Source organism: Xiphophorus maculatus, chromosome 20 (genome assembly GCF_002775205.1).
Source record: "Xiphophorus maculatus strain JP 163 A chromosome 20, X_maculatus-5.0-male, whole genome shotgun sequence".
NCBI classification, from domain to species: domain Eukaryota; kingdom Metazoa; phylum Chordata; class Actinopteri; order Cyprinodontiformes; family Poeciliidae; genus Xiphophorus; species Xiphophorus maculatus.
The window spans coordinates 728,863-789,810 of record NC_036462.1 but is presented as its reverse complement, the minus strand read 5'-3'; the positions used below and the strand labels follow the sequence as shown (position 1 = coordinate 789,810).

Genomic DNA, 60,948 nt, shown 5'->3' with positions numbered 1-60,948 from the left:
TTTGATAATACAGATTTGAAAATATCCAGAAACAAATTTACTCACTGTGCAAAAATGAGTGAGGAAAAGACATTGTAGTTTGAAATATGCCTTACTATTATAAATAAGACTTACTATTTTATACTCCGTGCGTATATTTTTAGTATTCAGTGTGTTGACAGCGTTCACGAGAAAGATGCTTGCTTCCTGTTTTTACCTCAGACTCATTTGAACTGCCGTTTAACACTTCATATTACGGTAAAATATGGACTCGAGGTTAAACGGCAGTGAGAGCTTTTTGGTATAGCCCAGCTTGTTTGGGGTGAGTTATTTATGTTCCTGTATATCTTTAAGTATCGTAACAGTGTCCTGAAACAGTTCGCCTGCAGCGCGTGGGACAGAGCAAAAATCTTCTTTCAGCTGTTACACTGAAAGTCACGAGGAAATACATCACGTGTTAGCTTCCTGTACGCTACAGCGGCTAGCTGTAGCGTCTGTTTAACTCCCTTTAAAAACCATTGGAATTACCATAAGTTTTATGTCCGCGGCAAAATGTTTTGTTTCTTGGACAAACATGTAATAATTTATGATGCTGGTGGCCTATGTTTAATTTCGGGCTACTTACAAACGAATTAAACTATTTATTTATAGATACTCAACGCTAAAAAGTAATTTTAAGCCTTCAGCTTCAGGTTTGCCAAGTGAACTATCTGAATCAGGGAAATTTTGTGTTTTTAATGATAAAGCTAATGCCCGGGAAATGTGTTGGGATATTATACACTGGAATACTTGTCCAAAAACAAATTATTCGGCTCAAACCTTTGTCAGTACATAAAACCTCCTTTCATATGAGTTTTGGAAGTTACCATTATGCTTTCGGTATTGGGAAGAACGTCTAATAAGTAAACAATTCTCTTTAGAAATCATACCATTTTTATCTATTGTGCTGTTGTGCTACACATAAGGTTTTGTTTACAATCTTCCCTGTTAGAAACACGTGTCTTCTGCAATATAACCAAATTGTCAACATCTAAGTCATCCACCAGGTGGCGAGCTGGGTGCTATATTAAAAGCTTGGTGCCTTTAGTTGGAATGCAGTAAGTGAACTGATGATTCTTGCTGTCTTCCCGCTGCAGGTCGGTATTACATCATGATCACTCCTGCGTTTGACCTGAGTCAGGATCCAGATTATCTAACCATCTGCATCAGAGTGCCTTACACCAGAACATCAGAGTTTGACCTGTTCATCGATGGGACAGATTTCAAGTTCTATGCAAAGCCCTACTTCCTTAGGTGAGTTGACTAATGTACTCTTACTAAAGTCCCATTTGCACTGCACAGTTGACCCGGGCTGGCCTGAGCTGGCCTGGCGACCATTTCTGCATTAGCACTTCCAGCCCCGTCCCACTTGCACCTGGAACCAGAGAGCTGTGGTTTCAATCAGGCTGGCCAGACGAGGCTGGTTTGGAGTCAGCTGTTGATGGGTGCATTGGCTGCAGGGGCAGGACAGAGACGAGTCCTCTTCCGGATCTCTGGGTCAGAGGAGCGTTTATTTTGCGTTTAGACTTTCTCAAAGTCTACTATTTTAACATGAGGCGTCAAAAAATTCCTGTCATAATCTATTCTTACCTGTAAGTTTGTAAATTATAATAATGACTGCAGAAAACTTGCTAAGCCCAGTAGTCGGGGCACCAAGGCAGTCCACCGTGGTTTTGTATTAAAAGATGTTAGGTAGACAGAAAAGTAAAAATATTACTGGGTAATTATGTTACGGGAAAGCATCGCCAGTGAAATGCTGTCTAATCCCACAACCCCACAAGTCTTAAAAGCAATAAATCAAAAAATACAATTAAAATGTAGACAGAGCCACACGCTGGGCAATGTATTGAGATGTAAACGACGCATAATTGTTTGTTCATAAAGATAAATCATTCTCACCAATCGCTCAATGCGCACATCTGATAGTGCAACTACAGGTTATTCCTGTGGTTCACAGAGAGCTGCGCAACCAGAGCTAACGGAGTGGGTTTTAAACTCGTACCTCAATGTGGAGTTCGCCAAAGAAAAATAATTCCTCACAGGGGGTTGATGTAAATATCCATATAGGTCAGCCTGTGTCCAGTCTGAGTGAAAGGAGGCACGCTTAAGAGATGAAGCAGTGGTAGCACGGGCTTCAACGCGCAGAGGCACCAGCGATGTGATTGGTCTGCTCTCCCGGCTTTAAATGCATAAACTTTAAACCTATCTTTTAGGAATAAATTTGCTCCGCCAGTGAAATGCTCTGAGCAACAGAGACGCTTGCAATCCAGATTAAATTAATGACAAAAAATAATAATAATTAAAAAAAAAATGTTTTTTTTTTTTTTTGGATTATTCATTTTTCTAACAAAAAGAAGTAACTCCTCCTCCAGGAGGGGAATCCCACAAGCAACAGCAGGACCAGACAGAACACTCAGAGGATTTTTTTTTCTTTTTTATTAGTAGGATAAGATAAATGCTTCCTTCAGATTCTTCACTGACAAGCGTTTACCGAATCAGCTGGATGGGACAACCAAGATCAAAACTGCTCAACGGTCTCTGGGTAGATTGCCTCTGCAGCTTTATCAGGAATTTGATTAACATGAAGGTCCTGTCCGCCTTTGACATCGTACTCTGCTCAATGCAAAACAACCAGGGCCAGAGTACAATGGGACCGGGCCAGGCCGGGCCCTGTAGTGCAAAAAGGCTTCAAATATAACTTGCATGTAATGTCAGCTGTGATTGATTTTAAGTTTTTTTTTGTGTGTGTTTTGCCGATTTTGGTTCTAATATACAAACTTTTATTACTATTAGATTAAGTCTTCCTGGAAGAGTTGTTGAAGATGGAACAGAAAAAGCTACGTTTGACATTGATAAAGGTGAGTCGGATCATTATTGAAATAATACGTTTCAATCATGAAAGACTTGCAAATTTCTGGTTTGTTCAAAACCTCTCTGCTCAGATTATTTCAAAAACCAAACATGAATTTCTACATTTGTTACATTTTTAGTTCGCTTTCTCACTGCACTGTCAAATAAACCAAATGAAAAACCTGCTCCCCCCCTCACCTGTGGTGGTGCTGCACCAAGAACAACTGAGGGAAACAACACAAAAACCTCTGAAGAAGACACTGAGCTTGATTTCCTTCTTTGTAAAATGGAGTGGTGTCAAATTTTAGCGGTTGTAGGACTTCTCCTTTGTCTTTGGCAAAAGACCACAAATAATTTCTCCTGCTACCAGTAACACACGTTTGTTTTGGTTGTATTTACCCAGAATGCTCTGTCAACTTCCTGCTTTTGGAGCGGTCTCCAGTCCGCTGGGCGTTCACATATGCATTCGAACCGTGCCAGAGCATTCATACCTCCCCAAAAGAACTGGAGTTTCTAGGGAAACAAACTAGAGTTTGAGACTAAACAAGGCTGATGTGAATGCACGTTTAGTGCATTGGGGGCAGAGTAAAGAAAAGCTTTAATGCACAGCCCAAGTTCAAAGCTTTTGTTTAACCACTGTTGTTGTTATTTGTTACATTCCAACAAGATTCTGGGACAGGGCTTTGGCTGCTTTTAATGATTGGTCCTTGGGGCATCACTATTTCGTCCCAAGGCTGAATCACTGATTTGGTAAATCAGCCATTCTTAATTGACTTAACTGATCATGTTATTCCACTCATTTAAATACCCACTGGAACTGTCTGTGATGCTACAGTGGTTACTAGCTGGGGGCAATCTGTGACTCAGATCATATGTGACTTTTCTTTTTCTTTTTTATCAGATATGTATTTATTTATTTTTCTTTTTTTATATAATATGTATTTGAATTTTAGTGTGATATAATTATTTCTGACATTTGTATAGCAGGAGTGTCTGCCTTCTTCATCAGTGACATGTCTTTTACCCAAGTGTCAGCATATCTGCAGCTAACAAAATGTCAGTATGAGCCTGCAATGTTTGCTAATAAAGCTTCTGCTAATGAGTGTCCTTGTTTAGTCTTCTAATGAGCAATCATTAACGTCCCGCTTCGAAGGCTCTCCATTCTTAAGCAATTAGTCACCTTCTCTTGCAAATTGGTTCAAGCTCCAACACTTGAGTGCGTTGAAATTTTATGAGATCTTTAAAGTGACCATCTCTGTGGTGTGGCTACATTGTTGAACTCATCAGTCATGTTTGACCTTTTTAGTTATATAAGCAGTCTACTTCAAATGAACTAGTGTGTTTTAAAGTCAGTAAAAGTAGCTACTCCATAGGATTCTTAAATTTTACATACAAAAAGAAAAAACAGATCCTCAAAAGTATTGTAATTGTGCAATTTTTATAATTCCTAAAAAATGTACGGTATGTAAAAATTGTAGCTTCTATTTGCAAAGTTACATATATTTTATGCATATTCAACTTTCAGAAATGATGGACTTTACCTGAACATTGCAAAACTGGTGCTGGAAAATCAACTTAATGTCACAGAAAACTGTTTACTCATCGGTAGTCATTCTCACCCCTGTGGGGGGAGGAGCTGTAGCATAGCAGAGAACTAGGGTGTGAGCACTGTGTATACGAGCATGATTGACAGCGCTTAGACAGTCTTCCTGGCTCTGATTTGTTGGCTCTGACTGGGTGTATTTCTGCAAATGGTAGTTGGGTCACAGGGAGGAGGCAGAGGAACTGGATTTTCTTCTCATTTTATCTGTCTCATATTGCGTACTGTCATGACATAGTGGCAGTTTTAACAAATATGTCAAAAATACAATTAAAAAAGTTACCTACTTCAGCTTTAATTTCTATTCTATATTTGTAATTAGTGCCGATACTATTTCGGTAGTAAAACATCAATAGCCATTTGTCTTTATCCTTAATCAAACAAAATTCCACAAAATCTTGCCAACCTGCATCCATCCAGTATAATGAATGCATGCAATGATGATGGCTAAAACCTAACTTTATCTGCTGAACGTCTGTCTCTTTCTCAGTTTGTTGCAGCCTGAATCAACGGCAGACATGTCAACATATAATAGTAAATATAGTTCAAATGTAAGCAGATCCCTACATATCTGGGCTTCCTCTGCTGTCATTTTTAAACACTTTATAGAAACTAAAATATATTGTCTTCCTTCAGCAATTGCATCCACACCTAAGAGTGTTGGTGGGAGGGCAACTTGGCCGCACTTTATATTGTCAAGCTGGAAATCCTCTCTTTTATAAAACCACCCCGTATCTCTACCAAGAGATGATCATTTTGTGCTATATTTAATTAACAAGCAATCTTTCTGGAAGTGTGCTTACATAAATGTATCCTGGATGTTTGGATCTTATTTCTCTGGAGTTCTGAAAGGGTTATAATTCACCTTCCATGTTTTGTTTGCTGCAGGTGTTTTCACACTTAAGGCCCCTAAGGAAACAAGAGGGGAGCACTTTGGAGGGCTTCAAATGCTCACTAGTCTCCTCGCACCAAAAGGCTCCCGATCAGCAAAACCTCTGGTGGAAGATTTGAGTGCTGGTGAGTCCCAGAATTATTCTATAGGTTTGCTGTGTTAAAGAAGTCACTTTTGAACTTAGGTAAATGTTGTAACATTTGATTGTTGAGGGTTTGAACTTGACTCCTTGATCTCTGGAAACAGGCAGTGAAACCACAGGAGATGATGAGGAGGAGGATGAAGAAGAGTTTGACTGGCAGCTGGAACAGGAACTTTACACAGATCGATCTGAAGAGGAGCTGGGAGCCATGCAGAAATACGGCTTCGCTAATCAAAGGTCCGGAGTGTTTGCGCGGTTGCAGGTTGGTTTTGCGGAGAAACATTCCTAAATTTTAAATTTGGAGGTTTTATACAAATATATTTCTGTGATGCTGAATACCTTGAAGGAGGAACTCGGTGACGTGATTGAAGTCAAGAACCCAGAGGAAACAATGGCATCCGAGAGACGTCGGGCTCGGCTGGAGGCAGAGACATTGGCTTTCTCTTCTGACCATTATTTGTGAGTAAAGATTATTAATCCCCAACCTTATTTTCTCTGTTGTTTGGGGCTGATAACATCTCTGTCTTTCCAGAGCTGACTTGTTTGAAGACGATGAGATAAATCGCTTGCTGAAGTTTACACCATGGTGGTCTAAGCTGAATCCTACTATGGAGCAGAAAGGGGAATCTGGTGAGTTTATTTATTCTATCTTATGTGGAGTAAGTGCTAACGGTAGACCTACTTTATTAAAAGTAAATAAAGAGAGCTACTTATTCTCCTGAAAAGTGCTTAAAATATGGTTGTTGTATGAGCATTTCTTCCCGTATTTGCTTAGTTGACTTTATGGTGTTTGCGTGAAATCTACCTATACAACAAATATAATCACATACTGCTAAATATACAAATTTTGATACACCCGAAAACCACCTCATCTTAGCACAAAAACATTTTACAGAAAAGCAGGAGTTTTTTTTTTGATTGCCATGTAGGAGACTTTTGCACCTCCTTGTTGTGGAGAAGGAAACATCATCATTATTTACAACCCCTAGTCAGCACCATATGGGATACGCACCAATGTGCCATTTTGTAATAATTTTAACATGGATTTGGGGCTCTGTATGCAATTCTCTTGAAAATATACAAAGAAGAAATCTACACAATTTACAGTTATTTTCTATCAAAATTGTTGTCCATGTTCCTGTTATTTAGGTGTCAGGAGAGATGAGCTTGAATAATTCATTGCTTAATCGCAAGAACAATACAAACTTCAATTAGTGGAAATTCTGTGTTTTTTAGTGGTGGAGCAAATATAGATCTTCCGTCTTTTAAAATGTTTGCTGGATAGCTGAAAATTATTTGGAATATTTCAAAAATAGTGGCAGACTTAAAAAAGTAACACTGGAGCTTGCTACATTTTTGCTGGGTATTGTAAAAAAAAAATGGCTCTCACAATAGGCTACTTAGAATCTTGAGAAACCTTTGTTGGATAATGTAACTTATGCTGAAATAGAATAGACCTTTATTTTTCCTTAGTGGGGAAATTCAGGTGTACCAGCAGCAAAGTGACTGGCAAGTAGAAGCATGTACAAAACAAACACAAATACAAAACAAAAGTAAGAATAACACACTGTACAGTAAGAAAATTTTTTTTCAGCATAAGAAAAAGTTTTAATATTAAAAGATGTTGACAAGAAATATAAAAATATTACTGGGTAATTATGTTACGAATAATTGTCAGTGAAATGCTATTTAAACACACAACTATAGTCTTAAAACCAACAAATAAAAAAATGCAATTAAAACAAATATCAATGATTTGCACTTCTGTTAAATCCAAATTAATTCAGCAGCTGCTTAAGGCACCTCAGGCCTTCAGACCTAACACAGGTCTGTGTTAAAATGCTAACATTTTAACACAGACCACATACAGTATATAGAAAGTTAACATTTAGTGAGACTATGCTGCTAAATTTGATTTAATGGTTTCAGCATAAATTTAAAAAAAATATTTCAAATTGTGTAATATTTAAATTGAAGATTTTCTGGCAACTTTGCTTTGTAAAAATGCAAAGAACAATTTTCATATATTTTTTTGTTACCATAGCAACAGTCTGATGATTTGAGTTTAATTTCTGAGTTTGAGTTCTGTTTGCTCACACATATATCTCAGTAAACTACAATTATCACTGATTGCTTTTAGACTCGGCCAATTTAACAAGACTCCCTCTCCCAGATTCTATTAAATCTATGGTGAAACGCAGTAAGTGGTGCGGATGTTCTTAGCAACAGGGGTCCGTAAATCAAATTCTGCTCATGGTCCTTATACGACATTGGACTGGCCCTGCATGACTAGCTAGACCTGCTGCACTGCACATCTCTCTGCTGGATACAGAGGGACAAACAAGGAGATTTCATTTATGTTGCACTAGTAGAGACCAAACTGTTCCATTTTGTCTCTATAGAGTTTTGTGTTAAATATGGCGGCTAAAATGTTAGCAAACAGAGAACATTTGTTTTGGTAGTCATGGCATTATGGACCAAATTTCTCTGTACTCTGAGCGGCTGTGCGTAGCAACTATGTCTGACTGGAGCGACATTTGATATGGCGCAGTTTGAAGCAATGTATGGCACTGCAAAAAATAAAACATGAACACAAAAAAACCCCCAACATTCTGCGTGACTGTGAGGAGAGCACGACAGCTCTTCCATGGGCTGAACCATCGCCCATTAATGCACTGTCTGACTGGGAACACATGAGTAGACATTTATCAAGCTGCACCGCAGACACAGAGCCACGCACTGGGCAGCGTATGTGAGGTGTCAAAGTACATGCTACACATAATTCTTTGTTCACAAATATAGATCTTCACTGCACGGCACGCACGATGCGCACCCTGAAAGCGCAAGCATAGGTATAGGTAATATTTGCGATTTGCACAAGCAGATCAAATGAGGTGGCTTTTAAACTTCACTCATACCTTATTGAAGAAACATGTTTTCTCACAGGGGGTAAATATAAATGCAGGTGAAGCTTCTCTAAAAGAACACCTTCCAAATTGTCCAGTTTGAGTGAGAAATGGGGCGTTAACCATACTGAGGTAAATTTCAGAGAGCCAGCCGCAACAGCAGCAAATGTGCAGAGGCTCCAATGGTGTGATTTCTACACACGGCCAGCTTTATGCCATGTTCAGTGCATCAACTATAAACCCTTTGCGGAATGATTATGCTCTGCAGTCCGGGGTTACTGGTGTATTAAAGAAAAAATATTTTATACAATTAAAAAAAAAAAAATCAATAAAGTTTTAGCCTGGTGGGGCTTCACTGGGCTTTTAGTATACCAGGGAAAACCCTGGTTATTGCATCTAATACCTGCTGAAAGGAAGGATCTTTGATAATACTCCTTTATGCACGTAGGATGCACAGCCCAAGTTTGCTTTGTGCAGGATTTTGCAAGCAATTCAAGCATCACCTAAAAGTACATTTTACTTTTATATCCCCAAATGCCCCTTGCAGACATTAGTAGGAAAACTATTTAAACAGTTGAGTTTGTTTTTTGCTTTTTTTTTTTTTTTTGCAAGATCTAGAAGGATTTTTTTCTTAGTTGTACAACTAAAAGAAGTACGGTAAATGGACTGATCATATAAGGCGCTTTTACAATTATTTTTGACCACTCAAAGCGCTTTACACTGGAGACACATTCACCCATTCGCACTCCCAAACGCACACACATTTATCCACCAATACGCAGATCGGTAGGCAAGTTGCCTACCGACCGGTTAAGTGCCTTGCCCAGGGGCACATCGACATGTGACAGGAGGAAGACGACTACCCACAGAGCCACAGTTGCCCGTCTGTGTTTCCACCATTTTTCTGTTGCCAGGACTACCACTTAAAATTTTCCCTAGACACATTTGAAACAGTTCATATGCAGAGCTGTAAACAGAAACCATACAGCCAGCTATTGTATGCGCCTGACACCGTCATGGTTGTCTAACAACACATTAATACTCAAAAGGACACTTGGGCTTTTTTCCCCCTGCTGTCCTCCTCTGGGAGAGTGAGACATCAGCTCATTTGTTAGTGAGCTGCACTCTTTGTTAAAGTGCCTTAGGGCTCTTTAGCAGAAAAGACACTTACCATTATCAGGGATTGAACTTGGACCTTCTCTAATCGCTTCATCTCTGCTCTGCCTCTTGGCCAGTTTAAACACCAGCATTCGTGGTGCAGCGAGTGGCGAGTTGGAATGCAGCTCGTCTTCGCCCACCATCTTCATTCTGCTTTTAGTTCAGCTTCTCTTTTTGCAGTCACTTCCCATTCTTATCCAATCTCTGCTCAATTTTTGTGGTGCAAATAGCCAGAGGCCTTTGTAGCATTTTCTCCACACAAAGGTGATAACTTGTGAACTCTTGCTTTTGCCAGTGTGTTTAATTGTGCCATCCGGGTCTCATAATGGCCTGCTACTTCCTGAACATCCTCTGTTTAAGCTGTAAGGCTGTGGCACGGTGTTCACTGTTACAGCGGAAGTGCAGAACTCCAATGTCATCAGATTAAGAGCAGATTTAGATTAAACAGATTGTGCAATTTGCAGGAGGAATTGGCAGTTGATCATGTTCTTTTGTGTGTGTTTTTTTAAAGGATTTTATTGGTTCTTGTGGCATCCATTTGATAGCGAGTCGGCAGAAAAGTAGGCTGTGACAAAGGTCAACGGCCAGGACTCGAACCCTCGACAGCCTCGTCAAGGATCGAGTCCCCCGTGTGTGTCCATGCTCCACCTCTGTGCCACAGCAGCGGACTGGTCGTTTTTTTTAAAAAGTCTTTTTTGGCCTTTAATTGACAGTGGTCAGACAAGAAAGCAGGTTGTGAGAGCAGGGGGAGCAAAGATAATCTGGCCGGGACTCGAACCAGTGACGGTTGAGTACTAAAACTAATGTCTCAGTATATGGGTCTCACTCTTTACCCTGGTTCCACTGCCACACTCTTTTTTTTTTCTTTTTGACTGGTTGACTTTCAGGCCTTTTATTCTCCTCGTCCTCTTCTTCCCCTTCCTTGCTCTGCTTTCTGAGAAAGAACATCTCAATCTGGAGCGCAGTTGTAGATAAATGGGCCAAATTAAACTTAATGGCTTGATTGACAGCTCGAACAGCATTAGTCTTGGCTGAGAATGAAGAATGGCATCAGTCAGAAGGTTTAAGTGACTCTCCATCAAATAGTAAATGGCGTGCTTATGATTTTAACAGTTAGCCATATATTTCAATTGATGAGTTAGAATTCTTGTGTGTGAGTTTTAGTTTTTTTTCTCCACAACCTCCTTTCTTACTGTCTACTAAATCTGATATATATGTCACCTGACGGATGGCTGTGGACATGGGTGGTAATCAGTGACATGTGGTCAGGAGTGACAGGTGAGGCAGAGCTGAAAGGTTTGCTTCAAACTACGAGACAGAAGGGTAGCCGCTCTTTTCAAACAAAGTGGTATACAAGGAAAGATAGGCTTTGTGGAAGTCCTGCTAGAAATGCCTTTTCTGCTTTCTTTGCCATCTTTTCTCAACTTGTGTCGAGGATAGACTTGGTTTTGGATGAACTGATATTTTTGTGGAGAATGAGCAGCGCATGGACTTCATTTATAAGTTAAGGTAAGATGGCAATACTTTTTTTTGTTGTTTTTTGATGAAATGTGCGATTTGCAGAGACGACGTGTAAAAAGACACAGAAAAGAAACATAACCTGCAAACCAGGTCAGCTTGTAGCAACGGTAGCTATAATCTATCACAGGAATCACTTATTAATAATCGCAAAATAAACTTTAAGTCTATAAACAAGCTACTGCAACAGACTGAATGTTCTGTTCGAAATGTTATGTTGGAAATATTTGAGTGTTTTTGGTGTTGAATCCTGAAACATAAAGTTGCGTTGGTGTCAGTTGCTATGGCCACGAGTCTTCTTGTAGCTTGGCCGCTAGAGAGAGCTAGAAAGAAGTGGTTTTGAGTTGTACTTCAACGGGTTTTCCCTTTACTGTGTAGCATAACACTAAATTAATAATACCTACATGTCTAAGTTCCATTGAGTTAACGGAATTATTCTAGACAGCAGCGCAGCTATGGATGACATGTAAAAGAATGTAAGTCTTTTTGCCCTCCAGCGGTGTCCACTTGCACAAAATCTCCATATGTAAACAATAACATGCAGGGAGTCTATATTTGTAAATCTGATTATGATTATGTCAGTGCCTCACCAGCTATGAACCTCACCGCACAACACTGGTGCTAATGAAGTAGAAAGAAACTTCTTTGTGCTGTCCTGTCCAGCCCAATGACGGGCCACAGCTGTCTTCCAGGTAGCTTGGGAGTCTGTATTTACCCACCAATCTGGTATAAGTGGTCCTGACAGCTCAAACTCTTTGTATCTCTTGCACTTTCATTTTGGATGTGTAAACAAATCCCTGGTTAGGGATCAGATTAGGGAATGGGCCATCTGTTGACATGAAGCTCCAGTGTTTAGAGTCCCTTCGTCACACGCCCCCTTTGATTTGATACTGGACTCAGTCATAGGGCCCAGATCAAGTGGCAATTTGACCTCTGGCTTTTAGAGTTTAGCCCAGGAGAGCTTTCCAACTCTCAGCAGCATTTTTTGAAGCATATTTTGATTCATGCCGTCGTGCCATCTGGAACTGGAGAGAGCAGCAACGAGCCAGGCTGCCGTTTCCAACTGGAGGAATTAGGTCAGAAATTAATTTCCAATCATTCTGCTCTCCAAAACGCATTCATGGTTAATGCCCAATAGAATTGACAGGCTTCATGGTAATGATGAATTACCATAGCGGTGAGTAATACTGGCTCTGCAGAATTGATAGAAAATCCTTTGGCTTCATATCGCTGCTGTGTGGATTTAAATATTAGGTTTTTATGAGTTGTGGTGGAGCATCATCACAAGATCAAACGCCGGCATGTACATCTTCAATCCCAGCATGCTCAGCAGGATATAGCTCAGACCAACTTCTATACAAGCATGAGAAATCCATGCTTGTATTTTTTTAAATTGATGCAAGATATGTCTATATTGCCTTGCAAATGTATTCACACACCCAGTGAACTTTTACATTTTGAGCTCCAAACTTCATTGGGTTTTACAGATCCACTCAATAAATTAGATTTGGACTTAATTTATTGTCATTGCACAAAGACACAACGGTGAATTTGGCAACAAAATATCACTTATTGGCTACTGGAGTCCGCAGAAAAACTAAAGTGTCACTATGTCCCTACTGTATAATATGAGACAGATAAACCATGAAAAAATCAAGCTTCTCTACCTAAAAAAAATGATTAGTTCTAGAATTGCACCACAGCTGGAGAGGCTGAACCAGTACAAGGCTGCAGGTTCAGGTGGTGTCAGCCCCAGAGTCCTGAAGTTCAGAAGCTGCAGAGCAACATCTCTTCAAACTTAGCTTGACCCAAGAGAAGGTTCCGTTATGGAAGATATCCTGCTTGGTTCCAGTACAGAAGAAAACTCACCCATCAGTCATCAATAACTATAAATCTGTTGCCCTGACAACCCACATCATGAAGGTCTTGGAGAGACTTGTGCTGGCCCACCTCAGTAAGCAATCAGGACCACTTGCAGTTTGCTTCTCACCATGGAGACAGAGACACCATCATACACGTCAACAAACCCACTATTATCTGCAGAAACCCAGGAGACACAGGTGGACACTTTAACAATCATCTGGATGTATGACTATCTGACAAAAGGTGCTTTTCCACTGGCAAGTTGTGCACTAACCGATTAATGTGCTGTTCAGTTTTACCTCAGGTTGTGAGCTTTTCCATTATCCGATTCCTTCCTCACTATGGTGGGCAGGATGTGAGCTGCAGCAGTTGTGGCCAACTCTCCACTGATGTTTGCAGCAACACTCGTAATGGAGAACCTTGAGGTTCTAGTTCTGATAGACCAAAGTAAATCCAGATATTTCATTTTGTTTTATAGAAATCCATTGCTGGCCCAACCATAATGATTAAAGCTCATATCAGCTGATTATTTTTGCTGTATATATAATTACATTCTGGCACTTTATCTTTTAATATGTGCAACCTTTTGGACTTAGGTTTAACAATCATCACCAATAGCCAATCATAAGCTTTATTATTATTATTATTATTATTTTTCAATCGAAATGAAAAATAAAATTCAAATCACACGTTAATATCATGTGGTTCTGGTGTTTCACAAATAGCAGCTTTGTCAGAAAACTGACCACAGGTGCACCATTTCTCTCTTCTTTATTATCCATGTTTCAGAGAAACAAGCTGCTAGCACTGCTGCTAATTCACGGTCATTATGCTGCAAAAGTTACCGCATGTGTTCTTGTTGCTGCTCCTGATTAAACTCATAATTAAACTGCCCCGTATAGTCCACAGCTGAACGTTAACTGCTAAAAGCTAAATGCTGTTTGCAGTTTTCAGTGGCGTAAATCACAATCCAATCAATGAATGCGGTCAGCTGTCAATCAGATTGTTTCGTTGCTGTACCCTGATAAGTGCTACTAGTACTACCCTGAAGTAGATGCAAAAATCTGAGAACACCAGGGCAGAACCCAGATCTGCTAGTGGGAAATTAATCTGGCCGAGGCAGAGCGAGACCAGACTAGTTAGAGGCGGGCTAGTGGAAAAGTGGCTAAACAGACCACAGCTTGTAAGAGTGAAGAACTGTGTGTCGAACAAGGAGTACCACAGGGCACTGTACTCTCACCATTCCTTTTCTCTCTTTACACTTCAGACTTCCAGCACAAGTCTGACTTTTGTCATCTCCAGAAATGCTCAGATGACTCTGCAGTTGTCGGGTTTATCAGTGATGGACAAGAGGCTGAGTACAGAGCGCTGGTGGACTGCTTTGTGTCATGGTGTGGGAACAATCATCTTATCTTAAATGTGAACAAAAGAAAGTAGATGATTGTTGATTTCAAGAGAAACAGGATTAGATCAAATGCTATTTCCATCATGGTATGAAAACTTTTGCAAGGCATTGTATCATTTCAATCATAAACTTCCTACATATGTTGAAATTTGTGCTGCTGAAGTGCATTCAACCTGTGTCAAGTAACTCCTCCAGTCACTTCTTGTTTTTTTTTCATTTTGCATCTTGAGCCCATCTTCAGTGCATGTGTGCAGCAAATGTTCTCCTCCATGTGGGCTTTTATGTCCACTTGGCTGTGCTCTCCCCTTTGATGCTGCACATCCAACGAGAGACTCAGGTAACGTCCGCAGAGAACTGACGTAATGCAGCAGGAATCTCCTTTGCAGCAGAGCCAAATTCCCAGTGCAGCCAGAGAGATACTGAGTGTGTGTGTTTGTCTGTTTGCTTTAGCCAACACAGTATACACATCAGAGATCGAGAGCAGGGACTCTTCATCCTCACGCAGAGCAAGGAATTGCTTTCAGCTGTTTCCTACGGAGCTGGGAGGGGAATAAAGAGCAGGGCAAGCTGGGAGCTCTCTGCCGACGCAGACATCCAACATGCCTTTCAGTGCTAAATGACGCAGATTGCTAAAATGGGATTGAAGTCTGTTTCCATCGCCCCATTAGGCTTGCTGCAGATCCCCATTAAGCAGATGTTTCTTTCAAAAGGAACTGGTTAATGAATTTTCAGAAGTCTTCAAAAACACTGTCACATGCAGAACCTCTGTATTTTTCTCCAGGCTGAGCTATCAGACATATTGATATTGCACATTTTACTCACTTTAATACGATTTTCTTGCACCACAGCGACAAACTCAGTCAGCAGCTGCAGCAGACAGACTTTACTGCCCGACAGCCAGTTTAACGTTGTGTGAATTTGTCAGGTTTTTATTAATATGACGTAACGAGGCGAAGAAAAAGCCACACTGTTTAGACCCATAAACTGTTAATGTGTGAAAATAATTTTCGCCTCTACTTGTTTTTCTAACTCCACTGCTAAAAGGCGTCACAAAAACATTATAAACCATGAGCGACAATGTAAGAAATTTGAGTACATTTTCCTCCTGTCTAACCCGTTGTTGTCTGATGCTGTATGTTGGAGCAAAACCTTCCTAGATCTGTAGGATGTGTAGACGGCTCACTCTGGACCTTCTGTTCACACTTGGACATTCTCGCCTGACCTGTCTAAATACACTGCAGCGTTGTCAGCTGTGCTTGCGGCGCTTAACATTGACTTGTCTGCTGAACTTCTCGATCAGGAGGTGGAGAACAATCTTCATAGTGAGTCAGTTTTGGTTCTCTTTGCTCCGCCTCTTGAAAGACTCACGGAGTCATGTTGTCCTTGAAAGCTATATCAGTGCCTGCCAGCGGTATTAACTTCATTATGAGTTTCGTTGAGGTCATTTATCTGAAACCTTCAACCCAGTGGATATTCCATTTACATGAACCGACCCATTAGCATGCTTACATACACTCATCATGGGCATGAATAGAAATATTACAACTTGGGTCTTCCTCAAATTGATTTGACTTGCAAAGTGTGAATTTACTGTCAACATTTTATCTAATTCATACGGATTAAAATTATACCTACCAGGTCAGGGCAATAAATCATTAACGGTATATAGTGCATATTTTTTTATTAATAAATACAAAGAGAAAATACATCCGTTAGAATTTTCAATAACTTCACTGAACTCTGATCAAGAACTGCACAGTATTCTGGGAGATGTAGGCTTTAGCTGCTCAACATCTCACAGTCAGCATCAACTAACTCACTCACTTTTTGGTGACCTAGCAACAACCTATTGAGTAACTGGCGCAGCATCACTATCTGGTTTTGCCATCGTGCCTCATGACTACTTAAAAATAATAAACAACAGCTTGGAGTGAAAACTGTTTATAAAACAAGAAGGGTCAGTATTTCAGTTACTTGAAACAAAAAGCTAATCAATATGTATTGATATCGACTGTTATTGAATGCTTATATTGTGATACATTTTTTAGCTATATCATACAGCCCTAAAGCCTACAGACTTAATAACATGCTTAAGGTATCAGACCAGACATAACGAGAAAGTTGGTCCAGACGTTATGTTCACGTGTGAATGCACTCCAACAAACTCTGGTACGGTTCACCTCTGGTGTGAATATAGTCTGGCATCGATCCAGACCAACTAAAGTAACTGCACATCTTTCTGAACTTTACGAGTTACCGTTGCATGGCATTATAATTAAAATGAGGCATTCAGTATTGCTAACGCTTTTACTACGTGTACTGATTGCACTGAAATTGTACTTGATTCAATGCCTTCTGCTTAGCGATGTTGCTGGTAGCATGTTGTGGGTTAAGACATGTAGATTGTCTCATCTCATTCAGCATTTGCTGATGCCGTTCAAAAATGTAAAATATCACATTGAATTTTATGAGCTGGTCTTGACATCCCAAATGCTGTCACAGTTGTAATAATAGTATAAATGCGCACAGACAAATGCAGCAAGCAGGACTTTCAAAGTTTATTTTTCATTTCTGGAAACTGGGAGTAATGATTGTCACCCACGTGGCTTTACTTACAAATTGTATTAAGGCACTTTACAAATTGTAATGCATAACTACTACAAATTGTAGTTGTACATTTTACATTTTTTACATGTAAAAAAGAAAACACAACGTTAAAGAAACCACACCAAATGGAAAAAAAGTCCTCTTTTGGTCCAGACCAAACAAGTCGACCAAAGGACTTTCTTGGTGTGAATACACTCAAATGAGGCCTGAACAATATCAGAAAATTATGTCACTATTGCTAAATAGTGACAAAATAGCATTTCCATAAATATAAATTATATCACTATTAACAAATACTGTGATCACCACATCAGTTGGGATGAATCCACATTTTCCTCACCTCTGTCTCTCTTGTGTGCTACCACAACTCTATGAACAACAAGCTTCTGTAGCAATGACCTTTTGTAGCTTCCCCCCCTTGTGGAGAGTCTCAATGACTGTTTTCTGAACATCTGCCAGCATAGAATTGCAGATTATTAAGTGGAAGAAAAACAATACCCCAAGAACATTAAAGAGCAATCCACTCAATGAAACCTACGCAGCAGACCATTAGCATAGTCTGAAATGTCAGGATTTCAACATGTAAACCCTAGTGTAGCTATTACTTGCAATACCTGTTATGAACGCTGTCTTAAGTTTTACTTTCCATAAGCAAACTCCACTTTTAATTTGTTCAGTTAAGACTTAAAAGCAATACACGAAGCATTGATTTTAGGTGCACTCTTGCAAATTGCCAGCTTATTTATGAGAAGATTAGCAGAGCTAAATAGAGGTCAAACCTGGAAGAAAGTATGTCTTTGCTTCTTACCATTTTTAAATCTACAAAATAAAATCTGAATATTTTTCTAGAAAAACCAGTTTAAGTTATATTCCCCAGATATGTGTTATTTTTACCTACTTGTTCACAGTCATTCAGGACATGGCAAGTCCAAAAAAGGTTTCAAAATAAAACAACTTAAGTTTATCAATCAATCAATCAAATTTTATTTGTATAGCACATTTCAGCAGCAAGGCATTTCAAAGTGCTTTACATCATAACAAACACAGAATCACAATGCAATATAGAATCAATCATTAAGTCAACTTACATCAATAAATTTGTAATTGATTACATTTCAAATACAATTCTAAACAGGTGGGTTTTCAGTTGAGATTTAAAAGAAGTCAGTGTTTCAGCTGTTTTACAGTTTTCTGGAAGTTTGTTCCAAATTCGTGGTGCATAGATGCTGAAGGCTGCTTCTCCTCGTTTGGTTCTGGTTCTGGGGATGCAGAGCAGACCAGAACCGGAAGACCTGAGAGGTCTGGAAGGTTGATACAATAAAAGCAGATCTTTAATGTACTGTGGTGCTAAGCCGTTCAGTGATTTATAAACTAACAACAGTATTTTAAAGTCTATTCTTTGAGCTACAGGGAGCCAGTGGAGGGACTTTAAAACTGGTGTTATGTGCTCTATCTTCCTGGTTTTAGTGAGAACGCCAGCAGCAGCATTCTGGATCAGCTGCAGCTGTTTGATTGATTTGTTGGACAGACCTGTGAAGACGCTGTTGCAATAATCAATACGACTGAAGATGAACGCATGGATGAGTTTCTCTAGATCTGGCTGAGACATTAGTCCTTTAATTTAATCCTTTAATTTAAATTATGCATAATAATAATTCATTGTATTGAGAGCCACTACAATAAATAAATATTTATGAAGAATTTTATTAAGTGGAGTTACTCATTAAAACTTGGTTTTATTCAGAGCCTTGCGTTTGTTAAAGGTATAGCAGAGATTAGATTAGTGACACTGAACCAAACTCATATCTAAACATTTGACTTCTACAATTTATTCACTGAGAAAAACACACATCTGATATGCAGAGCCATTTACTAGTCATTTTTGTTCCTGCAGCTTGAACACATTTTTAAATCACATTTTACGTTACATTTCACTGTGACTTTGCCGACCCCCCTGCCCCCCAAATTGCTCTTAAGAAATTTCCCTGTTTATTGTCCCCCCTAAATATGAAATGGGATTTCTTCCCTAGCAGAGACCCCTAAAGACTTGATGTTGTGCCTGCAGCAAAAAGGTGTTCTACAAGTATTGAATAAGAGGATTTAGTATAAAGGTCCACCAACACTTTTCAGAATTAGATTTTAGAAAACATTTTCTTTCCACTTTTTTGTTTTGATTTGTTGCATAAAAACTCTGAAGTACAAAAAAATTAAGGTTATAAAATTGTGAGAAAGTTCAAGGTTGTGAATACACTGAAACACACATTCTTTTTTGGTGTGGAACAGTAAAGCAGAGCTAAAACTTACTTTCATACCCAGCATTTAGAGTCAATTTTATGATTTTATCCCTTTTTTCTGTAGCTGTTTCTTTTAGTGATGAAGAGAAAGAGCAGCTGAGAAAATTCACAAACCGCTCCTTCCTGCTGGACAAGACGTCTCGTTGCCAAGCATGGCTCAGCCTTCTTGACATCCTGCTGGCGTACTCCTATGAAGTGCGTTCTGCAGAGGGGGAACACAATGTAAGTGTGAAGGCAACTTCTGGTGAGCAGCATCCATCCTTTCATTATCTTACATGTTTTCCCTAGTGGGGTCGCGAGGGATGCTGGTGCCTATATCAAGCAGTCAACGGGAAGGAGGTTCAACCTGGACACTCCATCACAGGGCAACACAGAGACAGACAGGACAAACAATCACACACACTCACACCTAAGGAGAATTTAGAGAGACCAATTAACCTGACAGTCATGTTTTTGGATTGTGGGAGGAAGCCGGAGAGAACCCATGCATACAGACTCTACAGACAGAAAGGCCCCAGGCCAGGAATCAAACCCAAGACCTTCTTGCTGCAAGGCAACAGTGCTACCAACTATGCACTGTTGAGCAACAATTCCAATTAAAACCAGAAGTTTACATACACCAGATAAAGACACACCTGTCTGAAATCAAATCAGACCAAACTTCTCTTTGGGTCAGTTAGAATTACCTAAATAATAATTTCCATTCTTTCTGGAAGCTCTGAGATTACAAACAGATCCAAGTTCTCACACTAGCCATCAGTGGTACAGACTGATTGTGTTGTGAAATATGCTTCAAAACATGGCTGAAGTGTTTGATACCAGATACTGAGAATTAATCTTTAACTTTTAAGCCACGACCTTTGTAGATAATAGAGATGCACCGATTACCGTCTTGTGGCTGATCACAGATTACCAAAGCCTACCTGCTGTTTCTGATTTTGGCCAATACCGATTGATTTTTAGTCTGAAATGTTGCTAAAAATAGCAAAAAAGTCACTGAGTTGGCATCAGACAGGATTGTCAGATTCCAGAGTACTGGCATTAGAGGGGTGATTACTGCAGGCATGACCTGGTGGGCCGGTTTGTCAGTCAAGTCTCTGTCGCTGTATAGCAGAAGAGAGCAATGGTTGATTTTTAAATCTTTGATGTGGTTAAGGTCAGGGAATAAGATCAACTTCGGCCAAGCATCGGCCAATCTCCCAAAATGAAGTAAGTCAGCGCAGATAAATCGGTTGGTTGATAAATTGGTGCATCAATAGTAGATTAACTTTCTTTCTGTTTGGGAAATTGTAAAATAGAGACAGACTGTATCAAAACTTCTCCTCTAAATGTTCCTCCTCTGTTTTTAAAGCGTCAAAGAATTGTTCATTTCTCCCCGGCAGGTAGAGTCACCATGGACTATCAGAAAACTCAGCGGTACTCTGTGCTGGCTGGAGGTGAGGCTACTTTTTTTTTTAATACTGAACAATTATATTTAAGCTGACTGCAAAAGTAATTTTGAATAAATGTTCCAGTTCATATGCATTCGCGTTCCCAAGCTTAATTTTAATGTTATTTATTTATTGGCAGATAAATAACTCTTGGAGCTTCAAGGTGCTGTAACTGGTTCTCATTTCAACCATGATAGAAAAAACAAAAATCCAGCAGGAAGTCATAATTATGAGAAAAAGCCCTAATTTTGATGTTCTAAGTCATAATAATGAAATGGAAAGACATTTCATAAAGACTTTCCATTTCTCTAAGGATGCTTGATCCTATGGAAGCTCATATTTCATAATCATGACTTTGAATCTCATAATTATTATGTAGAAAATCAAAATTCTAAATAAGAAAGTCAATTTCGACTTCCCATCTCAAAATTATGACTTTGAATTTCATACTTATAGATTTATATCTGATAATTAATACTTTGAAAGTTGAAATTATGACTTTCTATCTCAAAATTAGGACTTTGAATTTCATAATTATGACTAAAGTTGGGTAGTAACTAGTTACATTTACTCAATTACATTTACTAGAGTAACTTCTTTTGAAAAAAGTTACTTTCAGGTGTATTTTTACTATGCTGTACTTTTCACTTTTACTTCAGCAATTTTATTATGAAGTATCATGACTTAAGAAAAATTTCGGAATTCGCTACACTAAGTGAAAAACAAATATGTTTTAGCCAAATATTCACCAGACACAGACTCACACCTGCAGTTTTTGTTAAAGTTTCATAAGTTTTTTTTATTAAACAAAATCAGATTTTCTTCTGCCTGATTTTATTTTTGTTGCTTGTCCTTAAAATACCAAAATTTTTACTTAACTGGTCTGTCTGGTGATGTCATTTTATATATACTGTATTAGATAATTAATAATTTGATTAGTTTCTCAGTACTTGGACTTTTTACCAAATACGTTTTTTACTCCTACTTGAGTAATTTTTTTGATAGCTACTTTTACTTTTACTTGAGTAAAAATATGTTGATGTAGTGCTTCTCTTACTTCATCCAGAAAAGATGTTACTTTAGTAAAGATGTTATTTCCCACGCCCACTTGAGTTACTTTTTTACAACTCTCTGATTCAGACTTTATATTTCATAAATATGACTTTGAAAGTCAAAATTTGACTTTATATCCCATAGTTATGACTTTGTGTCTCATAATTATAAATTGGGCAGACACAATTATGACTTGTTTTTGTAATTATGACTTTAAAATGTGCAGGTATGATTGATGATATGAACTTTTTAATGCGGTGCATTCAAATATGGATTGTAAATGGTAAAGATTAGTTGAAAAGAACTCCATCGCTTCTGTGTTGCAGCGAGTTTGTAATTTTGCGCCTTTTGTTTTTCTTCTGTCTTTACTGCAACATCTGACCACGCCCACAGCCAATCAGTGAACTGGAGCTGAGCTTGCATCATTCACACAAGTTGGGCTGGCCTGACTGGCCCTACTCCAAAGCAGGGACCGAAAAAGCAGGGACCGGCCTCGAAAAAATGCCAGTGGGAAGACTCGCAAAGCAAGCCGAGTAGAGTGGTGCCTGGCTCATTAGAACCAGTGGGGCATTAGTTCCCCTCTAACAGATGTGATCTCAGAGTGCAAACCTTCAGCAACAATATCCACTTTAGTCTAGATGTTATTTCTCAGTCTGTCCATCATAGCTTGAATCCTAGTATTCAGAGATCTAGTTGCATTATCTGAGTCCAGCATCTTGGATAGGATGGTGTTTTCCAGCCTCCTGTCTGATGGTCTTGATTTTTGTGAGTGTTGTACATTCGTACGGCACAGGTTGAGATAGTGGGCATAAAAGAGTTTATAACCACTTGAAAAGCAGCTGCAGAGTACTTATATTTATATCACTAAATCACTATAGTGATGAAAAAAGTCAGGTTTCCTCTGAACTAACAGTGGACACGTCCACTGCTGATCATCTTTACTTATATTGATACTTTTACTTATTTATTTGATTACTATTGGAGCTTTGCAAAGACATTTCGCTCAATATGCACATTTTAAATATACAGTTGAATTACAATAGTCTGTCTACATCTATGACACGACTCATCTTGTCATTAACACTAGGGAGGCGTGTCGGAGGCTGCCTCCCAGAGCCTATTTGAATATTTTAATGGGTGTTGGATATGCTCATGTGATCGGGCGAGGGTTCCTGGAGGAGACTGTGACTACAGATTGAGAGGTGGACATTTTTTTTTCATGTCGATAGCGGCGGCATTGAGGGAGAGAACGGTCTTCGCCTGCCTGGCAGCTCCCTTAATGCTCATCAGGCAGTCGGCAGGGCTGTCTGCCTCCATCAGCGTAGCATCTCCTCCATCCCCCGCCAGCTCCATCTTCTCCTCCCTCCTTAATCTCAACAATAGCCAGCCCTGTCTTTGACTGGCAGCCAGTTTGTGAGTCACCATCACAGTTTTCTCACTCCCATATCTATTTTTTTAGGTCTTACTTGGTGCCTCACACTCTCCTTCCTCTACAGTGCTATACTTCATGTTTACTTGTCCTCATTTGACTGAGCTGGTGTTCCCGAGTCCCCCGGCGAGCAGCAGCAACAGACCTTATTTACACTTCTGCTAAACAAGCCCCTGGGAAGGGTACGATCCCCCCCGACACACTTTCTTCAAGCTAGCGGTGCATCCTTTACAAGAGGAGAAGGGAGCGGGAAGCCTGGATAAATGTGTGTTTCTCTCTTCTGACTGTGAGCTCTTTAAAGCAGGGACAGCATGCGGTGATTAACTAGAGGCAGCGATTAAGAGACCAGGGTCGCAGAAGTGTTTAAGAACTACGAGTCCCCTTTTTGGTTCACTCTATAAAGGAGTAGTTGTTAGGAGTAATTAGAGCTTCATCACCTTCATATTTAACCCGAGGAACTGGGGAATGTAAAAAAAATGCAAGGAGCTAAATGTGTGGCAGAAGAAAGTTCTTGTCATTTTTATTTGTGTATTTTTATTAGATGTCTGCCTACAGAATCTAAATTTCTAGTCTCCAACTTTTGGAAAGCTTTGACCTGCTGATTCCAATTTTTCACTGAAAGCTTTACTTTAAGAAGATGTTTTAGGAAATATATATTTGTTTGTATTATTATTTTTAATATATGCAAAATGTGTTGTTTGTCTCCACTCCATGAGTTCACCTGGACCCTTCACTCAACTCTGAGATTTACAAAGCACTGACAGCATTTCCAAATTTAACACAAACCATCACAGGAAGATTTAAAGTACAAAAAAGACAATTAATCCTTTGTAGTATCTGATAAAATAATTGATCTCTTTTGCTCATTCACAGACTAGATGAACCGCAGACATGTCTGGATATATAGACAATACAGTTACCTTTTTCGAAAGTCCCTATGACTTCAAGTTTAAACTAAAGTCAGAGGGGCTAACTTTATGTGGCCAAGTGTAGATGAATGAGCCAAACACACCCAACTATGAAAAACGTATGTAGGTGTCTCATTATAATGAGATAGTATCTCAAAAATAATGAGATACTATCTCATTATATTGAGATACTTTATTTTTATTTTTTTAACAGAGTGGTGGAAACAGGCTTCCATAATTTTTGTTTTTATTCATCAATTAAAAATTATTGAGATGACAATGTGTGTGATGACAGATGCCCTGTGGTGTCCAACAATGGGCACAAAATAATTGCTATAAGTTCAGTGAACTAATTTTAAAACCAGGCATTAATCAATGCTTTACTACAATCTACCTGCAATGCATGTGGCTAGTGTCAGTTCTGACTGAATGAAAATCATTATAAACTATTTATGTCACATTAACGAAGAACAGCTGAAAAGTTACTGGGTTTATCAACTGCGGTAGCAATTTCGCTCCAACTCCTCCCCTTGTCATTTCTATATTCTTTGCATGTTGAATAAACATTAATGTTGTTTCCACATATCATCTCCAATGTCCGCTGGACTTCGGGTTGCGCCGTATCAGCTGTTTGGGATTCCTCTCTGTAATTTCCCCTCAGAAAGCACTGAGGAGAATCCTCGCTTTCTGATTGGCTACCTGTCACATTCAACATGCTGCGTTAACGATCCCAGTTGGTGAAAACCTCTGATTTAGATCAGAGCGGCCACCATGATCTACTGCAGGGTTGCTCAAACTTTTTGAGACCAAGATCTACTTTTTCTCTCACCAGCCGGTTGAGATCTACCTCACGACACGAAGACATAAAAATTGTAAATTAAACTCTATTGACTTATTTTATATGCGAATATACATCAGTTATAGCAGAAATAATAAAGTGATAGAAAACATAATGCAGTATATTTCTTCCTCAGTGAGATTCTCCTACCGTTTTACACTCTCTTTTTGTCGTTAAGCACAGCCGTTGCCGTGGCAACCGCCTGCGCCCCGCAAGCGGAGCAGCGATTACGTTAAAAACATAACATTCAGTCCGTTACGATGTCAAGTTTCCAGACTTGATATTTATTTCTCGATTATTGGTTGATTAACTAATTTAAACTCCTGCTCTGCTAGTCAGTCTGTCTTTGTCGCCTTTTTTTTTGTTAATGGAACTGAAACGCACTGAATTGCGCAACACCTTGTTGAAACAATAATTACTGAGAATAAATTTTAACAGGTTTTGTTGATTTATATATATATATATATATATATATATATATATATATATATATATATATATATATATATATATATATATATATATATATAATTCTTTAATGAAGCTACAAACGTTTAGGATCTTAGTGAATATTTTGATAAGCCTGTCAGAAGAGGAAGTGCTGCTCTCATCGTTCTGTCGGCGTTCAGTTTGTCACCTACTGCCGAGATCAACTCAAAACCGAAATCGTAAGCGACAATCTTAGAACGGCCGGCGTTCTAAGATTGTCTTAAGGGGAAAAATAAGGGCAACAAAACCGTGTAGTGTGAACTATTGCATCAGGTAGTCGAAGTGCCCATTTTCTCTATTTAAATCTAATTATTACTGAAGGGCAACATAATATACAGACTTCATAATCTGCACTCTTTTGGTTGAATGCAGTATTTATTTCCACTTTGGCTTTATGTTGTTTAGTCTTTATTCAAGTAAATTTTTTGTTAATGGAGACTGAGAATCCATTTTATTTTTGTTTTTGGTTGTTTTGTTTATTTTGTTTATCAGTTCCAGTGTTCAGTGTTCTTTTGAAAATAAAGTGTATCTATCTTTGGCAGGAAATCGCATGCATTATTACGTCATTTCCATTACATCAGTGTAAAAAGGTCTTCAAACAATATTATCGTTTATCGCAATAATTTTTGAGACAATTAATCGTTGAGCAAAATTTGTTATCGTGACAGGCCTACGTAGGTGGGTTTTATATCCCGACTGTCCTCAGATGGAACCGCATTAATTTGGGTTTGATTTGGCATAAACAAAAGAAAGAAACTTGTGAAATGTGTTATTAAAACAATTAATTCAAACAGCTTTAAAATAAAAAAAATACAATCTCCTTAAATTTATAATTACAAATAAAACTTTGACACCAGAAAAGACAACTGTAGTGGGCTTATTAAATGGATCCTTCAATAAAAATACAGAAAAGCACCACTACATAATCATTCTATATACATTTATAAAAATAAAAAAATACAATTTTGCAAGAAGCATTGCTTTAAACATGTATAACATTTAAGTACCTCAAAGAAATCAACAAACTCAAACTCACTTCAAAACGGCCAACAGCCTGTCCAGAGTGAAGCAGATTCTCGCCCTGAACACTAGACGATTTATCTCCCCTCTGAACAACACAAATACACAAAACAGGTCAAACAAACAATATACTGAGGTCACAACCTCAGAAGTCTGATTATATTTTATATTAAACACTCACGCTGTCACAGAGTCATGTACTATCCCTCAACGGTTACAACAGCCAGAACTCACTGCTCATGGGCGTAAAGCAATCTAAATAAAATCTCATCTCTACAAAAACAAGAAAATCGACCAGTACATTTTACAGTATGAAGCTTATATTTATTATTTGTATACTAACATTACAGATTATACCTAGGTCATCTTACCAACTTATGAAGTTCTTTTACTGTTATCTTTACAGCTTCAGATCGGGATCAACGGCTGTTCCGCAGATATGTCGGCACAAATATGCTACTTAACGCTTAGAATTACTCCACAGTGCCACCTGCTGGACACTTTGAAACAGACAAACAAAGGGAATAATGGTGACTTCACTTTGGACATTGAGATCTAACTTCACATTTAAGTCCTCTTCTCTTAGTAACAACTTCCATACTAGTGACCGATCAGGATGCCAGCTCTGATTCCAATTGTCAGCTGAATTCTTAGTAGATATTAACTTTAAGGTGGGATACATTTTTACAAAGTCATGTTCTGTTTCCTGCAGACCTACAGCTGCTCACGAGATGTCCTGGTGTCCTTTGGACGAAGGGTTTTGTGCTACCCCCTCTACAGACACTTTGCTTTAGTGGCCTCGTCAGTTTGTGACGCAGCTAAGATTTTACAATCAGGTGAGTCACCAAAGAGCACCACACAACATAAAAGTTTAAAAGGGACTAGTAATGCACCTGTTACCTTTAGAAAGCCAGTAGCAATCAGTATCTATGTTTCCATCAGTCAGGGCCAGCAGGGCCTTCTCTGCTAGCCCTAGAAAATTGAAAAGAAAAAGTGTAAAATGTCTTATTCATATTTAATTGTATCTATAACTTAATTCTCTTATTTTACAAACATGTTGCTTATTGGTATTATTGAATATTCACTATAATTCCTTCTTTAAAAAGTGCCTTAGCTGCTCTGCCTCAGAACCTTCTGTACAAATTCAGCTACCCTTTTGACAAAAATGCCATGAAATACACCATAGTTGGCATTACTGACAGAATTATCACCCAATCAAAATTTACATACTTTGTTGAACTTTGTAAGGCATTTTAAAGACTACCTATGAGTGCTACGAGTGGCTAAAAACTAACACAGACGCATGGATTTTATTTACAAGTAATGAGTGAGTGTTACTTTTCTATTATTTTCCCATACAGACTTTACAGAACATTATTTCTTTTAATTGTTTACATTTGCTATTTGAGCAGTTTGGATTAATGTTGAGCTTAACTGGGGAACATAGAAAGGTTTTGCTAAATTGCTGACTGTTCAATTATGTGCGGTGTTGCCTGTGCATTTTGTTAAGGTATACAGTTATATGTATTTGCTTAAAATGGAGTATGTTTATTTATTTGCCTATTATTAGATGGTTGTAGCTTGGTGTGGTGCATAGTTTTTGCATTGTCCTTCACAATGTGTGTATTGTTCAGATATAGTTAACGCCTACTGAAGGCCCTGACTGAAACCCCATGGCACGCCACTGGTTTCCATTGACCATGTAAATGTGAAATTTGAAATTACAAAAGCATTTGCTTAATGGAAACGTGGCAATTTCAAAAAATGTTTAATTTTTTGATAAAAGGTTTTGGTGCTTTTATCAAAAACCAGAATGAGTAAGTAGAATGAGTTAGCTACTCATTCTAAATAGAAGGAGTTAGTTTTTCAGCTGTATTGAAATTAGCTGTATTATTGAATGAGTTGTGATCAACGGATGTTACTACTGGTAGAAAAAACAAAGAAGGCAACAGGAAGTGGAAGGAGGATGATGGCGCAACATGTTTTTTAATGTTATATAGCATGAACAAACTTATTTATGTGTGATTTTAATTGTGTTTTTTATTTATTGTAAATTGCAAAATTGTGGTTTTCCTATGTTAGCCGAATACCGATAAAGTTTTGTGCACATTTATCATGGAAACACAGCTAGTTTTGGTGCATCTTCTAGACAGCAGACATTAAAATGAAATACTATTTCTCTTGGTTCATACTCAAAAAAGTGTATACTCTCAGTGTATACTCTAGGCTAATAAAGTATGCAATTTTAGGAGCCTTAATGATATTTTCTTATTTTCTTAAAATGGCAAAGAATAAAAAAAAAATAACAACCCTTAAAATGGAACTTGACGTAATGTTGTTTAACAAAGTAGTAAATAATGTGTTCATGCTTCAAAATATCAAACATTAACAGTTTAGTGACAGAGGTTCTACAACAAAAACAACACATAACACTAAATGTAGCAGATATCTTCAGTTCTACATCTCTCTGAATTTGATCTGTTGTTTTCAGTTTTTTTTTTTTTTACCCCTCCAGGGGGTCTTTTTTGTGGGCTCTAGTGTCCCTTATATGATAGTGGGCCGACAGGAAACAGGGAAGGAGAGGGGGAAGACATGCGGCAAATATTGTCGGGTCCGGGAGTCGAACCCGCGGCGGCCACGTCGAGGACTAAAGGCCTCCAAATACGGGTCGCACTACGCCACCACGGCACGCCCCTATTTTTTTAACTAAAACACAGAAGCTGTCTTTACCGAGTTCATTTTCAGATGTATGATGTAAGATTTATCTATTAGTGAACTGCATTAGCTCCAGTTCACACTCCAGACCAGATGGTGGCGGTAATGCACACTTTCAATTTTTTTAAAAAGTGCCATAAAAAGAAGAAGAGCCATGAAGCCGGGGAGGAGGGCTTGGATACGAAGAACTCTTAGTCCTTAGAGAGAGACCAGAAGCAGGAAGGTGGTTAGCGTTGAGGAGTGGAATTTGTCAGAGTGGTGCAGGAAAAATAAACAAAACTCACAAACTACCTTAAAATCTTTCCATACATGATCTGAATATGCTGACCCTTGCAGAGTGGTGAGGGGACTGGCAGTGCCCATCTCCAGCTGTCATCAGATGAGAGGCGGGGTTCACCCTGGACAGGTCACCAGTCCATCACAGGGCCCTCAAAGCTAACAAAGAATAAAATATATGAAAGAGAAATGTAGATTAACAAGGGGAATAAATATTTTAAAATCAAATCATGTTTATTAAGCACTTAGTGTTGGAAACACAACAGTTTTTGCGCTGTTGTTAAAAATGTAGCCAGCTGCTCAGTACTCATGGAGTAAAGCCTTCCACCATGAAGACGATGTGGAGGTTCATCCTCAGAACTGGTTGGTGATCTGGTGGAGCCAGAGCCTTTACTGAGACAGGAAAGTCTTTAGGTTTTCTAATTCCTGATCCCTGGCTTCCTTTTTCATCTTCATTTGCTTAGACTGCAAAAATATGAAGATAAAAACAATGATGAACGAGTTATAACAGCCTCACAATATCAAAGTCTCTTTGGCATACTGAGCTTAATTAAAACCAGGTTAAGTTAATGAAGAAAACTATATTAATATATATTATGTTCTTAGGAAGGAGAAATGTCAGTTTCTCCTTCCTAAAGGAGAATAAATTGTTTTAATAAATTGTATTATACTCTGTCCTTGGTGAAATATTTGCTCCAACAAAGCATGTGATAGTACACTTAGTACACTTTAAATTGTTCTTTTCTACAAGTTGATTACTATTACAATACACTAAGCACAAAATTAGTTGTTCCAAAATGACACACTTCAAGTTAGCTAATCCTAAGCGAACTTGAAGCATACTCAAGATTAGTCTGACTAATCTAAAATATTATATACTTAGTATATTTATTTTCACCTGGCCCATGGAGGGAAACATGGATTAGCTGAAAGGATTAGCTGTTGACTTTGATATCTTTAATCTTTAAGGAAAAAGCCCCTGCAGACTGTGAAGAGTCAACAATGTAAACACACTTGGTACATGTAAAGGCTGAGATTATCCTGCTGGGGACAATTCTAACACTGGTAAATGACAGCAAATTAGAGGCCTTTTAAACCCCTAATTAGCATTTCATCAACTCACCGAGTAGGAAGATTAGTGTTCAGGAGTGTGAGAGAAAAGACAGTCACTTTTTCCCCGCACTGTCTTTCTCTTATGTTCGAACATCTACTTCCGTTTTCAACCTAATATTTTTTTGTCATTTCATAAAATCTAATACTCAAGCCCAGCTTTTGGTAAGAGTTACTGCTTTGTTCTGGGTTCCTCGTAAAGTCTGGAAATTGAATAAAAGGAACAAGTATGCAAAAATACTTTTTGAATGTATTCATTTCCATTGTTAAATAATTGTGACTGTTGGTGCAAATAAAAGTCTAGCTTTTGGATCCATCCATCAACCTGTTGATCTGTCCATCCATAAACCAGCCAGGCAACAAACAAACAAGCAAGCAAACATGCCAGTCGACATAGAATTGTTTAAGAACTCTGTTTATTCATGTTTCTTGCTGTACCCCTTCATAGTTCAAGCATTATGCTCAAATGAGTAATGTGGCTCTTCCCTAATAAACTGAAATTTGGCCTTGCTTGTGTCTGAGAGTGTTTCCTCCCAGAATTACACTGCATCCTCATTAATTTGTCATAGTGAGGGAAACTCTAATGCACAGTCCAGTTTTAGCCACTCTGTTTACAAGGCTGCTTAAACAATCACTCATGGGTATTAGCAAAACTAACCTTTCAGCAATGGTAGACAGGTTAGGGCTGCAGAGGAAATGCTATCCAGTGGTAAATATTTAAGCAGCCCTGAGGCATGATGGCAAGTATTCCCAACAAGGCCCTCCACCTGTATCGGAAGTGTAAATCAAGAGCCATCAGAAATGCAGGGAGGAGCAGGGAGCATAGGGGACACTGGAGTTAGGAGGTATGGAGGCCAGCATCAGGATAATAGTGCTGTCATTCTTTTACCAACATGACAGGAAAACTAAATGTTACCTGCAGCAGGATCCAGTCAACAGACGTCTTTGTTCATACATCCAGATATTTTACAGAAGATGCTGTAGTCTCCTGAATGTTGAGAAGGCTGGGAAAGCTGAGGCATCTGATCAGAGAGAAGTTAAACAACTCTGACCTACTTGTATAATAGTCATTGAAAAGTCAAAAAAGTGTATAACAGAGTCTGAGTGTGCTCAGGGTAGTGATTTTTTTTAATTTGTTTTTACCAATAGTTCCGTCACAGATAAAATGTTCCTGACCTGGTGGAAGCTGTGTCTGTCAGACCTTCCAAGCTTTCATTATACTGGAAAAAATCTGACAAACGCAGAACACTTTGTGCAGGTTTGTACAAAACCTGCTGCTGCTCTTAGTGCCAGTAAAAAGTTTCACCACTTGGAATGTTTTTATAGCTTCTTTTAAAAAAAAAAAGGTTTGTTGATCATGACAGATTTGTAAAAACAATAAAAAGGGTTAAAGCATCCAAGGGAGTGAACTTTCTATACCCTTTAGGCATTGAACATTGGCAAAATAGTGTAAAAAAACTTTTTTTATTGATGTTCATTTGAAATAACATTTCATCACTGAAGCTCTTACAAAGAAAAATGAAGGTTTTATGTTCCCTCCATGATCCAATGATTTTTCACCTCAAAATCTCAACAAACTGTGGAGGCCACAAACTGAATCTGCCCTGACCAAAGTGAGATAAGCTTCAAAACATCACCTTTCTCTAATACTTAAGACTACTGTGGAAATTTTGCTCCAGTATGAGACTCCATCAACAGCACATCTCTTATTCATGTGCTCCTCAACCCTGGAAGCCTGGCCATTGTCTTCCTACACAATTCTGATCAATTGTCATCGCCATTCAGTTCTCCATCTGTGTTTTGTGTCATAGAGCTGAATTTCTCAGGATGAATTTTTGGCCAATCAGAAAACATATGATCTGGGCTGAAGGAAGGGAGCATCTAAAACATGCAGAGCAGTGTGCCTTGAGGACCAGGGTTGGGAAACATTGTGTTAGGCTTTTGGTTGCTGGAGAGGAATCCTCAAGAAAACCTGTTAGCGGCTGTAGAACACTTAAGACTTGTGTAGAGATTCACCTACAGGCAGGACAGAAGCACCAAAACATCCTGCCAAAGATAGAATGGTTGGGTTGTGTTAGAATGGCTCAGTCAACTTAAAGTGCCAGACAGATGTTTTTCAATTCTGCAAATAAAAATAGGCAAATATGCTTGTAGATCTGCTCAGCTGGTAAAGAGATTTAGCTTACCTGAATTTTACTTATTTAAAAAGTTTGATTACTTCTATTTAGCTAGAATCAAAGTGTAACCTTTGCTCTAGTTTTCCACAAGCTGAGAAAATGACACAGTCTTCCTGTTGAGAAAAAAAAGGCCAAGTCTTGCAAGCATATGTGCTTTTGCCTCATATGATCCAAATTCTTCTTAGGGCACAGCTCCCCATGTATAACCCCATGTTTTAAATGAGAACCAAATGTTACTTTAAGCTTTTCCTCACTGTTCGTGTGCTGTTTATTTGGATTGGTCCGGAATGCCAGTAGAGAATGCCAGCCAGTTCAGTGGAGGTTGGGAAAAGCTGATTCTCTGACCCTCATGAAGTTGTTGGCCACACCATTAAGCTATTTAAATGGTTGATTGGAAAGGAGGCTGGAGCAGTTCGCTTTGTTGGATCATTTTTGGAAAAGGCATATGTCAGAATGGTAGGAGCAGATGTTTTGTGGTTCTGCAAACCCGAAGTAAAAACCCGAACCATTTCACCATTTCACCTGCCCCACTGCATGTGTGGGGAAACTTTGCACTTACAGCAAATGGCTTTTGTAGTTTCTAAACATTTTAATGCAAAATCTTTTCTTATACAATAAAAGCTAAATCATTGTTCTGCACTAATCAGTCCGATTTTGCACAACTGCACTGTGGCACACTTGCTGTACATATACGTATTTACATATACATATCTACTTTTTTTTTTATCTTTGCAAGGACTGCTCTTAAGTTGCTTTTATATTAACAGCATTTCATATTTTTACAATTTATAGCATTTTATATTTTATTTTTATTTTATCTACAACTACTACTCAGTGGTAATTGTTATTGTGTCTTGTCTCTATGCTGTAACTGTGAAGTAATTTCCCTGCTGGGATGAATAAAGTACTTCTATTCTATATTCACTTTTTAAACTTTAGTTAATTTTCTTCAGTTAAAAAGTTTATGCATGAAATAACCTGTAAAAGGCTGCTGTTTTACAACTGCTTATTAAAGGGGACATGTTATGCAAAATTAATAATTTACATGTTTTGTACTTCCATTTGAGTCGCTACTGCTTCTGAAAACAACCCAAGCACTTAATAAAACTACCCTTATTTTTTTAAGGGTATTTTGCCATTTTAACAAAATAGTAAAAGATTATTAAGACTTCTAAAATGGCATACAATGACAATATTTTTTGGTTTCTAGAAAATTTGCCATTTCAAAAACCTTCTTAATGTAATGTCACAAAACAAAATCCAGTTCACAAATCAGACATGTACAAGTTCATTGCACTTGACCAGTGTTGTAAAGTAATGAAGTAAAAACACTTCACTACTTTACTTAAGTATATTTTGGAGTACTTCATACTTTCCTCGAGTATGAAAAATTTTGATAACTTTCACTTTTACTTCACTATATTTCCGAACTTAATTGCATACCTTTACTCCGATACATTTTCAATGTGTGGTTTAGTTACTCGTTACAAAAAAGCGAGAGAGAGAAACGCAAGTGTTTTGACCCCACCTACTGATTGTAGGATTGACTGATTCACTGATTTGTGAAGTAGAGTAATCGTAACAGCTTTTTTTCTTCATGTTGGCTGCATTTTCTGTACTATTTATTTTTCTCATTTTCAGCACTGACCTTACTTGAAGGGAAAACTTAAGGCTTACAAAAACTTTGTATTTTCTGTCCTGGAGGGTATACTAAGAAGCTGGTTCAGTTGTAAAGCAGGTTAAGTTAACCTTGTGCTATAGGTAAAGCACCTAATTTTCTTAACTAAATGATGCCTGCAGGTATATCTATTAGCAGGTTTAATTTTGCCTGCACTTGGTTGTGTGCATTATTTTAAGTGTATTTGAGAAGTTTACCAAAATATAAAAAATGTCATTCAAACTACATTTGCCTTGTTTTACTGTTTACTTGTACTTTTCATTACATTACTTGAGTACATCCATTTTTACAGTAATTTCCATACTTAAGTACAAGAAGTTTCAGATACTTTAAGACTTTAACTCAAGTAACATTTCAGTCAGTGACTTGGACTTTTACCAAAGTCATATTTTGGAGAGGTACATATACTTTTACTTGACTCTGAGATTTCAGTACTTTATACAACACTGCACTTGACTTATAACAGAGATGAACTCCTGTCACCTGTTGTGGGTCTTTTGACTGTGATTATAAGTCAACAGCAGCCCAACCATGTCATGCGTCCTCATTTTGCGTTGCTAACCTTGAAAAATGATGGCCTAATTTGGTGTGCACAGCTCACAGAACTGTACAGAGCCTCTACATTATGTTGCTGACCTAATGATCAATTTTGTAAACAGCTGAACCACTAATTATTAAATGTCATGTATGAAGCAACGTGTGACATTTGCAGCACTTTCCTTCAAGTTTTTTCCACAAATTTAAGACCGTGTTGAAATATGTCATGAGCCAAAATATTACTTATCACATCCAAATTGGCATTCACTCACCTCATTGACTTCCTGTGTTTTAAAAGCTTACGTGACCTAGGTTGTAGAGGCAGATGAGCAAATACTTTGAGAATATAGTGTGTTTTATTTTCCTCTAGAACTAACAGCCATATTGATCTCTCATCTGTATGGGAATCAAATGTCAGGATGGAGCAGCTGTTAGAGGCTGCCCTTGTACCCGTGGCACAATGCAGTCAGACAATGAGCTGAATTAGAGCTGTATAATATATTGAATTATAGTTGATATCGCAGTGTAATTGTATGGAAATCAATATTATCATCAAATTATCTTGGATGCAATATTTGGTAGGATCCTATATGTCAAGTGTCTTCCATTCCAGTATCTGTCCAGCTGAATGTATTTTAACAAGCCTTTATGCCAACTCCCGAGCTGTGGGGTGAGGATATTTTGTAATTATGAAGTATGAAAGACATGTGAGTTAATTGGATTGTATCTCCTGACAGCATGAAAATTAAATATCTTTATGAACTTAATCAAAACTGAATCTTTAGAAATGTGTGCAGAGCTTAGTGTTAGAAAAACCTAAAAAAAGAAAAATTTCCCAAAGGTGTTCTATTGGGTTGAGGTCAGGACTCTGTTCAGGCCAGCCAAGTTCACAAACACTAGACTCTCCCCTCCATGTCTTTATGGACCTCCTGAAAAACATCTCCACACCATAATCCCCCTCCACCAAACTTTACACTCGGCACAGTGAAAAGTCAGAAAAGTACCGTTGTCCTGGCAACCGCCAAACCTAGACTCGTCTATCAAATGGAGAAGCGCGATTTGTCACTCCAGAGGACGTGCTTCCACTGCTCTGGAGTTCAGTGGCACGTGCTTTACACCACTGCATCTGATGCTTTACATCACATGATGATGTAAAGCATCCCTGATCCTGGCTTGGATGCAGCTCATTCAGGCCATGGAATGGAAACCCATTCCATGAAGCTCTCTGCACATTGTTCTTGAGCTAATATGAGGCCCACATGAAGTTTGGAGATCTTTAGTGATTGACTCTGCAGAAAGTTGTTAGCCTCTTTGCACAATGCGCTTCAGCATCCGCTAACCCCGCTCAGTCAGTTTACGTGGCCTACCACTTGGTGGCTGAGTTGGCCTCAATATGGACCTATTTTACAGAATTTTTTATAGGGATTCACAATATATCGGCACTAACATCAGCATTGGTCAGTTGTAGTTGTTTTATAGGGATGCATAATATATCTGCACTAATATTAATAGCGGCTAACTTTAATAATTTTTTTAGGGATTCACAATATTTTTGTACTAACATCTACTTACACATTGGTATGGGCCTTCTTCATCCGGAGGTCGACAGTGTCAAGACGAGAATTTGCACATATTCTAGTTATTTTTAACTTATTGATATCGGTCCAATAAATAAAAATGGGATCGATATTTGGGTGTGCTGTGGTGGCACAGGGGTAAAGCACAACCCATATATGGATGACCCTCTCTACCCCCTCTCTCTTAACACACTTTCCTGTCAGACTACTCTCAAATGAAGGCCACTAGAAGCAATAAAGCCTTTAAAAACAACAACAAAACAACAGCATTTATTTCCATCTTGTTGCTGTTTGTCTCTGGAGTGACAGTGATGCATTGCATTATTGTGGGGAGTTAAACTGAAGCAGAGAACTCAGCACTGTGATTGTTTTCTTTCAAGGTGTAGAAAGGACTGGGAAGTATATATATATATATATATATATATACTGCTCAAAAAAAAGCAGTGTGTGTATATATATATATATATATATATATACTGCTCAAAAAAATAAAGGGAACACTTAAACAACACAATATAACTCCAAGTAAATCAAACTGTCCACTTAGAAAGCAACACTGATTGACAATCAATTTCACCTGCTGTTGTGCAAATGGAACTTTGTACAGAACAAAATATTCAATGAGAATATTTCTTTCATTCAGATCTAGGATGTGTTATTTGAGTGTTCCCTTTATTTTTTTGAGCAGTGTATATATATATTCTGTATATATACACAATATTGGTAAATATCGGTTATCGGCCACAGCTGCAATGAGAATATTGGATTTTGATATTGGGCCAAATTTTTATATCAGTGCAATCCTTACAACTCATCGCACAACAAACACCAACATCATGTAGCCTCAATACTAAAGTTACACACTCCAGATAGAACCAGCATTAAATAGAATGCAAAACGAATCCAAAATAGGTTTCTAGTGTCAAGGTTGTTAAACACACACTCAGGTTCTTTGTCTCCTATGCCTCAAATGAGTCCCTTCTTACCCAGGAACTCTTCTTGAAACATATGGATCAAATTACCCTGCTGCATGCTAGGATTTCCCTCTCATCTCATACCTTGGCTTTTATGTATGGAACAAAGACTGCGAGCCTTAAGATGGATGCTGCATCTGCCAGCAGCCACAGCACGTACTCATCCTCTGTACAGACTTCAAATAACACTGTTTTTCCATTTGCCTGCCACACTGTGTTCCCGTGCCAAGGGAAAGCCTGTGTCCTCAAATGCCTGCTGGATATTCACAAAGTCTTCAGAGAGAACGACCCAGCCTACATACTGAACGACTTGTACATCACAGATTACTGCATCTGGATCCAGAGGGTCAGGTAAGTCCATCCAGGCACACAAATCCGTGCTCAGCTTCATACACCACATTCTTAAGGGTTTTACCTTCAGTTCCCTGGGAAGTGCCACTCAGCTCTTAAAAAACATTAGTAATTTAGATGAGAGGTCCAGCCGAATGATTTGTCTCAGTAGGGACAGTTCAAGAGTGCAAATAGTTCAGTCGGTTATTTATCTCCCCTTGTCTAGCAGAAGTAGCAAAACTGAGTCATAAAATAGCTATCATCATACATTTTCTTAGACTCAATAGGGTTAATTTACGTAGCCAACACTAAGCATGTTATAGTCTGGGCTACAATAGATTGACTTCTATCAAAACATGTTCATGTGTTAGAATTGTGGCTGGTATTTTAATCAATGTCAATTTTATTTATAAAGCACTTTAAAAACAGGTATTAACTGCACCAAAGTGTTGTACAGTATTCATAAAACACAAATTAAAAGAGACAGGACAAATATTTACAATGACGAGTCTTATGGGAAAGCCAAACAATAAAAAATACTTTTAATGAGTTTTGTTAAATTCAATTAATTAATTATATAGATTTTCACATGATAAAAATTTTATTGCAAATAATTTTGTTTTTTTACTCACACAAGTCCCGAGCTATAATATTTGCAATGTGTTTCTGATACACCCATAAATCTGATGCACAAGCGATATGCGATGGATGATAAGACTGCTTCTCTTGACCCACTAGGGGCTAAGTTTTGCTTCAAAACCCATCAACAGCAACAAAAGGACTTGAATAATTTTCTACTTTCTTGTGTAGCGTCATTAGCCCGCGTGTGCTCGTCAACATGTACAAGCTAGAAATTTCACATGCACGAATTACGCTGTTTGCTCTTCTGGATGAGGTCAAGCAACTGTCACCTCACCATGCAAGTTCCATAGAAATGAATGCGAGGGAGCAGTGCTAACTGCTGTCACAGAGTGACCATTACCTCAGTTACCTACCAGGCTCCTGGTCTCCTACCACACAGCATAACATAAAGCCTGATGAGGGTGAGCGAGCCAGGGAAACGCTGGTTTAAAAGCCGAACGTGACAGTTGCAGTCTGGGAGCGCTTTGGATTCAACTGAATCATTGGTGACTGTGTTCATCACAATCACCAATGAACCACTGCTACTCAGTAAAACAGTAGCAACTAAACAACTGACATTGTCACACCTAAAACGCACCGATGCATTTTGTGGGTGGCAGCTCCTTCTTCCCCCTGCCATGAGCCGGAGGATCTGAATGTGAACTCCAACCCCTATCCCAATTTTTTATTTAAAAGGTGTTCCAGACAAGGTGTATTTGCATTGTTATGCAATTTTTATGCTATTTGTTAACAATGGTCTCAAAATGACAATATTATAGTTTATCGCAACAGTTTCTGGGACAATTAATTGGCCAGCAAAATTTGTTATTATGGCAGGCCTAATCAGAAGTTCCTGAAACACTTAGACTAAATATAGACTAGTTCAATAAATTAGAAAATTAATTTAAAAATTATGAGCTTCCACAATAAATTGACTTAGATCGAATACAATTGCACACCATGCATTTTCATATTGCATAATTTTTCATCCACTTTACAGTTCTGTGCTACTGTATATTCAGGTTTGGCATTGTAATGTGACAAAAAAGTCTAGGGTGTGCAATTCACTGTAGCTCTTCAAGCCTAACATCGAGAATCTGTGCTTTGTTCTTCAGATGATACAGGTCATCCGCTTTCTCCTCCTAGTTCATATTTAAAAATTGAACACTTTAAATGTGAGCCTGCAAGCACATTTCTCAGTAATGAGCTCTGTTTTACTCTTGGCCAAAGTTCAGCTGAGTGATGTGCTCATCTGGAAAGAAGCCCAGTTGAAAAATGTGTGCCTGATGTTGTAGGCTCTGTGCCCAGATGTAGACACAATAACAAGTCCACGGGGATTTAGTGCAACCCCACCACCACCACCACCGCTCCCCCTACGTCAAGACTTTTCCAGTTCCGAATCTGAAGTTCTGCTCTGAGAACGGTTCAAATGCTGGAATGTAAGAAATCAGCTGCAGGGTTTAAGCTTGATGGCTTGCGTTTATCTCCTCAATTGAAGAGTCATCTGGACTGTAGGATTGGGAATTAATATTTGTGAATATTTCCAAAGACTTACAGCTGTGAACCATGGCTTTGTCACCCTGTAAAAGAAATCTGCCTGAGAATTCCCTACATATAAATGAGCTGAAGACAATTTTTCATGTGTAGAAAAGTTGCATAAACACATAAGTAAGTTTTTTCCCCATTTAAATTCAATTCAAAAATTATTTTATCTCAAAGAGAAACTTAATGTTGTCATAACTGGTATCATCCAAGTATGTTCAGAATGGTTGGATCTCTGGCTACAATCAAGTAGCTTGCCATCATCAGTGTGTGAATGTGTGCCTGAAAGGGAATGAAAAATGAAAAGTGTCTTTTAATGTCTTCAAAAGTGCTATATAAGTCTGATGTCAGTTCATTTAAAAAGACCTCTGACAGAAGACTGTTGCTGTATCAGTTTTATGATATGCTAATAGCTGAATTTCCGGTCAGCAGAGTATTGATGTTGCACAGCAATATGTTATGGAAAGGTCTAGAACTTTAATGCATTTATTTTGATTAATTAACTCCGTAGGTGTAGAGTTGGTTCAGTGTTCCATGCAATATGTCGCGTCACCAACACAACCCTACAAAATTCACAGCCTTAAGGAACTCTGGGCGAATCTCATCCAACCCCGGGGCCTTGCCTCTCTTGACTCAGCGACCTCATTCCCAGAGATTGTAGACCTCAACCCAGGGTCCCCAGGCTCTGCTTCCTCAATGGAAGGCATGTTAGTAGGATTGAAGAGGACTTTGAAGTATTCTGCCCAAACGACCACAATGTCCCAAGTCGAGGTCATAGGCACACCATTCCCACTATAAACAGTGTTGGTGCTGTCCTTTCCTGGAATGCTTTATGGTGAGAATCGCCTCAAAGCCGTGTGGTAGTCTTTTGGTAGACTGCCGGTACTGATCAGCTGCTTCTGGGGTTCCAAAAAGGCCAGGTAGGATTCCTTCATCAGCCTGACAGCATTCCTCACCAAAGGTGTCCACCAGCGGGTTCTAGGGTTACTTACTTGACATGCACTGCTAATCTTGCGGCCACAGCTCTGATAAGCTGCCACTACAATGGAGGCACAGAAAATGATCCACTCAAATTCAATGTCCACCACCTCCCCCAAAACGTGTTCAAAGTTCTTCCGGAGGTAGGAGTTAAAGCTCCGTCTCACACGAGACTCTGCCAGACATTCCCAGCAGACCCTCATAATACGTTTGGGCCTGTCAGGTCTGCTCATCATCTTCCCCCACCCTAGGAGCCAACTCACCATCAGGTAGTAGTCAGTGGACAGCTCCACACCTCTCTTCACTGGAGTGTCCAAGACATACGGCCGCAAATTCAGTGAGACAAAGTCGATCATCGAACTGCGGCCTAGGGTGTCCTGGTCCCAAGAGCACATATGGATGAACACATATGAACGCTGCATCCTCTTGAAGCTGAATTGTTTTACCCACTAAGTTCTGTGAAACTAAAACCAGGGACAAATGGTTTCTTTATCCGTCTTCCCCCTTCTCAGCAATGCGTCGTTCACTGCAGAGTCCACAGGTGCAATAGGATACAAGTCAATAATCTGCTTATTTTAGAATAATTTTTTCCTCTTTTTTCGTTCTCCCCATCTGTTTCATCCTGGGTCAAAAAAGTCTGCAGGTTGTTTATTTTGCAATGAAGTATTCATAAAACTCCTGGGCCTTTTCTGCCATTTCAAATAAGTTTCTTTCTCAAACGTAAATTTAGGACAGGTAAGGAAAAGAAGATGAAATGTCACACCTTTCTGGTAAAGAGCCCCTTTAACATCATTGAATGCCAACCATTTCTTTGCAAGAGTGATGCTGAGATCTGGATATATTCTCAGGGTGGTTCCCTGATACTTTAGTTTGTGCTGCCTGGACCATCTTATAATGACTTCTTTCTCCAGTTCCGAAGGAATGCAAGGATGAAGGTCGTCCTGCTTAGGGCTTGGATCCAGCTGTGTGCTGTACGCACTCTAGTTCCGGGGGAGACGGGAATGTGCCGTCCCCCACAACATCCTTCAGCATCTTGGAGATTAACTTAGTAGGATCCTAGCTGTCTTCACTGCATTCAGGTCTAGTAATTATGCATAGATTGGATCTTCAAGATCGATTTTCCGGAATTTTTATGTCTTTGTGTCATGAGGTAGATCTCAGTCGGCTGGTGAGAGAAAAAGTAGATCTTGGTCTCAAAAAATTTGAGCAACCCTGCAGTAGATCATCGTGGCCGCTCTGATCTAAATCAGGGGTTTTCCCCGACTGGGAGCGTTAATGCAGCCTGTTGAATGTGACAGGTAGCCAATCAGAAAGCGAGGATTCTCCTCCGTGCTTTCTGAGGGGAAATTACAGAGGGGAATCCCGGACATTGGAGATTATATGAGGAAACAACATTAATGTTTATTCAACATTTCATGCAAAGAATATAGAAATGACAAGGGAAGTAGTTGGAGCGAAATTGCTACTGCAGTTGAGAAACCCGGTAACTTTTCAGCTGTTCTTCGTTAACGTGACATGATTTTCATTCAGTCAGGACTGACACTAGCCACATGCATTGCAGGTAGATTGTAGTAAAGCATTGATTAATGCCTGGTTTTAAAATTAGTTAACTGAACTTATAGCAATTATTTTGTGCCCATTGTTGGACACCACACGGCAGGCTTGAACCCGATCAAACCGTTATACCTAGGATTTCTGTCGGCTAGTTTGTGGTCTCTCAGGTTTTGAAAATGGGCCGACAGCTCTAAAATCGTGTCGTGTGCGCTGGGCTTTACAGTAAGAAAATGAGGATGGGAGATGTCAGTGGAGTCAGTCAGTGGAGAGCACCGGAGTTGAGCCTTTTTTCATTCAGTGTCATCAACAGAAAGACAAAAAGGTCGGAAGAAACGATAAAGCCGATAATTAAAATGAGGTTGATAGTTTTAATTTATCGTACGATTAATTGATTTATTGTTTATCGCGACAGACCTAATAACATATAGATGAAATGTCACACCTTGCAAAATGAAGAGTTGCTAATTAACTTGACATGTTGCCTAGATCGTTAGCAAACCTTATCTAACATGGAGTAAGTACATGTCGTAGCTGCTTGTATGTTAGCTTACTAGATATTTATAACTTCTAAAAAGAGTGCAATGTTAAAATTAAATATGAGCCAACTATTTTTAAAATGCAAATCATAACGTTGATACCTACCCAATGCTATAGCTGTTTATCTGCTGTAGTGGAGCTTTGTTTACTAGACTGCGCATTCACTCTAGTTTTCTCTGTGTGGGAGGTTCTGCTGAGGGAGGGCTGCATGACGCAGCAGTGAGCAAGGGGGCAGGGCTTGTAGGAGCTTGTTCAAATTTTCAGGTTAAGTCCATGGTATTGAAAAAGTTACATACTGCAGCTTTAAAGTTGTTCCACTGCCAAGATAGTTCTGTGATCAGTTGGGACACGGAAACAAGATCTCCGCATTTACTTTTGCCAAGTGGTTCCATGTTGGAGGCAGCCATTTATGCTATTTTGCTAGCTAGGCTATTCGTTCTCCTGGTTAAATTAGAAAACTTTTGTTGTTTAGGATTTTCACTGGCCATTATACTGTCACAAGGGTTCAGGAACAGTGCTTCTGTCGGTCCAGTGCTTTCTGACAGAAGCAGATAAAAAATAAGTTAAAGATTAGTTTACTTACTTTTTATCTCATATAAACACTTGGAGTTTTTGCTGATATAAGAATCTTAAATCTTCTCCACCCAAACACTGGTATTGAATTTCTGAGAGATTTTTTTCACTCAGCGTCTGAGCTTGATTTATATCTTTAAATCATTCATGAACATTCACTTAACAACCTCATAATGATTCTGCCATAAGAACATGCCTTCTTTTTTTCTCTCTTTTTGACACACACGGAGCTGCTGTACGAGTCCCTAGAGCTGCTTAAGCTCTGTCAGCTCACAGGAAAAGTCAATCAGTCTCTTATCTGCTGAGGGGCACCGACCAGAGCGCTGCTGCTCCTCCTCGTTGCACTCTGGAACTCAATGTCAGCTTGACGGGGTGATTCCAGCTATGCTCTACATCGATTATTAAATGGATTAGCCCTTTCTGTGGCAGCCCCAAGCGCAGATTCTATTGTTACATCTCTCTTTGATAGAGATGCGTTTTTTATTATCAGCCCTTGCAGGCCGTCGCATTGGGAAAAAGACATCCAGGTTACAGAGCTTCTGTCACCTTGAGCCACTTGAGAGAGACACTAAGCCTGACTGCCTTTTTTCTCCTGTAGGATATGTATTTTGGCTCACACTCCATGGATATTTCATACAATCCGCTCTTGTGATTTAAGGGCGCATTCATACCAGCCCTGTTTAGTCCGCTTCAGTGTGAATGCAGTTTGATACGGACAAAAAAAACTAACTCTGATCTGCCTAAAAACCTAGATCTTAGTCCAGCTGAAGTGAATTCTAGCGCAGTTCAAAAGCATATGTGAACACCAAGCCGATTGGAAATTGCTCCAAAATGCAGTGGTGGAGGAAGTACGCAAACAATGTACTTGAGTAAAAGTGCAAATAAACAAATAAAATGTACTCGAGTAAACGTAAAAGTACCACATTAACATTCTTACTTGAGTAAAGGTAATTAAGTACTGTCTTTTTAAAATACTTAAAGTATTAAAAGTAAAAGTACTTGCTGAATGTATTACCTAATGGCTAATACAATATCATTAAGTGTACCTATCACATTTAATTTTAATACACCTCTAATGTGCCATTTTAGTGAGCAATGCTGCAGATAAAGCATGCTTTTTGTGTTTACTCTCTGTGACAGTTTAGATTTAGATTTGTGATTCTATGCATCAGAACTTCACGGATGACTTCTAGCAGTGCTTAACTACAGTCATTTTCAATACATTAGGATATCTATGAAAAGTTCATCCATTTCAGTAACTCAGCTCAAAAGTTAAACACATCAGTTCATCACATGAATTCCCTACAAACTGCTTTAAAGCTTTTTTTTGTTACTGATGATGATTTGTTGGTAACAGCTAATGAAAACATAACATTTCTGATTAGATTACAGACCAATAAAAATACCTTCATGTAGAAATGTGGGTCTAATGAAAAATATGTTTAAGTTGTTTTCAAAATCTGCCAAACTATGGGGGAATTTTTCTGCCATAATTTGAGAGCACACATTCTCAGTCTGAAAGCAGGATTTTATGTCTTTTGTTCTCAAAACTTTCAAAACTTGTGCTTAAATTTTCAGTCTTAAAGCAGGTTTCATGTCTGTCTTTTTAAAACTTATAATGCTTGTACTCAAAACTTCTGCTGTCTTTCCAATATTCACTGTTCTTTCTCAAACATTTCTCCTAACACTCAAAACTTGCCTCTGCTCAAATCAAATCTCCGCTTGGAAACATTTTCTGCTAGTGCTTGGAACAAAAGAGCACCGTCACCTGGCAACCTCTCAGCCAATAGAATGAAAGTGATATACTGGGTGAGTTTGTTTCCTTCTAGTGGGCGTCCCAATGCTCCTTCCACCCCCACCTCTGTTCCCTCCTCCCCAGTCAGAAATTGAAGTAGTAAAGGTTGTCACGGCAACTGGCGAGCATTGATCCATAGTGGTACTCAGCTTTACATATGTCATTTATTTGCAATGTGGACACCGAGTGAAATGAGTCTGCTCTGCTGTGAAGGTTTGATGTTGAACGGATGACTGTGTCAAACTGACTGCAGTGCTGAAGAAGCAGTAGAAGCTAATAGCGGCTAATAGCCACTTTCAATGCTGCTCAGGACAGGCTGCAGTCCAGCCTGTCCCCATAAAAACCCCATAAAACTCTCCAACAACATGTAATATATTGCTAAAGGTGCGTACACAGTACTTGTTCTATTATATGTCCATACTTGATGTTTGTACCCAACTGTCATGACAGTTGTTAGCAGTTGTTAGTGCCATAGCACTTCTGGTTTTGTTTATGTCAACTTAAATAAACCAGAAACTTAGAGCTAACTCTTTTCTCGCTGTGTTCATATTTTACACAATATACATACATTACACAAAACAGAATAAGCTAAATTTATTATTATTTATTGTTTTGAAAAAAAATGAAGTCACTAGAGGAATTGAAAAATCAATAAACATAGCGACAAAGTGAATAAGTTGATGAGTCCTTCTTTCATCCTGATGACACCCCCATCCCTCTGCTCATCCCCTCACTCTACCATGTCTCTTGGCTTCACCACATTTGCTAGAAGGAAGAAGGAAGTTGTCTTCTTTAGAGGTTTTCCTGTCGTTTCCTTCAGTGGATCTTGGTTCGATGATGGATCATGTTGGCTGTTGGCATTGTTTCCTGCACCGTGACACATTCCCCAGAGTGAAATCAGTTCTCACCTCCTCTTCGTGGCAAGATGAGACGTAATGGATTCTTGGCTATATGACGCCTCTATCTTGTCATTGCTTGCCGCCTACAAAGCAGAAGTGATCATCTTCGCATGATGGATATGCGATTAATGGATGTACACTCACTGTGGGGGGCTGTTTGATTTATCTAATCTCCCAGCCATCCCATGGGCACTTCTCCTTCTAAAGTTCCACCGACTGCCAGGATGTCTGTCTCAGATTTACTGCCTTGCAAAGACTTCAACATGATTTAAGACCCCAGTGTATGGGATCTTCCTTACCCTTACACAGTGAGTGAGAGCAGCGCTTAACTGTGTGACCTCCTAGCAAGTTATGTTGCACACCAACCCTGATTTTTGCTGTTCTGTTTGTCTTCTTTCTTTGTAGCTCCAGACCTCAGTTTCCCTTCAGATTGCCTCCCGATGAGCTTGTTTGATCATACTGTTACGTCCAAAAAGGGCGCAACGTATTTGAGGACACGGAGGCAAGAATGAGGGTTCAAAAATTAAAACTCTCTTGAACTTTTCTTTTGGTTGAGCTGCTTTGGTTTTCTGTGAAGAAAAAAAAGAGAGAGAGTTAAATACCCTGAGTCCCCCGTGTCCCAAAAAAGAGAGGAAAAAACAAAACCCCAAAAGTATTAACAGAAAGTTGGACCTGGTGAACCGATCAAAAAGAACAAAATGGTACAGCAGGGGACCAACCCTACACAGGGCCGTCAAAGCCCCTACTAGTACCGGACTAAAGCAAAAATAATCTACTGCAAAAGAAAGATCGGAAACAGAACCACTGGTCCCACCAGGCCAACATCAAACGAAAAAGCAAACAAACAAAACCTAACAGAACTACTGCATGGCAGGCTGGAGACGTCAACTGCAGCATGCAGCTACTGGAGACGTGCGTGCACTGTGTCAGGACACATCCCCGGTGGTGGTAATGGAAGGGCGGGTCTCCCACTCACGTCGAAACCCAGCCTATATATATGCGGACCAACAGCGCCACAAATTAATGTAATCAAATTAATTACCAAAAATAAGAGATTATCTAAACTCCAAAATATTAAGAAAAAACAGAAAGTCAGTCTATAAACAAAACAATTTAGAAAAATAGACATAAATGATTAGAATGTGCCCAAAGCACATGACACATACTTACATCAGCATTATCTCAAGACTCCAAATACACCAAGTGCCTTTTCAATTCATTAGTTCCAGGATGAGATTTTGAAGGCCAAAGGTTCCCCTGCAGAGATTCTGCACAACAAAGAGGACAGTAGAGTAGAATAGAATATACTTTTTTGATCAATATACTTTATTGATATTGCTGGGGATTTGCTATTACACCAAAGGTGTCAAGTATTAATAATGCAAATATAAGCGATAAAATTTATATTTTACTCTGGAAAAAATTAAGCGACTACTATACTGAACCCCATTGAAAACCTTGTGAGAAAATTAGATGTAAGTTACTCAGAGTTGGGCATTGTAAGTCTGATGGCCACAGGCAGAAATGATTTTCTGTGGTGCATTTAGATAAAAATGGCTGAAGGTGCTCCTGTATCTGGCCAGCACGTCATGAAGTGGATGAGACTTGTGTAAGACGGCCTGCGTCTTAGACAGGATCCTACTCTCTGACACTACTGTCAGTGTCCAGCTCCTCTCCAACAAACTCGCTGGCCTTGTGGTTCAGTCTGTTGGTGTCCTCCACCTTCAGCCTGCTTCCCCAGCACACCACAGATCAGATCACTATGAGCACAGTTTGAAACTACGTAAAAGTTAGGGTTAAAGTTGGAAGTATAATTCAACCCAGAGGAATGGGCCAGAACTTCAGCAAAGTATCGTGAGAAACCTTTGGAAGAAAACTCAAAACGTTTGACCCGAGTCATTCTGTTCAAAGGTAATGATACCAAATACAGTAGAAATTTATGTAAACTTCTGATTCAGAAGACATTAATAAAAGTTTTAACTTTGGACTGTGACATAGAAAAAGGTGTATGAGTCTTTTTATTCTTCTCATTATTACTTGTATGTAAACTTATGGTTTCGACTATATATGGTTCTGGTAAAATGATCTCTACTTTTTTGTGAGGTCAAGTTTGTAGTTAATGCTTGTAACATGATAAAATGGCTAAAATACTCAGTGGGGTGTGAATATTTTTAGTATGGTATTTTTTGTAGTCTGATATGACGTGTTTCTTAAATTTGACAGTATTTAAGAAAATTTGCAGGTTACTACCCTGTAAATAACCTATCTCTACAGACTCTGTCATGGTGAGTCGTAGATGTAAAACCCGAACAATACAGATGTTGTGTTTGGGGCTGTAAGGTTCAGCCAAGAAATTAAATCCTCCTTCGAAGACTCGAACAGTGGGCTCTGGCCCAGGCGTGTTATCAAGATCTTTGTTAATAATGAGCATCACTTTGGGCTGCATCACTCAGCTGTCAAATGGTCATCCTGGATGCTTTAAAATAAAGGAGATTAAGGAGCTGCTTTGTCTCAGCAGTGATGGAGATCCTGATGGGTCCCACTGGGAAGAAGAAAGAAACAAATGTCACTAATCTAACGGGGATAAGTAGTGCAGATTTCCTCTCAGCATGGGGCCACTCCAGATTTTGTCTTGAATACACATGCTCATTTTAAACAGACAACTGAGCCTGCATAATTTGTTCCTCTCATGTTTGGAGAGCATTCCAGTTAATACAACTGATTATGTGTGTTGTTTTTTTCTTGTCATTGTGGCTTCACAGGCTGATGTTTTGAGGTGGAGCCCTATAAAACTAGGAATCTCCATGATTTCTGGAGCATAGAGAAATCACAGGCTTGAAACTGAAAAGAGCCAAATCTTTACAATGTTTGAATTAAATATCAGTATAATACAAAAATGAAGTGTTTCTTAATCAGACAAAAATGGATGGGATGAGTTTTACCTAACGTAACAAAATCCTCAGTCAATAATTCTGTTCTCATTTTAACACTAAAATGTATGTTGTGCTAACCCAACAGCTCCAATGATAAACATTATTTCAGCTAACGCATACAAATGCAGTACATCAACACAGTATTTGTTGTGTTATGGTGTTTACTGTCTGAAAATGCTATGTTATATATATATATATATATATATATATATAATTTTATTTTTTTTCCCTCTGTGTGCTCCAGTGAGCCAAGCAGTGACATTTCTGTTGTGTCTTTGTGCAACAACAATAAAATAAGTCTATTTAACAGAAGTTAATGTGCTAAATTCAATTCAAATTATTTCTTCCCTTGGAAGACTACAATTCTCAAGCACCGATTTAGATTTGATGTTATAATTTACTAGTTCTATTATGCCCTTAGATATTGTTTTTATGTTTTTATTTTGTTCCTGTATGCTTCTTGTTTGAAAAAAGAAGGAACATGAGGAGAGGAAAATGGAACTGCTCCATAAACAGTCATCAACCTCTTCAAAATAAGAGCATGAATGTTAACATCTATCTATCTACCTGTTGAATTCTTAACAGTATATAAAACTTCAACACAGATGTTGAGCTTTATTCAACAGAAAGTTTACATCATAGGGACTGGATCAACCCCATCTTCCATTCACTCATCCATTCATTTATCCATCCATTCATCTATCCATCCATCCCTGTTGTATGTGAATCTATAACAACAAAGAAAGCTTCACACATTTGCTTGTGAAAGGAAGTGGGTAGATTAAACAGTGTCTTTAGTTTACATTACTAATATTTGAAAAACATGTCAAGCTTTAAAATTATTTTGAACAAGAATGATTCCCAAAGTCAAATCTGTTATCCTTCCACATAACATCACCTCAGACTGGCATCAGACAGTTGATTGATCCCTGTCTCATTGTCTCAAAGCTACAGTAAAGCCTTTTTTAGGCTGCTGTGAAACCAAACTCAATGTCTTATGGATAAAGTCATCTGTGTTCCTTATATCTGCAATACTTATCAGCGTCTGGGGGGGCATTCCGGTGTTTAGTCACACTGAAGAATTGCATCTCCTAGTTGTCAGCCTTTATCAACCCTCCCCCACACTTTCTTGAGCTAGTGAATGAAGCCTCCACAAGTCTCTCCAAGGGATTCCAGTGCTTCTATTACCCAGATTTCTACATCTGAGGACAAGCTTTATCTGACATGTTTTTCAAGACCATGGGCTCACTGAATGAGCCACTCTCTGAGCAAACATGAGCTGGATGAGAGAAACCCAAGACTGTAATTTAACTTGGCTTCACAGACACAGGCGGCTCACATACGCAGAGACGCTCCCTCTGCCCGTTCTCGCCAAATACTTTGGCAAATGGATGCATCTTTGTCTCAGCAGAAGTTTTCCAACCTTGGAGAAATAAAAAAGTCTCCCTTCCACAGTTTAATGAAGGCAAGCCACAACAGCAGTGTGGTAATGACCGGATTGTGTACAACATTATCGCTCCCTCCTTCCGGACAGAGCCTTTGTATCCACCACAAACAGAGCTTCTCCCACCACAGAGCGAGGGAGGGGAGTGAAAACAAGCACCCCCCTTCTCCATTGCTATCTCAATAATGACTTCCCACGGGGGGAAAGAGAATACAGGGCCATGACTGAAGTGGCTCTACTGCAGGAGGCCCCTCTGGCCCATCGTCACTGCAGGATGCTCTCACAAAGGCTTCTTAGTGCCAGGTACCTAAACAGAAATTTTATTGGCTCCCTCACTCTTCGTCCTCATCAGCAAAGGTTACCGTTATATATCAGTGTACCCTCCGCCTCCCGTTGGCTCTTTGAAAACACAATCCTATACGACAGTGGTTTAAGATTCTCGGATGCAGGGATTTTCTCCGTCTCCAGAGAATGGAGGGATTTTTATTTACACATGTTGTGAATCAGTGTTTCAGCAGACAGCTAAGGAACTGGAGGTGGAGTGTTTTTCTGTCCTACCGTTGGCATTCCTGGTGTTTTTATCAGTTGATACCCAGGTTGTGTGGAAAATTCCAGATATGGTGGGCAGTAAAGCTGCAAATGAATGTTACAGGGTTTCTATTGTTCTCCTATCCATCCACCTGTTTGTCCATATGATATCCATCTGTACCATTTGTCAATTCTTCCATTCCTTGAATTTCTTCTCTTTTTTGGGGTATATTTTACACTGAATCCTGATTGTTGAAGAAATACCTGTCCTCCAAAGGACAATTATAATTTGAATTTTCAAAACTGAAATTTTGACATGGAAAAGATGAGGGCATCAGTTTGAAATGAGATTTCAATGCATGTCAGACTAGTTCAGAGTAAACAGAAAGCAGCAGTGTAAGATGTTAGGAGCCATCTTTGACCTACTACGAAGATTAAATTTAAAATTTACAAATTTATGTAATGAATGAAGTAATATTAAAAGATTGCATGGAAGTGTTCCATTTTGTGCTAAAGAGAGGTAGGGCTGCATAATATGACAAAATTTTCTCATGGCAATAATATTAGTAAATATTGTAACGACAAAACCCTTACCTCTCTCTCATCTGTTCTTCCATCACTGTGCGACCTTTAGTAGTTTTTACAATGTCATTTCTGTGGACATCTGCTACAGTGAAACTATATAACTAGCTAAAAGTGACATTTGCATGGGGTTGCTGTGGTGGCGCAGGGGCAAAGCACAACCCACATACTGAGGCCTTAGTCCTTGTGGCGGTGGTTGCAGGCTCAATTCCCAGGCTGGCGACATTTGCCGCATGTCTTCCCCCTCTCTCATTACCCCGTTTCCTGTCAAACTACTTTCAAATAAAGGCCACAAGAGCCAACAAAACCTTTAAAGAAAAAAGTTACATTAGCATGGAAAATGTAAGTTTAAAACACTTGGAATATATTTTCCAACAATTATTGTATTCTAAATAGTGCTTTCCAATACGAGTACATTTCAGACTTTTTGTGTGATGTTTGATGATGTTACTCAAGTGTACTGTGTAAATTCTGTGAGCTGTGCAGATTCCATGTGCACTGTCAGACAGCTGAGATTTAATTTTTGTGTGTACTAATTTCCTACAATTCTCATGACAAATTCCCCACAAGCCGAATGGATTCTAGAAAGTTTGATGAGCTAGTTGGGTACCTGGCCCCATTTCTTCTCCAGCAGGTTAGCCATCACACACCTGTTAGTGCAGCACAGAAGGGCAGCCATGCTGCACATTCTTGTAACTGGTTGCTCCAGCTGTCAACATCATCACCTCAGTGTTGCATACAAAAGTGTTCGATGTCAACACTTTTTCTTGTCAGACAGTTTATTGCGCATGCAGTCATAAAAATGTAGTTCTGCGCAGACCTGTCCAGCAGACATCTGCTTTAGGTCTGCTTCAAGGACGCATGGACTGAATGGAATGAAGTATGCCTGAGGCCTGAAATCTTAAGCATATCATCTGCATATACACCAATAGAAATTGGAATGGCTCAAATATTCTTCTAGAAGTCTGTCACGAGCTTCTAAACATCCAAATTGTCTTCAGATTTTTCTGACACATTTTCTGCGAAGTGTTTGTGTGCAAGAACAAAGAGTGTTCCGACCCACAGACCCCCACTGCCTGTTTGTTTTCTTCTTCTTTCTCACACTTCAAAATGGAATGTGTGTGCAATAGATACAGAGGTAGAATAAGATCTGCTTACACAGCCCCTCCTTAGGTCTTAAATGAATGTGCAGCCTCCACAAACACCATTCACCAGAACAGGGCTCTCATTAGGACTGCATCAAAATGAGGAGCCACCCTGGCGCTCAGCAGTGGTTTAATTGGGCCAGAGAGGGCAAGAGGGGTAGAGTTTGTGTGCATATGAATGGCAGAACAGTGGTCCCTCCACACACACACACACACACACACACACACACACACACACACACACACACACACACACACACACACACACGCCTACACGCCCTCCAGCTCTGCTCTCGCACACTTTCTCCAATCTTGAATGGACACATCCTGAATGGTGGTGATCCACAGAGGTCTCCATTCAGTAATCACCACGGCAATGGGGGCGGCACACATGTGCTAACCGCACCAGGGGACAAATTGCAATCACTTTAGGTTTTGGCAGCTCAGTGGACTTTCCCAGAGTAGATAATGTGCAGCCGGGGTCCTCCACACAAAGGTAATGCCTTTACAAAAAGAGGGCCCATGCAGGAGGACAATCGTCAGCAGCACATCGTCTAACACCTAGAGCGGTATGCTACGGTTCATGGCGACACCACTGTAAAGTCAAAGTGACAGGACAAGAATGCTGTTTAATGTACTACCTAATGAGGGCATTCTTCTAATCCTAATCTCTGGGGAAGCAGGGCTGAAGCCTGGAGTCACTCGTGGTCTGGACTTTTATTATCTGGACTGCAGTCAGACTGGACTTTACTGCAGTCTTTTCAGATGGCTTTCAGCTTTCATTCCGCAGAATCTATTCAGACTAATGGCTTGTTTCGATCATGGTTGGTTGGCCTTTTTCTGTCTGCCACACATTACACACTCAGGAGAGCCAGTGATAGATCTTCCACAAGGTTTTCACAACCACAAGCTTCTATGTGTTTTGTTCGTACTCTGTGTGATAGATGTCATTATTGGAAAGTGGATGTTAAGTTGATTTTGCTTTAAAATTGTTTTATAAATACAACCCTGAAAATTGATGCGTATGTGACCCGAGGTATGTCTTGGTCTGACAATCCCAGATGCAGTCTTGGGGAGTCATTTACGAGACCCCATCAACTTTCATGTGTTGCAGTTGCTGGTTACATCATTGGACCCAATTTTTCATCGTATAGAAAACGCTATGTATTTGATCTGAGAAATACATCAATCAGCAGTGTGATGTAGACACATGCTGAGGATGGCACACAACATTTTTCCTTGCATTTAAAGAACTAGTTTTATTGTCAGATGAAGAAGAAATCTCCCACACATGTACCATGTATCTCATGCATGTGCATCCAGTGAGTTCTAAGCCACATCTCCTCTGTTCCTCAATCCCAGCTGCATTCTCAGAAAGCACACACTGCAACAAGCTCTTCTTTGATTGATTAGGGTTTATTCACACCAGCTCTGTGTAGTCCGCTGTGATCGGTCTTTAGTTCGTTTGCCTAAAAAGTCTGGTTCCTTTGGGGAGGTGCTATTTTGTTCTGTCACACAAAAATGCAAATAAAATACACCAACACTTGTGATTGTAGCATGAGAAAAATGTTAAACAGTCCAAGGTGTGTGAATACTGTCTCAAACGCCAACCTTTGAAATAAGGGAATTGCATCTTGTAAAGTATGAAGTGATTCCATCAGCCTCCATAGTTCCAGTCTGATTGGTTCCGTCTCTTTCTGTTCACAGCCCCGAACATCTGCTTTAATCTCCCCGTACTCAGAGGTACATGTGTGTACGTGTTTTTCAGAGCAGGATGAGTTGGGGGGGGCAGGGTTGATCTGCCTCTCTGTGTAATCCCTTGCAGTCTCTTATCACCTCTCTCCGAGAAAGCAGCGGTTTGGGGAACAAAAGGTCCCCAGCCTCCTTGTATCAGCAGAGCTCATCTTCTTACATTATTAAACATTCATATTTCCATATTTCATTGAGCCTCCACCGCCTCTGCAAATCACAGGCTAGTTAGCATTCGTACGAGAATGGGATTTGCTTAATGAGTATTAGATTTGTAGATGGTTATCCTGTGGCTGTGTCTTTAGTGCGCCAAGCCGGTCGATAAGTCAGCCGCCATGCCTCTTTCCAAGTGAGGCGGCAGTACCGATCAGTTTGTAGTTTGATGTCTCTTTCTCTTCTCAATCTGAGCTGTCAATGCAGAAACTCTCCTTTTAAAACTTTTTCTTTCTTTTTCTTGGTAATCTCAGTTCCAAGAAGATGTTGGAGTTGGCCAGCATGTTGCAACACACCCCGCTTCAGAAGAAAGATTTGGAGCTGGAGCTTGATGAACTTGAGAGTGCAGCAAGGATGGTGGTGGAGGAAGAAGAACAAGCTTCTACAGAGAGCAGCAGCAGTGATTCATCCAGCGAGAGCGAAGAGTCTGAAGCTGAAGAACAGGGCTGCTCTGACTCCAAGCAGGGAGGAGGAGAAACATGTAAAGACAGCCCCTCGCAGCCCAACTCCTCCCCCTCCTCTCCCATCCCCCACTTATCCTCCTCTGCGCTCTCCCCATCGGTAAACAGGAAAGCGAGCGCTGTGAGTTCAGACTCACAGGGCTGCAGGCAGCTGATCCGGGAGCTGGGGAGACAGATGACGGAGGAGCTGAGGATCTCTGCAGATTCCTGCTCCTTTGGAGCAGGAGAGACGTTGTTCGCTGATGAGTGACGCTGCAGCGGAGGCAGAGGAACCATCTGGGAGCAGCAGCAGCTGTAGTTTGTGGGACTTTGTTAGAGGATAGTCCTTGCAAACCCCCCTGCTCATCATTCAGACTCACCAAGGCTTCATTAGCTACATACAAAACCATATGCAGCTTCACATCTTCATGAATTAGTTCTGCTCCTGTAAAGAAAGTTATTTTTGTTAAATTCTTTCATATTTTGTTGCTATACTTACTTGATTTAATACAGTAAAAATGTAATGTTGTAACTTAACATTCTTCGGACTTTATATGCTTCAAACAAGAAATTCATAATGACACATTTGATGTGTGTTTGTAAAGCTTTGTCCTGCCAATACCAAATGTATCCAATCTAGAACTTCATCAGCTTCATGCAAAGTTATGTCAGACTTGATTAATTTTGGACTCTACTAATAAAGAACTTTAGAATTTGAATTTCCTATAGATTTTTTGTTATAGTTTAGATTTTATGCAATTCATCTTAGTGGGTTACATTTCACTGTGAAAGTATTAATATATTTAGCATAGTTGTCATTTCATTCATAAGTCATTTGAAATAAATCCTTATTGTTTATGCATTGGCTGACTTAATTTGGTTAGAAGTAGAGATGCACTAATCAGAACTTTGTGGCTGATTTTAAATCACCAGTCACTGGTTGTTGTAAAGGTTTGTTTGACCAAAGACCATTTTTGCTGAAAACATAAAAATAAATCAACTTTGTAATCTGGTGAACGGACACTGGTCAGAAAGAGAGTTGGAATCGGTGGCTTCCTAGCCTTCAGCTGGGCCATCGCGCCGCCCGCTTCCACCTCTTCTGTTTTTGGGCACAATGTTTCTGTTTGACCGGTGAATAGCAGTGGGCTCAATTTTTTTATTTATTTTTATTTTTTCAACTTTTCTGTTGATTAGGAGTTAAGGAGACAATGGATTGTGGCAATCCGGAGAGCTAACTTAGCCATCAGAGCTCACACTCGGGGTTGTAACACCGGCGTTTCAAACCTGACCACATCAGAGAGCTGAACCTGCTCTGGTCGAGTGGAATCATTTCTTCTTTCCACGACCAGGGGTTTGGGAGAGAAGGCAAAGACCACCGCCAGACAGCGAGGAGGAGGCTAACCCATCAACTAATGTCTGGAACATGATTATGTCTCGGCTCCAGACCCTTTGTGGATTTGGTGTTGGAGGAAAATAATGCTCTGCGGGAGGAAATCCGCCAGCTACAGGAACAGGTGGAGCCTTAAGCTGAGGCAGCGACTCGGAACCGTTTTGCTTCTTCCGACATGGACATCAGATTCTTCACAAGGTGAGACTGTTTTAGCACACGTCTGTTTTACAGAATATGAAATTATTTTAAACAATTCTTACATGAGTTTTATGCAAAAGGAAAATAAAGTGTTTATTACAGATTATATAAATTACGTTTAACACACAACCGAGTGCTCTTCCAATACCAAAGGCAGCAGCGCCATTTATTGTGATATCAGAAATGTTTTACTTTAACATTTAGTTTCCTGAGATATAAATGATATACTGTATATTCATTATATTTTTGTCAATCAAGATGTAAGCTGCCTATATGATGAAGTATGTGCTAACGTGGACTACATGCAGAGTAGGCTGAAACAGTTAATAGGAGTAATTGTGATGAACTGATTATTTAAATAATTGTCAACTAACTAGTAATTAATCATAACTCGATACAGACTCAAAAACAAAAACTATGCTGAAAGAACACACTCAAAGTAGTAATCTAGTCAAATATAAGCACAAAACACATTTTACATTTAAGATAAGTAAGAAAACATTTACTCAAAACTATAGTGGAGGTTTTATTAAAACAATAATCATAGCCCTGTGCATACGACATTGAAATTACGTATATGTATAAAGCCATTTGCTTCTTTGAGAGTGTAAATTTGTTTGTAGTATTTTTATTAAAACTGATCTAATTCCTTTAAAAGTTGTCCTGTCTCTTGGTCTTGCTGACAGGATGAGAGTTTATGCTTTGTATACAAAAACACCACATTTCTGTAATAATTTAATTAAAATTCATAGAATGAAACTGTCATTTATATGTAGTCACCATTGTCCTCCATTTGTGCCACTTCTGCTCAGTATCTGTGTGGCTAGGACTGGAGGGTCTGCTGGAAGATTCAACTGGGAGTAGTGAGCTGTCTGAAATAACAGGTGCTGATTCAGTGGCATCCCTGTAATTCCATCAGTTTTGAATCCCTCAGCACCATCTGTGTACCCTACCAAATATTTGTTAGAGAACAAAATGTACTATTTGTATTATAAAAGTACAACCATAAGTTATTTTTATGTTTACAAGGTTATTATTTGTGTGATTATTAATAATATCAAAAATGTAATCAGAATATACATTTATTGAAATCATCTAACTTAAAAATATTTACTTTAAATATTTCTCAGATATACAGCTAAAGCTATACTTCAAATATTTAAGATAAATATTAGTAGGACTATAAACATCTTCCATGTCTTATCAATTTATGAAACTTTGCACATAATTTCACAGAAATAAGTTCAGAACAGAAATAGTATATTTTTCAGGGGATGATAGCGACATCCTGGTGTATTGCAGGTTTGATTCCTGGTCTGGCTGCTCTCGCTTGTGTCTCTGGGAAAGACACACCACCCACCTTTCCTGCTGGTGTTGGGTCGTTCTGTCAGACTGCTGTAGCTACATTCCATTAGATTGTCCTTCTAAACTATTGGATATTTATTAGAATAACACTCGAAAAGTAACACTGCAAGTGTTAATCTCTATAGAGTGAAAGCATATTAACAATTGTGGTTATTAATCAAGTGTACTCTGCAATTCAATTAAACTCTAATAAGAGTAAATCCACTCTGAAAAGTTAACACTGTAACTTTAACACTCTACAGCACATGCTCCCGGACTCAGTGTTGAAATTGACTCTATTGGTGTTTTGACACTGCTCATTTTACTGTGTAGGAAGGCAATCTCTCAGCCAAATATTAGACAGATTTTTTCATCCGGGCTCATTTCTGAACGCCTCACAGATACCAAAACTTTGAACTTTGGGTCCTTCAAAGTTAGCTATAGCGTCCCATGTGGATGCCATTACTGAAGGAAGAGGGAAGAAGTGACGAGTGCCTTTGTGGGAACACTTACTGTACCATGTTCATACAACATACTTAATTTGGCCTCATCCTGTGAATATGTGTTTTAGTTCACCATGCAAGCTGCATCTCCAGGTTGTGTTTGAATAAACAAAAGAAGCTGCTGCAGATGGCTCTACACACACTTAGCTTTACTCATTCCTCCATGCCACTCTGAATGTGCAGAAGTCAAAGCCTTTTTAAAAGAGCCATTCTTTACCTAATAAATAGCAAGAAAAGTACTAACCCTTTCCTAAAGCCCAAGCAGTGATTGAAGTGGCAAAGACTCTGTCTGCACTAAACAGGGGAGCGGAGCACCCAGGGTGATTGATTCATCTGGCGCGAACGGAGAAGCGCCGCCGACACAGCTCAATATCATTGGCCGTGTCTAACAGGCGAGAGAAAACAAACATGGAAGCACATGTCAGGCAGATAGATGAGAGCTGCGAGCGAGGCATTTGTCTGAGAGATAAGAGCCCCTGGGGGTGAAGGCAGCTGCCAGATAGGGTAACGGACGGCCCACAGAGACACACTGACCAGCTCAAGCATGGATGTTTCTGTCTTACCTTCTATATTTCCTCATTTTTAAAGAGAACCTAAAGAGCCAAATGAGCAGAAATGCTTAGAATTGAAGAGTTGAAACTGGCTGAGGTAGTAGCTGCATTTCCATTACAAATGTACACAAAACTGTTGATGCTAATGTTGAAAATACTAGAATTTCACGATAGTGTTGTTTCTATTAAACAAACACAATTGAAAAAGTTTGTTCACACTGTAAGTTATTAAAAAACAAGCAGCACCATCATCCACCAACTACATAGCAGTTTTAATTTCAATTTCTACAATTGGAATGAATGGAAACATTGCAATTTAACAATAACTCAAGTTTTTCAATAAAACAGTTTTTGCACTAGGAGGGTTTTTCAGCTATATGGAAATAGATGTATTTTGCTAAGCTACAATGCAAACACTTTTTAATTTTAATTTCATCTCTTATTTAATGGAAACACCACAGTTGTGAAATTGTGTTTTCAACATTAGCGGAACATAGACAAAGCTTTGCGCACATTTGTAATGGAAATGCAGCTAGTTATGTTCCACAGCATTGTTTCCTCCCTCTGGCTGTTTTCAGGAGGAATGCTGGAGTCAGCCCAGCAGTGATGAAGATTCCTTATTTCTGCTGCCTGGTGTTACAGAGATGGATGCCGTTGTTAAACACCACCCAAAAAGACGCAACCTGTAGTCAACATCTCCTCAGGGACCGGCGCCATCATCGCTGTGACTGGGATGAGATGAGTTACGTTGTCAATGTAGGCCCATTTAAACAGCCTTTTGTTCCCGGGACATGAGTCCTGGGACTCTGCACCCCCACCGGAGGCGGCTCGCTCTCCCTTCTGGGGTTTCACATTGATTAAATGACAGGAGTGTCTGTCGTCGTTTTTCATTTTCCGAGTAGCTTCCATATTCCTCTGCTGTCTGTGTGGGACCCAGTCTGTGGCCAGTTTCACAGAATCAGAGGGTTCATTTTGCAATTAATTTCCTTTACCGACAGACATTTATAAAGAAGCTATAGGCTCTGGTTTAATGAACAGCGTTGACAGATTATATGAGACAATTGACTAGAATTTGATTAATCAACCTGTTGCCAGTGCAGTAAGTGTCCCCTAATGACCCTGGAGGGTCTAGGAAACTGTTTAAGACTGATCTGGGTCATTTTTTTAACGAGCCAATTTGTTTCAGCAGATGTTTAACAGTAATAAGTGGAAGTCTATTAAGGCTTGAGCTCTAGACAGGATGAGGCATTGACACCATTTTTATACACATTTTGTGTGTCTGTAGGCTAAAAGAAACAGAACAGAGCAATAATCACCAAACACATTTCAAGTTGTTAAAAAAATCTAAAAAATAACATTTAAACAACCAGTTCACACTTTAGAATCCTTCATGGAAGGATTTTTTGTGCTTCCACAACTTCATTTATGAATAGTACATATTTGGCCCTGCAGCACAGACATTTGATACAGATCACATTTAGGGTGATAAATTCACAGAAAATGTATCCATTCTTAAAATGGAAATTGTTAAATAACACAGCTTTATTCCCAAAGTTTAGTTTTTGTCAGCCGTGTTTTTTTTTTTCTTTCAATTGAGTTTTAAAAAAAAAGCCTGCAGTCCTCCAGCATCTTTCA

At 39.2% G+C, this 60,948-nt stretch overlaps 1 protein-coding gene across 1 annotated transcript; it reads left to right on the top strand.

The window, feature by feature from the left end:
- The first annotated feature begins 228 nt into the window (after positions 1 to 228).
- On the top strand, positions 229 to 56,046 carry shq1 (SHQ1, H/ACA ribonucleoprotein assembly factor). Its single transcript, XM_023324662.1, has 12 exons — positions 229 to 301; positions 1,116 to 1,272; positions 2,812 to 2,876; positions 5,357 to 5,485; positions 5,607 to 5,764; positions 5,849 to 5,961; positions 6,035 to 6,132; positions 19,318 to 19,475; positions 20,636 to 20,689; positions 27,133 to 27,256; positions 37,695 to 37,815; positions 55,142 to 56,046. Exons 2-12 carry the CDS (start codon positions 1,130 to 1,132, stop codon positions 55,596 to 55,598), a joined length of 1,620 nt encoding a protein of 539 aa, XP_023180430.1. The 5' UTR covers positions 229 to 301; positions 1,116 to 1,129; the 3' UTR covers positions 55,599 to 56,046.
- Positions 56,047 to 60,948: the final 4,902 nt, after the last annotated feature.

Coding starts and splice junctions, on each gene's coding strand:
- shq1 (XM_023324662.1), top strand. CDS start 1,130: ATGATCACTCCTGCGTTTGACCTGAGTCAGGATCCAGATTATCTAACC. Junction 1,273..2,811: donor GCAAAGCCCTACTTCCTTAG/GTGAGTTGACTA, acceptor TATTACTATTAG/ATTAAGTCTTCCTGGAAGAG. Junction 5,486..5,606: donor GGTGGAAGATTTGAGTGCTG/GTGAGTCCCAGA, acceptor CTCTGGAAACAG/GCAGTGAAACCACAGGAGAT.